Source organism: Glycine max, chromosome 6 (genome assembly GCF_000004515.6).
Source record: "Glycine max cultivar Williams 82 chromosome 6, Glycine_max_v4.0, whole genome shotgun sequence".
In the NCBI taxonomy this organism is placed as follows: Eukaryota; Viridiplantae; Streptophyta; class Magnoliopsida; order Fabales; family Fabaceae; genus Glycine; species Glycine max.
In genome coordinates this window covers 30,343,355-30,404,302 of record NC_038242.2, presented here as the reverse complement: position 1 = coordinate 30,404,302, position 60,948 = coordinate 30,343,355, and the positions used below count along the sequence as shown (strand labels likewise).

Below are 60,948 nucleotides of genomic sequence, written 5' to 3'. Positions count from 1 at the left end.
ACGGTACACAAACCTCTTTTCCTCTCATTCCATTGTAGACCCAAAATTCATAGATATGGAGTTCTTCTCAAATGAGAATTTTGAATGCTTCCAAGCATTTGAAAACTCCAATCTTATTCCATTCATGTCTCTGAAATTACTTGTCTATTCTGAATTAGTCAAAGCCTTCTATTCTAATTTAGAAATTCATGAAGGTGTTCTAATGTCTGAAATCTATGGGATTAAGATGGTCATTGACCAATCCCTATTTTTTGACTTAACCAAATTGCCTAGTGAAGGTGTGCCTTTTGAGGGTGCACTAATTGATGAATGGAAATTTGATTTCTCTGTGCATGATGCCTGCCGGTTGGTTTGCACCAACCAAGCGGATATGACCGGAAGGCTTATTGCCGGTTCATTGGCTTTTGAAAGCCGCATCCTCCATTACCTTATAGTTCGCATTTTGCTTCCTAGATCTTCAAACCTTGCCCAGGTTTCTGAAGAAGATCTCATTGTCATGTGGGCCTTTCATAAAGGTTTACAAATTGATTGGGCACATCTTGTTAGATATCGCATGCATAAGGCATTGAGATTGAATGCCCCATTGCCTTATCCTCACCTTGTTACCCTCTTCCTTCAACATTTCAATATCCCTCTTGATTCTGAACCTTATGTTCCAATCAAGAGATCATTCCTTATAGGCACTTCATCCATAGCATCCTTTGGTTGTATTAAGGAGCATGATGGATCATGGGTAAAGAAGGGTGCTAGAAATATTGGTGAAGAAGGACATGAGGGAGAAGATTCATCTCTTCTTTCGAAGATTTTGGAAAGGTTTGATGGTCTTCAAACCTTTGTTGGTGAGAGGTTTGATACTTTGGAACTACAAGTGGATATGCGCTTCAATGAAATGGAGTCAAGAATGACTAAGGTTGAAGAAGATGTATCTTACATCCGGTCAAGCTTTGATCTTCCACCACCGCCGCCACCATCATCTTAGAATTATATTTTAATATTATTACTACTTTGATTTTCAGCCTTGTATTTTGGTTATATTACTATGGTATTTGAACAATTTATTATTTCCTTATTTGCATGGTTTGATTGAACAAGTATGTTATTTGACTATGTGGATTTTATAAGTTAATCTGTTTATGATTGTTCCTTCATGGTTTTTGCTTCTTGCTTCATGATTTGGTTGATATTTTTTATGAACATTATATGGATGTTTAAATTAAATTTATTTGATACGCACTTTGGCTTTTTGTTGATGCCAAAGGGGGAGAGAAATGGGATTAAATCAAGAATTCACATGAGTAATCAACTTATTTTTAAGATAAGCATAAATTCAAAAACAAAGGGGGAGCATTTATAAAAGTGATCGACTAGGAAAAAGTGTGTGCGTGTTTCTTGATTTCAGAAGTTGTCATCATAAAAAAGGGGGAGATTGTGGAAGCAAAGCTTCATGATGAATCAACAATGATTCAAAGGTGTTTTGATGATAACAATGATGACAACAAAAGATGATGACAAAGGTGATGAACAAAAAGCTCAAAAGATCAAAGAACAACTCAAGTGAATCAAAGAACATCTCAAGTGAATCAAGAACAAGTTAAGAGTTCAAGAATCAAGAAGAATTCAAGACTCAAGAAGAAAGCCTGCAATCAAGAATCAAGACTCTAGATCTCAAGAATCAAGATCAAGATTCAAGAATGAAGAAAAGACTCAATCAAGATAAGTATTAAAAAGTTTTTTTTTCAAAACTTTGAATAGCACATGAGTTTTTGACAAAACCTTTACCAAAGAGTTTTTACTCTCTGGTAATCGATTACCATATTGTTGTAATCAATTACCAGTAGTAAAATGAGTTTGAAAAAGTTTTCAAACTCAATTTACAACGTTCCAAATATTTTCAAAAGGTTTTAATCGATTACAATGTTTTGGTAATCGATTACCAGTGTCCTTGAACGTTGAAATTCAAATTTAAAAGTGAAGAGTCACATTGTTTCACTCAAAAGCTTTGTGTAATTGATTACACTTATTTGGTAATCGATTACTAGTGTTTGTTTCTGAAAAATCTAAAGATGTAACTCTTCAAAAAGGTTTTGACTTTTTCAAATGGGTTTTATGTTTTTCTAAAAAGTTATAACTCTTCTGAATGGCCTTCTTGACCAGACATGAAGAGTCTATAAAAGCAAGGCTTTGTTTTGTATTCTTAATCAATCTTTCTAACAACAATCTTGAATACTTTTGCTTTTCCAATCAATCCTTTACAAGCCTTGAAATCTCTTTGAAGTTCTTCTTCTTTTGTACCAAAAGCTTTCTGAAGTTTTCTGACTAATGAAATCCATACCTCAACTCATTCAAATAAACCATATAGTCAAAAATATTTTAGGGTGTAACAAAAAGAGCCTCAATCGCCTCCTTCTTCACTTTCTTCTTTATGTGCCTCTGCACATATTCTAGGAAATTTTAAGTTATTCCCATCTTCACAAAGGTTGCCACTTTGAGCTGGGTGATTCCAGATGATGGTTCCAATGAAAAGACATCCATTCCAACTAGCCTTAGAATTTGGATGAAGAGCATTGCTTGTGGAATATAATTCTTCTTCACCTTGGGGCTGAACTTTTCCTTAAACGCTTGCATCCAGTAGAAGAAGATGATCTCAAGAAGATTCATCTTCTCCCCTACCATGATCTTGTACATGCAAAAGCAATCTGTATCACTAACATAGTCCCTTGATCCTACTCTTGGCATGACTATGTTGAAGAGCACACTGTGAATTATCTAGCACAAATAAGTTAGCTTTGTTTTCCTTAAGAAATTGTTGAGAACCTTCTTATCACCTCCATCTTGGTGAGACTTTCCATAGAGTAGCATATTTATGGTCTACTGGGTTATCTCCTTCTCCCAGTCTTTGATCATGGTCAGACCATCCATAGCACATCCAGACACAACAATGGTGGTCCCATCAACATCTCCTTGAATGTTGACTTCATCCTACTTAGCAATTCCCTAAAAGAGTGCATAAAGGCCATAGTGCCAAGTGCTGAACTTCTCCAGAAAAGGTGTCTAGCCAACCTTGTCAAATAGTCCCTTGACATCAAAACCTTCCTCCTTCAAGCTTTGGAAGTTTACCCATTTTCCTGAGATAAACAAGTCTTCAGGAAATATTTGAGTTGCATCTCCAACATTTTTTATGGTGGGGATGTTCTTCCTTGGAGGTTCCATTGTTCACAAGAGACAAGTGGGTAAAAGAGAGAGAGAGCACAAATACTAAGAGAGAGAGAGTTTTGAAGTTGGATAAAAGAGAGAGTTTTGAAGTTTTCGAGTTCTTAGACGATTGTTTGCAAGAGCACAAATACTAAGAGTTCAAAAGTTTCAAGAACTTCTCTAAGTGCCTGCGTTTGCCTTTTATATTTTTTTCAAAAAGAAGGAAAGAGAAAGATGATGTAACGACTCAATTTTCATTAAATATTTTTCAAAAACTATTTTCCAATCATGGCTAAAAGGACAATGCACGTTTCTAAAAAACAAACATTTTTGTCTTTGTGAAAATGTTCCCCCTTCCATGTGTTCATTTCAACCAACATTAGTCCCAATAGATTAATGAAAAGAAGGTAAGACGATGTTATCGTTTCAAAAGAAAGTTTCATTAGTATAATAAAATAGTCATATTTAAATGTTCCCTTATACAGACAAAGTGTTCTTCAGACAAAGGCTTAGTAAATATATCAGCCCATTGATGATCCGCGTCAATGAATTTTATATCGAAAACACATTTTGCACATAATCACAAATGAAATGATATCTTATCTCAATATGCTTAGCCTTTGAATGTTGGATGGGAATTTTGGATAGGTTGATTGCACTAGTGTTGTCACAATATACTAGAATATTGTTTTCAAAACTAAAGCAATCTTCCTGCTGATACTTTACCCATAGCAATTGAGAACAACAACTTGCAACTAACACATACTCAACTTCAGCTGTAGATAAAGCATTGGAGTTATGCTTTTTGCTTGGCTTTACTCATAGCAGTTGAGAATAACAACTTGCAGCAAACACATACTTAGTTTCAACTGTAGATAGAGCAATGGTGTTATGCTTCTTGCTTGCCCAAGATATCAAACAAGGTCTAATATAATGACATCCTCCACTTGTGCTCTTTCTTTCTACTCTATCTCCTGCATAGTCTACATCACTGTATCCTACTAACCTGAAATCTTGATATTTCTTATAAAACAAACATTGTTTAGTGGTACCTATTAGATAACGTAAGATCCATTTTACAACTTTAAGATGTGATTCATGAGGATCAGACTGAAATCTAGCACATAGACATACACTATGCATAATATCAAGTCTAGTAGCAGTCAGATATAGAACAGATCCTATCATACCTCTAGCACATAATGTTGCTTTATCTACTGCAGAAGCATAATACATTTCTACTGGCAATTGTTGTGCCCAAATTCTTTGGATGAAGCAACAACTTTCTGATTATGGAATATTACTTGATCATATTTCTATAATATGTGATAACACGAGTTCTATAAATCTATCTAAGAACCCTGTTCAGCACTCAAGAACCAAACACATAGAAATACGACATCATTTCTTGAGAGAACATGTTGAGAAGGGAGATTGTGTTCTAGAATTTGTTGATACAAAGAATCAGTTAGCTGATATCTTTACAAAAACCTCTTCCTAAAGAAACATTCTTTGTTATTAGTAGAGAATTAGGTCTTTTAGATATCAATGATTTAGACAATAGGTAACTCAAATTGAGTTTTATCCTCCTTATGATCAATATATTGTTTATAAGTCTAGTTGCTTGTGTTATTAATATTTATATTAAGTGTTGTTTATCATATAATAATTGTCCTTCATTACCTTTGTTTGAATTTTTTTAATAGGAATAGAATTTATTGTGTATAGTTAATTAATTATTAAATTGATTAGATTTGTTTGTGATTGATGATTGTTGATTGAATGTGTTTGCTTGTGTTTGTGATTGAATGTGTTTGATTGTGCTTGTTGATTTGAATGCATTTGATTGTGGTTGATTATCATAGTTAGGTGTGTATTTGACTTTAAAATAGTTAACTTTAAGTGAAAAAGCCTTATTTAAGGGTCTGGTAATCAATTACTATTCCCTGTAATCGATTACATTAGAACAACAAGGCTGTAATCGATCACAGAAACTTGTAATCGATTACTAGTAAGCACCATTAGTTATAGGTTACTCTTGTAATCGATTACGATGGTTTGTAATTGATTACAAGGCATCCCTATCTATAAATATTTGCGTTTTCGCATAACCCTCATCCCCCTTTCTCGTGTGACGGTGCTCCTTGCTCTCTAAACTTCAAATCTTCGTATCTCACTCATTTCTTAACCAAATCACTTCAAACAAAGCCCAATCTTCATCTTTTTCAATTCTCTTTCAAACCCACCGATCAAAATCAGCTGAAACATCTTCAAATTGCAGAATCATCAAAGAAGCGAAAAGGATCTTCCTCCACCACCACCGCTGTTGGCCACCGCTGCCAAGGAAATTCTGGAGACCATCCTGCACCAGTTCCTCCTTCTCTTTCATCTTCGCGATCATCTATATTATTTTCTTCAGATGATCAGCGTCAAAGGTACTACTCTCAATTCTGTAATAAAGTCATTCTAGACCCTAAGTACCTTGACCTTGAATTTTTTGATGAAGAAACATTTGATTGTTACCTAGTGTTTCAAAATTCTGCTTTGATTGATTTCATGACTCCAAAACTGCCCTACTTTCCCGAATTAGTTAAGGTTTTCTATAATAATTTGAAAATTCAGGATGGTATTCTTTACTCTAAGGTGCATAATATTCCCATTGTTATTGATCAGTCCTTGTTCTGTTCTTTGACTAAACTACCCAATCAAGGTGTTCCTTTTGAGGGCACCCTTATTGATGACTAGAAATTGGATTATTCTAGTCATGATGCTCGCAGAATGGTCTACAATGACCAGGTTGACATGACCGGCAGATTACTTGCTGGGTCATTAACTTTCGATTGTCACACCATGCATTATATCATTGTTCGTATTTTGCCTCCTCGGTCTTCAAACCTTGCCCAAGCCTCTGAGGAGGATTTGATTCTGATGTGGGCTTTTCAAATTGGTCATCAGATCAACTAGGCCCATTTAGTTCAGTATAAGGCATTATAGACCCATGCACCTCTGCCTTATCCCCACCTTGTTACTCTTTTTCTTCATCATTTCAATGTTCCTTTGGATGATGAACCATACGTCAAGATTAAAAGGTCATTTTCCATTGGTGTCGATGTGGTTACCTCCTTTGGTTACCGAAAGGATGTTGATGGTCAGTGGGTTTGCAAACAAGACTTGCCATCGCCTATTCCCGACGAACGTACCCCTTCTCGTCCACCATAAAGGGATGATTCCACTTCTCTTATGACTGAAGTACTCACAAAGCTCCGTGACCTTTGAGCTTTTGTGGGTGAGCGCTTCGATGCCATGGATACAAGGATCACTCGACTCAAATATGATATGAGCTTCATCAGGCATTGCTTCAATCCCCCAATTGACTCTTAGTTATTTTTCTTATGTTTTATTTCCTAATATGAACATGATTTTTGGGATGCAGATGCATGCAACCTTCATGTTGAAATGCAGCAAATGTAGGCTTTGTATCTAGTAATGCAAAAGGTTTTGAATCATGAAAATTTTGTAATGCTCATGACATTCTTTCCTTAGTTGTTTTCTTTTTTCTTCTCCCCCCCCCCCCCCCCGCTTTTGTGTGGGAAAAAAACACAGATTGACTGTCTCTTTCTAAAAGATGTGATAACTCATGTGTAGAAGCATATGTTATATGAAGTTTTGATGAAGCCAAAGATAAGCGCTTCTCAAGTTTAATCCAAGTCAAGAACTCATAAATTCAAGAAAAATGATGAACTTAGTCCCTAGAATCTTAGAAAGCATTCCTTAATTGATGATGCACAGGTTTGGCCAAAGGATATTTTACAAAAGCTTTTTTTGTGATTTCAAATATATGGTATTTTCTCCCTAGTAATTGATTATTTCTTAAACAAATTTGTAAATTTTGAATTTAAAATATAAAGCCTGTAATCGATTACACAAGGCTTGTAATCGATTACCAGAAGTTTTAAACGTTTTATAACAGCCTTTAGAAATTTGAATTTAAGTTTTAAAGCCTATAATCAATTACAACTTATGTGTAATCGATTACCAGACATGAAAATTCAAATTTCAAGTCTGAAGAGTCACAACTCTTCATAAACTAACTGTGTAATCGATTACAACAGTTATGTAATCGATTATCAGTCAGGAATTTTCGAAAATAACTCCCAAGAGTCACAACTATTTAAGAAGTTTTTGAATGACCATCAAAGGCCTATAAATAGGTGACTTGGGACACGAAATTCCTTAGAGTTTTTTTGAACAACATTGTCTTATCCTCTCAAAACAAAATTGTCTTAAAACTCTCAAAATATTCCTTGGCCAAAACAATTGCAAATTCAATAAGGAATCTTGATCGATCTTCAATTGTAATATTCTTCTCTTAAAGAGAGAATTCTTCTTCTTCTTATTCTTATTCAAAGAAATATGTTTAAGAGACTGAGGGTCTCTTAAGTTGTAAGGTTATCTGAACACGAGGGAAGGGTTGTCCCTATGTGGTTCAGACTTTGTAAAAGGCTTTTTACAAGATAGTGGAAATCTCAAGCAGGTTGCTTGGGGACTGGACATAGGCACAGGACGTGGCCGAACCAATATAAAAACTGAGTTTGCATTCTCTCTTCCCTTAAACTTTTTTTATTTATTATTGTTTATATTTCACTTTAAAGAAGTTTTTTTTTGAATTGTTATTAGATTATTTCATAATAAGGGTTGAATCGTTAAAAAGAAAATAATTGGGGGATAGTTTTTGTATCTTAATTCAACCCCTCTTCTTAAGATAACCAAGGCCACTTGTTTAACATCATGCAACCTCATCCTATCTTTTGCAAATCTGTTTGGGGACTCCCTTAGAGTGTATGTTTTGATTTCATCACTTGACAATTTTGGATGACGACAGTGGAGACATTTGACATTTACGCAATCAATTGAAATATTGATCCTAGGGTTTTTCCCTTTCTTTCTGTTGAAAACCTTCTATTATTCTGCACAGCAAGGAAACATAAGGCTTTGAGATCGATCGTGTGCCCCATTGAAGGATGGCAATGGATTGTCATACTTTGGTATGTGCAAGTCATAGAGTGATGCCAAGGGTCTATCGATCCCGCTGAAACTTGATGACCTGGGTTGATTCCGAAAGAATTTATACAACAAAGGCCACCCTTGGATTCAAAAGGAATCCTAAGGAGTCTTCATGAGTGACTAACATCAAATGTATCCTACTATCACAATTGTCTTTGGGCTTTTTCCTCAAGCTCCTGGTCGAATGAGTTGTCTCCTCAAATGTGCAAGTGCGAAACCTCGAGGATTCTTTTTTTTTTTTCCTTTTTTTATATTTTCAACAATCACAAGTGTGTGCGGGTTCCATTCTGGAATCCCAACTTAAAAGAAAAATTAGTCATTCCTTGATCCACACGGGCTGTATTGGGCTTGTAAAGTGGTTAGGGGTAAGAGGGTTATGAAAGAAAATATCAGAGAGGCTCAAAGAGTGTTTAAGGGTTACATTGGGTAAGAACCTCGAGAGCGTTGCTTGTACCTTTTAGGTTGGGCTCTACTCCTTTTGTCTTATACAAATCCTTATTTCACTTTTTGTGTCTTCCTTGTAAAATCTGGAGATCTTTTGTCCCTCTTTTTTCTTTACTCGCCTTAGGCAGATTTTATTTTCCTTTTCTTTTCATTGTTGCCCAACTTCATGCATGTGTTGTTTGCATTGCTTTTCCCACCGATTTTAGTTATGGTTCCTACTCAGGGTTTCTATTTTTTTTTTGTTGTTTTTGTGTTGTTTTGAGAAAACAAATATACTTTGGCTCGGAGAGGGTAGCAAGGGATAAATTAGTGTTTGGGATGTTGAAACACAGTCATGTGTCATTTCAAATCTGGACTAGATACTTTTGTAGTTTGGATTTTTGGACCAAACCCCTGATAAACACGCTCCTGATTCTTTCTTCTTTTTATTTTTTATCAACCCTAATTTTTGCTTAGGCCGCCCTTTCGGGTTTTCAACCTACCAGGTGAGAACTTCTGATCTGCCCCTAGTTTTGCCTGAGGCTCATGCATGGTGCCTCTCGTTGCCCCAGTGTAGGGCTCTGAGGTATCTATTCATGTCTTTTGTCATGACCTTGTAGCAAGGCAAAATGAAAGAAACTGTGCAGGTTCTCGAAAATGAATTTTCAAGGACGAGAAATATTTAAAGGATTTTCAATTGACAGATTAAATCGAATGACTCTTATTCTTGACAACTCTCTTTTCTCTCAAAAAGACAACTTTTAAGGAAATTAGGTCACATGAATGTTTGTACTTCCTATTTTTGATTTGTAACACAGTCAATCGAACGTTTTTTCTTTTTTGTTTTGAACTTTACTCGTCGTTTACGGCACCCCCACCAAACGTGTATAACGAGCAATTTCTGATTGAACAGACTTGGAGATCAACTCAAGAGTGCAAGTCACTTGAGCAAACAAACCAACGACATGCATTCACATTCTAGTGAATGTTAAATAAATACGCAAAGATGTATTGTGAGAGAATGAGAGGCAAGGACATCAAATTTATCCATTTTATTATCATTGTGACTATTGTTTATAGTAATGGCATAAACTTGAAAATCCTAATGAGTCATTAGGAACATCTAACAACAACCTTCAAATTGCCCCACACATAGTGTCGCTTGACAATGTCAGAATTCACAAGCAATTGTCCTCCTCGAATTTTAGCCAGCCCGCATCAATTAGACTTTGCACCTTATGTTTCAAGGTCATACAATGCTCAATGGAATGCTCCAGAACTCCTCCATGGTAAGCACATGTTGAATTCGAGTTGTATCCTCAGGAAAATGGAGGTTGAGGAACCTTTGCTGGGATTATGGCTACTATTGCATTATTGAGTAGATATGGGAGTAAGTTAACATACGACACCAGAATTGGGGTGAATTCTACAGGCTTCTTTTCTGGAAAATTCCTTCCCTGGTTGGTGTTTTGGTTCGTGTTAAGGGTGGTGTTTGGTATCAGATGTGCAGCAGGCGGGTTTTGTGGCTGATTTAGGGGTGGCCTTTGTGGATGATTAGGTGTTCTTGGCTGATAGGGTGGTGGGTAATAAGAAGGGCTTATATTGGCTAAGTATTGATATTGTTGAGCTGGTGGGAAATTTGGTCATGTAGGAACGGAAATGACAACATGGGTTCCTCCCTCCTTCTTATTCTCTCCATTTTCCCTAGGCTTCCTATTCATCAAAGCAGGATAATCAAATTTGCCTCTTCTCAGACCCACTTCGATCCTTTCTCCAGCGAACACTAAATCGGCAAAGCTTGAAGGCATGTAACCCACCATTTTCTCATAGTAGAACACCAATAACGTGTTTAATACCATTGTTACCATCTCCCTCTCCATCATTGGGGTGCTACTTGAGCTACCAGATCCCTCCACCTTTGAGTGTATTCTTTGAAAGATTCATTATATTGATTAGTTTGTCATAAATTTTACTCTTATTTCAAGACTACCCATGATACTAAATGGTTTAAGATATGCTTATTTTTAAAAGATAATTTTCAACCAATGAGTGTATCTTGTTTTAGTGATAGCTCAATAAATGCACCACTTTCATGGGTAAAAGAGAGTAATCATTAATAGACCTCTTAATTAATTAGGGGTAAAAAGGAAATTTAGCAATAAATAGTCCTATGTTTCTTATAATTAGGATCAAGAAAATGTTGTCTTTTGTTTCTTATATAAAGGAGTGGAGGTAGTAATTTGCATCTTCAAAAAAATAAAATAAGATAAAATTTGCTTTTTTAATATATATATATATATATATACACACACACTTTTATTTAAGATGGGCCAACACGTCAAATTGTGGCGGGTTGGGTCAGGCTAGCATTTTATAGACTTGCCAAAAAGAGAGTTTGGTTAAGTTGACCCTCCTAATAACCAAGTAGTGGTGGGTTAAGTTTGATGGGTTGGATTGACCCATTTTGACAACTCTAATCTATTATCCATTGGAAATGAGATGTTCATACTATAAAATGAAGATTTCTCTTGATATTAAGACGCCTAGTCCCTGGCTTTTCAAAACCAGTTTAAACTTATTGTCGATTTTTCCGATTTAAGGCTCTTTGTTCTAGTTCAATAGTGATTTGTTAAACAAATGATTTTTATGTACTTTTGGACCAAACACAAAGTTGATTCCTGGTTTAACCAATTGAACTGGTCCAATTTTAATAACATTGATTCTAAGCATACTACTCTCATTTTTTTCAAATTTTATTGAAAATATGTTTCTAGACTTTCATATTAATGAATTTAGTCTTCAAACTTTTAAAGATATTTAAATTTAGTCCCTCCATAAATAAAAAAATGATGAATTAAAATTTGAAGAGCAAATTTATCAATAAAAATATAGAGATTCAAAATATTTTTTCCACTTTTATTTCAACAATGCCCCTCTACCTGTGGTGAATTCATCTTTTCAATAATTAAATTTTAGGTGTATAAAAAATTTGTATATTTCTGAAATTCAATTTTCAAAAATATGTAAAATTACCTCCAGAAATTATGAAGTATTCTTATATACTTTTGAAAATTAAATTTTGGAAGTGTTAAAACTTTGATACTCCTAGAAAATAAATTTCAAAAGCAGTAAAATTTCAAGATTAACTTCAAAGTATTTTAGTGTCATTCTGTTTCTCAGTTTATAATAAATAAAAATACATATTTAACCTTTCCAATGCAATGCTAAAGGACTACCATATTTAAATTTCAAAAGCAATAAAATTTCAAGATTAACTTCAAAGGTAAATTATCTCTTTTTATCTCATTTATATAAAAAAAAAATGTGTCACTTAGTCCTTATTTCTATAAATGAGGAACCAAAAGCATAGATTTTTTTATTAAATACATTTTCATAAAATGAGACCAATTTTGAAGGACAAAACAAATTTTGTCCTATTTGGAATTACTAAGAATATATTTAACCCACATTGGTATAAAGCCAATCTAAATCTACTAGACCTTATTCACTAATTTGATTTAATATGATATAAAACCATTGCACTTATGCACACCAGTGGACGGACTCTATGTCACTGATGTAACTTGCTTTCTTTAATTCTTCATTTTACCAAAGAAAATAAAGTGCCATATTCTCTCAAGGCAATAAATTCAGTATTATACAAACAAGCACGTCATTAACCCTACATTTGATCAATCGTTTGAAAATGTTTCCTGAGCAATTGTGGATTTCATCATACCACCTGAAAAATTAATGGGACAGTACTCTTAGCTCAAAACATGGAAGTTTCAGTTAAGGTGTTAGAATAATATTATCAATGATTCCATGGGCAAGGTACCAGTAATTATTGGAGTATGGCTTTACCAATTCGCACCATCCGCATCCCGAGCTTGGTAGAAATCATTTGGCCGGACAATGTTGACCTCCTCAAACTCATTCTCATCTGGAAACAACAGAAGGATAACTCTTCATTATGTTGTTTCTGAAAAGCAAAAGTAAATAGCGCAGGCACATGCATAATAATTCCTTAACAGACAGTCATAATGAAAGTTACAGGAATATCTGCAACAACTAGAGAAGAAGAGAATATAAGCTACACGTAAATGCCAGCTGCATGTGATTGTGAAGATCACCTCAAAACTGGGAGAAAGGAAAAAGAGGGGGGCCGGGGGGTAGTTACTTTAGGATCAAAAGTTAAAAGGATCAATAAAATGGACACTCACAGGATCTTCATGAATATCTTCAAAAAAGATTTCCATTAGTTACCACTGAACCATATTAGATATCCCCAAAATATGTGAATCATCACTTTACAGTGACAATTTTAATTTCAGGAAGAATCTCAGTCCAATCAATCACTTGACAACTGCAGCTCAAGTTAACTTTTGGATTGAAAAGAACTATTTACTTCTTTGCCCCTTTGGCTTCCCCCAACCTTGGTAAACTCAATTAAAAGAACATGATATGTTTTAGCAAAATTTGAAACAAAAAGTTTTGACCTTGACAATAGCAGTGAAATCCAACTGAAACGATTTTTTTGAGGTAATAAACAAATAATGGATGCAATTCTAAGCGGTCATAACATGCTAATTACCTATAACAATTGGTTCTTTTTTTTTCATGTTGGGAATAAGAATACAGCAAAAACTGAGAGTTCAGTTCCTCTACTAAAATTGACAAGAACATTGTAATATGATTCCATAATAAAAGCAGCAAGAAGCTTGTAAGAAGAATGCATTTGATTAGTATTTATTTGGTAAGGGAGAACAATAAGATTATCCAAAAGGACAATAGGTCACTGGTGCCAGACCCTTGTACAGTAGATAAAGGGAAGCCAGTGCCAAATAAAAAGTCCCATGGAAGCCTTAAAACTAAAAGTAATGAACTATGGTGCAACAATTCACAATTCAACAAGAAAGTCTTTTCCCACTACATGAGGTCAGTTACATGGATTAAATGCCACCATAATGTTTTATTACAAATCATGTCCATGGAGAAGCCATTGACCTCTAAATTCTTCTTAATGGTTTAGCCTATAATTTTTTTCAGCCTCACTTTACCACATAGGACTACTTTCTACCCTCTTAAGTGGGGCTTCTACGGGTCTTCTGCATAGATGCCCAAACCACCTCAGGTTAGATTCTACCATTTTTTCTACAACAGATGCTATCTCAACTTTCTTTCTAATGCCTTCGTTTTAATCCTCTCAAAGAGCCAAGTTAGGACTGATGCACCTCTTGCTAAACTTACATTTCATATACTCCATCTAACTTTTACTTAAAAGTCATGTGCTTCCAAAGGTTGTCTCCACAATCCACATCTATTTCTCTATCACAATTCACAACATTAAACAAATTTAGAATAGTGGGATAAGGCTTGGTTGTACAATATAGATTTCAAATGACTCCTATTCTTGAATAACAGGAATGTGAATATTGTCTAGCTATAGAGTAAAAGAAACATTTTTTTATTTATTAAAGAACCCACTATGATTAGTTTCAAGATTCTATAAATTGAAAAACAAATGTATTTTTCAAAAGAAAAATACCAAATGGTTAGAATTGTAGATAAGTAAAGGAGTTAAGTGATTAAAATTACCAAATGCACATAACTCCTATGCATCCTTTGATGCACAACATAGACAACAAGCAATAGGACTCTGCACACAACCAGTGAAGGAAGAAAGGAAACTAAGTAAATAGGCAGCAAGGAAAAGGATAACATTAACCCATTACCTTTTCTCAAGGTCAGTGCAACAACAGCATCATTTTCAACCTGAACAGAAAAAATTAAAGGAAATTGTCAACACCTATAAGATGTAGCGCAGGTATAAGTTATAAGAGGAGCAAGTAGAACATTTTAGCCAGTTAGAGATTAAGAACTGGTATGTTAAAAGACCCAGGAATTATATAACAGATATAAATGCAAGCATTAAAAAAAAGTTCATGAAAAATGTACATCACATGAAGTGTGATGTTTTGCTACTTTACCCTTTGATCTGCCAGAGTCTTAGAGTCTTCTAATACTTCTCCTGTATCAGGTAAAATTAACCGTTGATTAATAGCTGGCTGATCAATAAGTTCTTGCAACTTCTGCTTTATGTCAAGAATTTTATCAGATGGCTTGCACCGAATGAAGTAGGTTGTCTTACTACGTTTAACACGAATGTACATATCCTGCCAATAAACGACAGTTTGGATTGAAATCACTCCAAATTGCTCATAATTCAACAGATATCCAAAAATAATTAGCTAACATATCCCCATCTATGCTATGAGCAAGATCAGCATCATAGCCCCAACAGCCTATCATAGCTTGGAGTATCCGTTTTATAATTGAACATGATACCATGTTAAAGCACACCAGGCAGAGGCCTCCAGAAATTGATAATGAAAGTGAAAGAAAACAGGGAATAACCTGTTCTTTTAGAAACACAAACCAAACTATCATATGGCAGCATGATCCAACCGCAGTAATTCAATGTGTAGCTTAAAGGAAACAAAAAAAAAAATCAAACAAGCTATAAACATCTTCATGATCTCCCAAGTCCTAAACATCACAATTCACAACTATATAAAATCCAATGAATTTCTCAAGCCTCAAGCACTAACACACTGTTAAAAGAGGGCAATTTGATGTACATGCATACATGATCTCCCCTATTTCCTTTCTCATGAAACCACGGCAAAAGCAACTGCTTTTATCAAATCCTTTTTTCTTTTATTATTTTTCACAGCCTATAGACACAAGCAGAGAAAAAACATTTTGTTCTTAACTTTCAGTTTGAAGCCATATTTCACTGTAAAATTCCATAGTAACCCTCCAAGTAGTTTCAACACAGAGAACAACAATTCGAACAGCACAGAAAATTTATTCACATACCATTTTATTACGCTTCCGGTGCTTCTCCTTGTCTTTGGTAACGAAATCTAAGGGTGCTGCAGTCCACGGAACTGAAGAAATTAAAAAAGAAAAAAGTGAAAACAACGCTTAATAGTGTGGTTTTCAGTATAATGGGGAACTTTGCGAAGACAATTATTGATTTGAAGCGTTTTGATTTGTTAAAAGGGGGATGAGAGTACCTGGGAATTGGTGAATTTTGTGTAGTGTCAGATTCGGAAGAAGGATTCTCACGCCTTCACTTTTTAACGCGCTTCGCTCGGTTTATTTTTCTATTCCAATAAATCACACTGAAGTTGAACATTCATCGCTTTTTCTCTTTCCATTTTTTTTTCTTTTTATTCACGATCTTTTATGTTCTTAATTAGGTTTAAGTATTTTTTCTGTAATTATTTTTTTTATTTTCGTCCTTATAATTGTTTTTAGGTTTTAATCCTTGTAATATGTATATGTTTTATTTTTTATTTTTAAAATACTTTGAATGGTAAAAAATATTTTAGATATCAAAAACTAAAATAAATATATTTTGTAAAAATTAAAAAAAAATGTAGCTATGAAAATAAAATTTATTTAAACCTTTTTAATTATATCCAATTGGTTTAGGTTCTTTATTTGTTTTAGACTTAATATATAATTTGATTTTTTTATTTTATTTAAAATACGTCCTTTAATTTTTTTTAGTATATAATTGAGTGATACAGGATATTTTTGTAAATAAATCACACTTTTGTAATAAGAGGGAATAAAGCATCAAGAGAGAGATTTAATTGTAATTAGTCAAGGGGTAGTTAGAATAACATACTTTTCCGACTAGGGAGTTGTTAGACAGTTGTTAGAGGGGTAGTTACCCATAAATAGAGGTTGACCCTCTTTGATTCAATTTTTTATTAGAAATTTTCTAAATAACACTCTTGTATCTCCATTTCCTTTCTAATAAGATTCGAATGTCATTTCGTCATTGACTTCCCTACTATTCTCCGTAATTATTTGAGTCTTCTCCTAGATTTACCTTAACAAGTGGTATCAGTCTATAACCTTCCAAGCATGACCAGCCATGGCGGATGCTACACAGAATCACATTCTCAAACATGAAATTGAAGATCTCATGGAAAATGGTCTCAGTTCCAAGATTGATGAAAGATTCATGGAGATGGCAACTTCGATGCAGCAAACTCTTCATAATTCCCTGACGCAGTCGTTAGCCTTGTCGATGTCGCAGCAAATGCAGGACCTTTTACACAACAAGAGTAATGGCACAAATCTTTCTCCAACGGGGGGAAACCCAATTCGAGGTGAGAGATCTTCTTATTCTTGTGGAACACGTCTAGCTAGAATTGATTTCCCGCATATTTCTGGTGATGGTGTTAAACAATGGTTAATTCAACGTGATACGTTCTTTTCTATTGATAACACACTTGAGGAGTTTAAGGTATGGTTGACGGTGGTACATTTCGAAGGGAAAGCCCTTCAATGTCATAACTCTTATGTGAAATCTGTAGGATTGCAAAACTTACCACCTTGGCCAGAATATACGAGAATTTTAATTGAAAGGTTTGGCGAAGTATGTGATGATCCTATGACCGAATTGATGCAATTGAGGCAGAAAGGATCGGTAGTGGAGTACCATGAAGCTTTTGATGCTATTGTAGCTCGTTTGGATCCGAGTGAGGAACATAGGCTGAGTTGCTTGTTTGAATATTTCAACCAAAATTTGTCCGATGTGCCTTCACATTAGCAAAAATGCATGAGGCAGCAACTATGCATGGTTCTGTTACAAAATCTTGGACTAAGCAATCTAAACCCGAGGCTTCTTCTAAGCCACCATTATTGCCTACACCTCCTAAGACTATTTCCAAGACGCAGGATACCCTCAAAACAAAACAACAAGCCTCTAAAACTTTAACCCCTGCGTATATGAGTGATAGAAAGGCAAAAGTGTTATGTTATTTCTGTGATGAATCCTTTACGCCTAAGCCTGGATTGAGTCATAAAACACTGAAACTGCATGTGATGGAAGTGGATGAGTTACAGGTGGGTGCAGAGAAAGAAGTTTTGCTTGAAAACTCAATGGGGTCCAGCTCTACAGATCCTCAAATTTTTGTCCATGCCCTCACGGGAATTGCCAATTTCCACACCATGCATGTGACAGGCTACTACCAAAAGAAGCCTCTCCATGTGTTGATTGACAGTGGGAGTACCCATAATTTTTTGGACATTGAGGTGGCCAAGAGATTGGTTGCAAAATTGATGCTTTTGATTCCCTGAGTGTGGTGGTTGCTGATGGTACAAAGTTAAACGTGTCTACAGTCGTTAGAGGATTCCGGTGGACAATTCAGCAAACCAAATTCACTTCTAATATGTTACTCATTCCATTAGGATGCTGCGATTTGGTCTTGGGAGTGGAGTGGCTGGTTTCCTTAGGTGATATTGTATGGGATTTTAATAAGTTGCAGATGGAGTTCTTTGTTAAGGGAAGGAGACATGTGTTGAGAGGGGCCTCTACTGGGTTGAAAACAGTTAAGAAGAAACAATTAGGGAAGGTTATGTCAACTGGTGTTCATTTGTCAATTTTGCAAGTATGTGATGGACAAAGAGGTCTTCTGAACTCACTTACTACTCAAGCTGCTGATAAAGAAGTCCCTCCTGTTGTTGGATGAGTTCTCTGATTTATTTCAGGAACCTAGTGGGTTACCTCCTAGCAGACCTGGTCATGACCATCAAATTCCACTAGTTCCAGGTGTTGGCCCTATCAGTTAGAGACCATACAGGTATGCTAAACAGTAGAAAGATGAGATTGATAAGTTGGTACAAGAATACTTAGCGACTGGTATAATTCAAAACAATAGTAGTCCCTTTGCAAGCCCAATAGTTTTGGTGGGTAAAAAGGATGGATCATGGAGGTTGTGTGTGGATTACAGGGATCTTAACAAGCATACAATTAAGAACAAGTTCCCAATTCCTTTAGTAGATGATCTATTGGATGAATTGGCTGGTTCTAGAATTTTCTCCAAAATCGATTTGAGGTCAGGATATAATCAAGTGGGAATGGATCCTGATGATGTGTATAAGACTGCTTTTATGACTCATGTTGGGCATTTTGAATACTTAGTGATGCCCTTTGGTCTCACTAGTGCACTTATAACATTTCAAGGGCTTATGAACTCAGTTTTTAAGGAGTTTTTGTTGGTGTTCTTTGATGACATTTTGGTTTATAGTTGTTCATTGGAGGACTATTTGTTTCATTTACACAAAGTTTTTGGTAACTATGAGGGTGAATTCCTTGTTTGCTAAGAGGATTAAGTGCTATTTTGGGGTTTCTAAGGTAGAGTATTGTCATACCCTAATTTTGTCTGGGGACAATTGTTTGTCAACATGCAGACCTTTCTTGACTAAATTGAGATGCTTAACACCCATTACTGCGTAATCCATAAAGTTTCGTAACGTTTCGGAAGGAAATAAGCCAAAAACACAAAATGGGGGTGAACTGATCAATTTAGGGAGGTGTACCTATCCCTGGGCCCATCTGGAATATTCTAGAGGGAGGTTACTTTGGGTGGATGCTACCTAGCTCGCCTGGGCGAGCTGGGCGGCAACCAGCTCCCTCATTTTTGCTATAAAATGGCGTGAGGGGTTGAGGAAAAAAGGTTCAACATCTTTGGCACTCAGAATTCACTTAAAATTAGTGAGGAGAATAAGAAAGAAGGAAGAAATCCAAGCCAAGACGCTTCCGTAACGCTTCCGTGGTCAATTCTGCTAACGTTCTTCGCCGTTCTTCGTCCATTCTTCATCGTTCGTCGATCTTCAACCGGTTAGATTTCAATTTTTGAAGCTTTGAATTCATTATGTTTCATCTTCATCTGACTTACTTTCGGTATTCTTTTTTCTTCGCTTTTAACGTGCTTTGACCGATCGTTTAAGCCATAACCACACTTAATGAATGATAAAATGAATTTCAACCGATCGTTTGTGTTGTAATCTCATTTAATCATCGTTAAAATAAAATTCAATAGATCGTTCACGTTGTAAGCTCGGTTAATAAAAAATAAGTAAGTTCTAACTGAACATCTTACTTTGAAAGTTCTCTTTTAAATGAGTTGAGAAATAACTAAGTGAAACTAAATCTAAAATCAACTCACAAAACCAACTTTGTCCGCGAAAAGGTCATTTGAAACCGTTCAAGGTCCAATGCCTTAAACAGTCCTCTTTGCTTTTACCGTTTAAAATAGACTGTTCAAAAGTATAAAATCAACACTCCGCATAACTTTACCGCTTTCTAAAGAACTACGTAGGTCTGAGTTCCTCATCGCAATTGAGGATACGCAGGAGCAAAAGCCCCGCTTTTGTCGACCTCAAAGATAAAAAAACATAAAAAGGAAAAATAAAAATAACTTAAAGTCATGATTTTGCACATTGGATTAAAGTTTGTCGTCCCTTGTGACGGACGTATGGAGTGCTAATACCTTCCCCGTGCGTAAAAACAACTCCCGAACCTCTCATACTTAAAGTTCGTAGACCCACACGTATCAATTTTTCTAACATTTTCCATAAATAAATGTTGGTGGCGACTCCATGCATTTTCCTCCCTTGGAAGACGCACCCGTGAGTCTCGCATCGCCCTCCACCGAAGGTTAGGTTGCGACAGTTAGCGACTCCACTGGGACTATTTTTAGAGAGTTAGGTCTTTTAAATCTTGTGCAATATCATGACTTTCCCTTTTGTCGATTTCCTTTTATTTCTCTTATGTTCTTGTATATAACTCTTGGATGCGTCAGTGTGTTTTTAATGTATGCATGAGGTAGATATTTATCCATTTGATGCACATAAACACCAACACTTTTTGCACACACGGTGAGTTGAAAAAGGGCCCAATACTCGGGTCCGTGGGAACATAGGAAGTGGAGGTGAATCTGTGATCATGCTAAGTCTTTGACTTGCTTAATGATAGTGAAACCTCATCTAGAGTTTTTCTCTTTGATGATATGTTGTTGCTGGTAGTCCCTACCGTCACAACGTTGATATCAAAGGGAATGATATCTCTAGAAACCAGTGAGAGAGATATAACTGCCTTGGGAATTATCACTAAAAGCCTTTTAGTTCCTCTCGTTTAGGTTCCTAAAATAGGGGCACAAGCGAACACGCTGCATGTTTTGTTTTCTTTAAACACTGCTATGCATATCCTCTAAATGTCATGAGCGTCTCTCATGTACGATTATGTGATGATATTACCATGCTTGTACATCCCCTTGTTGCGCTATAAACCATGCGCATTTTATGTCTGCATCCCGTCATCACGCACACATTGTATTTTTGGTCTTGTCATTTTGTCACGGGAAGCCGGAAGGTCCGTATCACCTTCTTAAGTGCATACATGGGGCACTGCGCCGCCAAATGTTGCAACTAAGAAGAGATAAATTTTTCGGGCTCTCGTGTCTGTAAAATACATTTGTGTCATGCACAGCATAAGCATCTCTTCATGCATCCATCCGATGATAGATGCCAAAGTATTGATTCACCGAACTTTTCAACCATAAACATGGGATCAAATCAAACACCTCTGCTCAAGTAAAGGTTCTATCAAGTCAAAATCAAGAGCTTAGAGGTCACTAGTTTATGAGAGTTGGGGCAATTGATGGGTCAACTTCAATGGCAAGCTTCCGCAAAGCCTATGGTAAGATTTGACACCTAGCTACAGTAGAAGTCTCCGTGGAAGCGATTGCATCCCTTACCTAGTATTATGACCAGCCCTTGAGATGCTTCACATTTGAGGATTTCCAGCTAGTGCCGACTGTGGAAGAGTTTGAAGAAATCCTGGGATGCCCACTAGGAGGAAGGAAGCCATATCTTTTCTTTGGGTTCTATCCCTCCATGGCTAGAGTTGCCAAGGTAGTGAAAATCTCGGCGCAAGAGTTGAACTAGGTAAAGCAAAACAGGAATGGGGTAGTTGGAGTACCAAGGAGGTGTTTGGAGGAAAAGGCCAAGGCATTGGCAAATCAAGGCGAATGGGCTTCTTTTATTGACATCTTGGCGCTTTTGATCTTCGTGGTTGTCCTTTCTCCAAATATGGAAGGGTTAGTGGACCTAGCAGCAATTGACGCTTTTCTCGCCTTTTACCATAGCAAGGAAAGCCCGGTCATCGCCATTTTGGCCGACATGTATGACACGTTCGACCAGAGATGCGAAAAGAGTGGCACAAGAGTTGTTTGTTCTACACCGTCTTTCTATGTGTGGCTGGTTTCGTACCTTTTTCACCAAGAAGGTAGGCCCGTCTTTCCGTTACAAGGTCACTGCTCGTGCGTCGAGAAAGGAAAGGCGAATTGGGACCAGCTCTTGGCTAGCATGGAGGGAGCATCCGTTAACTGGTTCCCTCGCTGGAAGGAAGGAAGAAACGTGATTCTTTCCTTGTGCGAAGGATTTCCAAATGTTCCCTTGATAGGAACAAGGGGTTGTATTAATTATAATCCCATCCTCGCCATAAGACAGCTTGGCTACCCCATGAGAGGAGCGCCATCAGAGGAAAGCATCACGCCTTTCATCGCACGGGGTTTCAGTGACCCCAACGTGAGGGTACTTCAAGGAGTTCGCAAGGCATGGGATGTGGTGCGAAGGAAGGACAAAAAGGTTAGGGGAAGTAGTAATGGGACCATCGGTGGCTATCAAAAATGGCTGAGAGTCCGGACACAAGGATTGGATTGGCTCCCAAAGCTAAGGGTTGCGAGAGATGAAGAGGCTGAAGCTCCAGAAGAAAGTGATGAGGTACAAGCCCTAAAGGCAGAGCATGAAAGAGCCTGAGCAGTCAAAGAGAAGTTCAAGTCAACAGCCATCAAAGTCTGAAGAGAGTACGATGAACTAGGCGACGTGAATATGGCCACCACCGAAGCCTTGGAACGAGAAACAAAGAGGGCCCGAAAGGAAGAACACGACCGAAACAAGTTTTGAGGGGCTTTATGGGGGCAGCAACAGTGAGCTGAAGCTCCGAAGAGACGAAAGGGGCTTTATGGGGGCAGCAACAGTGAGCTCAAGCTCTGAAGAGACGAAAGGGATCAGTCGCAGGTCGAAGGCATGATCTTGAAAGATGAGTTAAAGGCTTGCCTTAGGTCGAAAAGAAATTTGTCTCAACAGTTAAGCAAGACTGAAGGGAATATGTGGGCCGCCATCGATGAGTGCAAAAAGAAGCTAAACCTAGCGACGACTCACGAGCAAAGGCTAGAGGATGAGTACACCAAGATATCAGTGGAAAGGGAAGCAAGGGAAAGGGTAATCGACTCATTGCACATAGAGACAATGATGTGGATGGATAGATTCACCTTTACTTTGAATGGAAGTCAAGAGCTTTCCCAATTGCTAGCTAAGGCCAAAGCAATGACACACCTGTACTCGGCTCCTGAAGAAATTCACGGGCTCCTCAACAATTGCCATCACATGATTGATCTAATGGCTCACATAATTAGGAGCCGTTAAGGCAAGTGTATTGTCACTCTAATTTTGGCTAGTTAAAACCTTTTTGTTCTCTAATAAGATGAGGTTGGTTTAATTCCATGAGTTTACTTAAAAAAACCTGTGTGAATCCAATGCTTTGATAATTTATCTCTAGCATGCATACATGTTTGAATTCCTTGTCGCATACTCACTACATTTTGTTCCTCATCGAAGTAACACCATAACTAAGCGCGCTCTGAGGCACCCCTATCGAACCCGTTCTAAATCTAGGGCTATGGGTGATGTAGAGGAAGTGTAAGAACAGATGAAAGCCCACATATCGGCTCTGAAAGATCAAATGGTTTCCATGATGGAAGTTGCCATACCCTAATTTCGTCCGAGGACCATTGTTTGTCGGCATGCAACTTTCGTTTGACCACTTCAAAATGTTTAACACCCATCGCCGTGGAATCCATAAAGTTCTGGGATGTTTCGGAGGGAAACTGGCCAAAAACACAAAAATGGAGGGGGTGAACTTATCAAGCTAGGGGTGTAAATAGCAATTTTCAAATCTGGCCCCTTCCAGAATATTTTGGAAGCTAGGTTGCTTAAGGAGGAAGAAACCTAGCTCGCCTGGGCGAGCTGGGCGGCAACCTCCTCCCCCGTTTTGTTGAAAAATGTCTTCTGGGGCTTCCGTAATGCTTTCGTAAAATTCCCGTAACCCTAAATAAGCATATTTCACTTAATATGGGTGAGAAGCAAGAGAAAAAAAGAAAAAATCAAGTCCAATATGGTTCCGTAAGACTTCTATAACTTTTCCATAAATTACGAAAAAGGGGGGGGTTAACTTAGCAAAAAGGGGAGTGCCTGGGCGAGCTGGGCGGCAAGCACCACCTCCTTTTTTCTATAAATAGGCAGAGGGGGCTGTTCCAAAGGGTTCCTGACCCCTATGCTATGCATTTCAGTTGTTTTGGGTGAAAAAACGTGTTTCCGTGAAGAAAATCCAAGCCGAGGTGCCTCCGTAACACTTCCGAGACGTTTTTGTGGGTGATTCCGTGATGATTTTTCGTCGTTTTTCGCCGTTCTTCGTTCTTCAACCGGTAAGTGTTCGAATCCGAGGCTTTCAATTCATTTCTTGTTTGTTTGCTTTCATCTTCATCTCATTCACTTTCGGTTTTGTTTTTTCCGATTTAACGAGCTTTTAACCGTTTATTTAAGTCGTTCTCACCTAATAATTGATAAAAATGTATTTCAACTGATCATTTGTGTTGTAATCTCGGTTAATCACTGTTTAAATAAAATCCAACCGATCGTTAACGCTGTAACCTCGGTTAAATAAAAAAAAGGAATAATAATAATAATAAAATAATCAAAATATCTTGAAAAAAAAATCAAAATATCTTGAAAAAAAATAATAAAAAAAACAATCGGACGTTTTTTCTTTGAAAGTTTCCTTGAATGAATTGATTAATAACCAAAGTGAAACTAAGGCTAAAATCAACTCACAAACCAAGCTTTGTCCGCAAAAGTCACTTAAAACCGTTTTAAGGTCCAACGCTTTAAAATGGTCCTCTTTGCTTTTATCGGTTAATATGGACCATTCAAAAGTATAAAATCAACACATAACTTTACCGCTTTTGCAAGAACTATGTAGGTCTGAGTTCCTCATCACAAATCGAGGATACGTAGGAGCAAAAGCCCCGCTTTTATTGACATCCCTTTTCAAAAAAACATGAGATCATTAATGGTCCAATGCCTTAACGTTTCTCTTCTTTCACAACCAAGAGATTGTTAATGGTCCAATGCCTTAACATTTCTCTCCTTTTAAAATAATCAAAAGATCGTTTAATGGTCCAATGCCTTAAACGACTTTTGTTCGGTTAAAATCAATCTTGCGAAAAAAGATAAAAACAACATAACCAAATGTTTAGTTCTAAAAGAACTATGTAGGTTTGATTTCCTCATCGCAATTGTGGATACGTAGGAGCGAGGGAAACACCCTTGTCGACCACAAAAAGATAAAAAATACAAAAGACCCATAAAAAGCTAAAAAAAAACATAAAAAATGGAAAATACATAATTTTGAAGTCATGTCTTTGATCGAGGCCGTACCTGAATCAAATAAACATGAAAATGTAGTAACTAGGAAGTGATCCTAGGTCGTTTCCCAATGAGCAATGACAAACCAAATGTTCATAATATACTTGCGTAGTAATAGTAACGATTGGGGGGGGGGGGTTGTTTGTTTTGTGATTAAAGAGCAGAATAAGTAAACTGGAATATGAAACTACTAATATTAAAAACGAGTTGTTTCCTCTGATTCAGAAGCCATTCTCTTATCCTGGGTCATGGAGAATTTGTCCCTAACAGTTAACCACTTAATCCAATCCTATTTCAATTTACTAAGCGAAAATCAACTGAGGGTTGTCAATACGTGATTAGGCACCACATACACCAGTTAGCCCTTCGTCCATTAAGCATGAACACAAGTTAGGCTCAGAGGCAATTAATCGAACACGAAGCGTGCACTGATTAATGTTCACGAATTTGGGTTAACTGGTGAAAGGAAAACTGCCAGGAAACCACATTATAAACGAAACCTCAAAGAGAGCTGGGCTTCGTCCTCAAAAGGAAACAACACCAGAATATTTAGCCTTCCATAGATTCAAATAGAAAACGTAAATGAAACATGAAGCAGAAACGTAAACGAACAGAAATGTAAATGAACAGAAACGTAAATGGGACAGAAACGAAAATGAAAGTAGAAGAAGAAACAAGAACGAAATTGTAATTAGAAGCAGAAAAATGTAAAATTGCATTACGTGAACAGTAGCATCAAAGCAGAAAACGTAAAACCCTAAAACAAAAGCTCTGAATAATGAATAGCATAACAGAATAGCCTTGACCGAATCCCAAGGTTGCTATTTAAAAAGAGTCACTCAAAGTCACTGGGCCCTATTACAATACTCTGGCCCAAAACAAAATAAACATTGAACAACATAAAATAAAATTACGAAATTTCCTAATTAGAAATTAACTAAGGTAAGCGCTGCTTTATTTGTCCTCTTTAAGTCTACAACCAAAATCCGGATTAAGCCCAATGTTTCATTAATTCCTGAAATTAGATTAAAAACTTCAAATTAGCTAAATGAGCCCAAATAATAAAACTGCCTAATTAATTGACAATTAAGACCAATCAGTAATTAAAATGGTGCAAAAAGGGTTTAGAAAATAGAAGAAAATGATGGCACATCAAAACCCCCCATACTTAGCCTTTTGTACTCTTGGGCAAAATGAAACAAAGAACAAAATCCAAGGATATCAAAGAGAGACAAACGAAAACATTCACATATTTCTCAATGAACATCAAGGAATGAAAGGAATGGGTAACATCTAACATAAGGAGATCCGAAAAGTTAAGACATTCATGAAAATCATCCAAGCAACCCAATCATGGCAAAATAGTTAATCAGCTCAAGAATGAAAAGTGATAAAGCCTCACAAGATATACACTCTATCTCTCAAGTGTTTAGGCTACTATTTACCCTCAAAGCACCCATGAAAACAAACACCACATAAACTTGGCAAGATTCTGAAATTGACAATCAACCCATAAACACAAGCACATGAGGATCAAAAGGTCTTTTAAGGTTGTAATGGGGCCAAGGACAAGGTATGGAAAAATATGGAATAAGTGGCTGAATCCCAAAGGAATAGAGGAGCAATGGGGAATAAGTGCATAATAAGAAAACATAAAAAAATAAAAAGAAGTAAAGATAAAATTTAAACATAAAGAGTAGAACCAAGAGTCTCATCATTCTTTTGTTATTTAAGATCTTATTCGCTCAACTTTACTGCTCTTCTTTTTCTTTTTCGATTTTTTTTATAATTTTTTTTTACTCTGTAGCCTTTGAGAAACAACATCATATTCAGCATGTCCAACATTTAACCAATATGCAATGTACATCAAGTATGGCTCAAAATATATCATGAAGCATGGCCAACAAAACATGTTATTCAATGAAACAAAAACCCCCACACTTATTCCCAAAACAATTCCAAAGCTCCAAAATTCCTTAAGGATATGGTGATATCATGGTTTTTCACTTAAGGCTTGTAGTGAGCTTCAAAACAAGGAAAGGGAAACAAGGCTCAAAAGGGCTATCAAAGGAATTAAGTCAAGGTAAGTCTATTTGACTAGAAGCTTATAAGAACAAAATTGCCTCAATCATATCCAAATATGCATGTGAATTAGGAAGCATCAACAAGAATCAAGCCAAGGCTATTGTGCAAGCAATCAATGGGGCAAAACACACCAAATGATTATGATGATGGATGGCTCAAATTCTCACAAAGGTAAACTCATCACTTTCAAATTGAGCTTTCAAAACTATCATGACATGTAGAGGAGAATCAAAGATTTCAAGTTACAAAATGTCAAAAAACTTTTATTTTCAAAACAATTACCCATTTCTTGAACATATCCCTATGATTCAAAGAAAAACATGCAAAGTCGTACATGCGCACAGAATTGACCCAAAATATTAAACTAAAAATCCGAAGAAACTAACAACATTAACAAATTAACACAACTAACAAATTAGCAAAACCAACAAAACTAACAAAAACCAAAGAACACTCCCCCCCATACTTAAACAACACATTGTCCTCAATGTAGCACAATTAAGAAATTAAAAATAATTAAATCATCAAATAGAATTGGACAAGTGTAATAAAAGCAAGGAAGGAGATAGGAAGAGAAGAACTGCCTAAGTCATGGTGGAGGAAGAGTAGGGTGGAGTAAGGAAGTATCTTCCACCACTATGTCCACTAAAGAAGGGTTCGTGAGGAATGACTTAAGTCGATGGCCGTTGACCTTGAAGCTCTTGTTTGTGGAGTCGCTTTTGATCTCAACTGTACCATAAGGAAAAACATTAGTAACAACAAAAGGACCAATCCACTTAGACCTCAACTTACCACTCATGAGTCCAAGCCTAGAATTATACAATAGCACTTTTTGCCCCACCATGAAGTCCTTCTTAACTATCATGCTATCATGGAACTTCTTGGTCTTTTCTTTGTAGAACTTGGCATTCTCATAGGCTTCTAGGCGGATTTCATCTAACTCACTCAGTTGCAACTTTCTTTCCTCACCAGCTTGATCCATGGAGAAGTTGCAAGTCTTCACTGCCCAGTATGCTTTGTGCTCAATTTCCACTGGAAGATGACATGCCTTTCCAAAGACAACCCGATAAGGAGACATTCCTATGGGTGCTTTGTAGGCAGTCCGATGTGCCCAGAGAGCATCATCAAGCCTGGTACTCCAATCTTTCCTGCTTGGCTGCACAATCTTCTCTAAAATTATCTTAATCTCCCTGTTAGAAATTTCTGCCTGTCCATTGGTCTGGGGGTGGTATGGTGTGGATACCCTGTGTACCACCCCGTACATTTTAAGCAGAGCATGAATTGTTCTGTTGCAAAAATGGGTTCCTTGATCACTAACAATTGCTTTAGGTACTCCAAACCTGCAAAACAGATTAGACCTGACAAAATCTGCAACAACTTTAGCATAATTAGTTCTAGTGGGCTTGGCTTCCACCCATTTTGAAACATAGTCAATTGCAAGGAGAATGTAAACATAACCAAAAGAGACAGGAAAAGGGCCCATGAAATCTATACCCCAGACATCAAACACCTCACAGAATAGCATAGGTTGCTGAGGCATTTGTTGTCGCCATGTAAGTGTATTTCCTGCTCTCTGACACTGCTCACAAGTGCTGCAGATCTTCCACGCATCCTTAAAAATGGTAGGCCAATAAAAACCACAATCAAGCACTTTGCGAGCTGTCCTTTGAACACCCAGATGACCTCCCGGTGCGGAAGAATGACAGAACTGCAGGACTGAGTCAGTCTCATGATCTGGAATGCATCGTCTAATGACCTGATCACTGCACAATTTCCACAAGTAGGGGTCATCCCAAATAAAATGCTTAGCATCACTTTTAATTTTATCTTTTTGGGCCTTAGATGCTAAGGGAGGAAAAACAGAAGCAACTAAATAATTGACAATGTTAGCAAACCAGGGAGTAGAAAGAGAGTCAGAAATACTATATAGTATATACAAATGATCATCCGGGAAATCATCCCGAATGGGTGAATTCGCATCTGATACACGTTCGATCCGACTCAAATGATCAACAACTAGATTTTGTGCTCTGCTCCTATCACGGATCTCCAAGTCAAACTCTTGGAGCCAGAGCATCCATCGGATCAACCTAGGCTTAGCATCAGCCTTTTTCAACAAGTACTTTAGAGATGCATGGTCAGTATAAACAATAATGCGGGTACCAAGCAAATAAGATCGAAATTTTTCAAGAGCAAAAACTATGGCTAGAAGCTCTTTCTCAGTAGTAGTATAATTCGCTTGGGCAGCATCTAAAGTCCTAGAAGCATAGTATATCACCCTAGGTAATTTATCAATTTTCTGAGCAAGGGCAACCCCCAATGCATAATTTGATGCATCACACATGAGCTCAAAAGGGGCTATCCAATCGGGTGCCTGGATGATGGGGGTGGTAGTCAGCGCTCGTTTGAGGTAATCAAAAGCCTCTTTGCATCTGTCATTAAAGTCAAACTCCACCTCCTTTTGCAACAAGTTGGACAGTGGAAGGGCTACTTTGCTAAAATCCCTTAGAAAGCGCCTGTAGAATCCTGCATGACCAAGAAAAGATTGCACCTCTCGCACACAAGAGGGGTAAGGCAATTGTAAAATAACAGAAATTTTTGCAGGATCTACTTCAATACCCTTATTGGAAATAATGTGCCCTAAAACTATACCTTGCTCAACCATAAAATGACATTTTTCAAAATTCAGAACAAGATTAGTTTCGATGCATCTATTCAAAACTTTTTCCAAACTATCCAAACAATCGTCAAAAGAGGATCCATATACAGTGAAATCATCCATAAACACCTCTATGCAATTTTCTAAGAAATCACTGAAAATACTAATCATGCACCGCTGGAAGGTACCAGGGGCATTGCACAGGCCGAAAGGCATCCTCCTATAGGCAAAAGTGCCGAAGGGGCAGGTGAATGTGGTCTTTTCTTGATCCTCAGGAGCAATAGTAGTTTGCATATAACCAGAAAAACCATCAAGGAAACAGTAGTGAGATTTACCTGCCAGGCGTTCAAGCATCTGATCAATGAATGGCAGGGGAAAATGGTCCTTTTTGGTAACCTGGTTCAGCCTCCTATAGTCAATGCAGACTCTCCAACTGTTCTGCACCCGAGTAGGAATCAATTCCTCCTTCTCATTTTTGATCACTGTGAGGCCGGTCTTCTTCGGGACTACCTGGACGGGACTCACCCATTGGCTGTCGGAGATAGGATAAATGATTCCAGCTTGCAAAAGCTTGGTTATCTCTGTCGCAACATGCCCTTTTGCGGGCGAGCGAGGCGAGGCTCACGGGTGCGCTTTCCAAAGGAGGAAAGATGCACGGAGTCGCCACCAACGTTTATTTGTGGAAAACGTCGGAAAAACCGAAGGAAACCGATCAAAACGAAAATTCTAAGTTCGGGAGTTGTATTTACATTTGAGGAAGGTATTAGCACCTCTCACGTTTGTCTCAAAGGACAACAACCTATTTTTAGAATTTGTGGAAATTGTGTTACCTTAACTTTTATTTCTTTTTATTTTTTGAGGTCGACAAAAGCGGGGCTTTTGCTCCTACGTACCCTCCATCGAAGAGGAAATCAGACCTACGTAGTTCTTTCTTGAGAGTGAATCAAGTGATTCTTTTTACTTGAAAGGTGATCATTTTAAGGCGTTGGACCTTTAAAAACGATCCATTTACTTGGTAAGGAAAACTGAAATAATAAACTTTCAAATCCCCTTTTTAGTGACTTTTTTGTGGAAGAGCTTGACTAGGCGGGTTGATTTTAGCCTTAGTTTCACTTTAGTTATTAGTCAATTCGATTATGAATGAGAAATCCCAAAGAGAAAACGTCCGATTGATTTTTCGCTTTATTTTACTAAAGGTATTTTTTTATTATTATTATATTATTATTTTACATCTTTTTTGATTTCCAACGTGGTTACGACACGACCGAACGGTCGGAATTCATTTTAATAGAAATTAACGGATATTACAAATCAAATGATCGGTGGAAATTTATTTTATTTTTGATTAGGCGATAAATAACTTAAATAACTGACTGAAGCACGTCAAAAGGGGGTACGGAAAGTAAATGAAAACGAGAATAAAAATACATGAAACAAAATGTGGACCACCACGGGTACATAGAATGAATTGAAAAGCTCGGTTTGAGGTACTTACCAGTTGAAGACTGAAGAAAACGAAGAACGAACAATGAATGTCGAAGAACGGTTGAAAATCTTTGCGTAATTACTCACGGAAACGTTACAAAAATGTTACGGAAGCGTCTCGGCTTGGATTTTCTTCACGGAAACAATTTTCCTCAGCAATTTCGAGAGAATAAGAAGTGCCAAGAAGGTTGAACCCCTTCCCTCTTCACTCCTCCCCCTATTTATAGCAAAATGGGGGAGGAGCTTGCCACCCAGCTCGCCCAGGCGAGCAAGGTTGCTTCCTCCAAAAGCAACAGCCTTCTGGAGGAAGAATCTGAAAGGCCCAAGTGGGCCTGATTGCTATTTGTACCCCCCTTTTACTAAATGCACCCCCTTTACCTTTTTTGGTAATTCTTTTTCCGTAACGTTACGAAACTTTACGAATTTCGTAACGATACTTATTTTCCTTCCGCAAGGTTGCGAATCCTTACGGATTATATATTTACTCTGAAATTCTGATACCAGGGGACAGATGTCGTACCGGATGTCACGACATCACGCTTCAGAACATGCAGATTGTATGTGTCCGTATGAACAGATTAAACAAGTAAATAACACAAGAGAATTGTTTACCCAGTTCGGTGCAACCTCACCTACATCTGGGGGCTCCAAGCCAGGGAGGAAATCCACTCTCAATAGTGTTAGTTCAAGGTCTAACAGCCCCTGTTTACAACCTTCTCACCTAACCACTACCCGTGCGATCTCTACCTAAGACCCAATCTTAGATATGAGAACCTCCGCTCACTCCCTCTCACCCACACTCCTGTGTTTACAATTAAGTCAAAGACACACCAGAGATCAACTCTGAACAAAAGAGATCAACTCTACACACTAGAGATCAACTCTACACACTAGAGATCAACTCTACACACAAGAGATCAACTCTACACACATAGGTCCAACACTTGATGCTAGGGTACCATCAAGGTGGCTCACAAAAGACTCAAGTCCCAAAAACTCACAAATTAACTCTTCAATCCCGGACTTGGTACAGAACTCGTGCAGCCTCCATGATTATATAGCCGTGTACGATTCTGGGCTGCAAGTTCTTGATGCTGGAGGAGATCTATCTTCTTCTGAAAAATCTGCAGTTAAAGAACTAAAAGATAACTTTTGATCTTTTAGTTTGAATCTTTAATCTTTAATCTTTAATCCCTGAACGAACTCTTCTACTTTGAAATTCGAACTTTAATGATCTTTTAATTCGTTCCTAAAGATAGATCTTCTAATCTCTTGCTAACTGCACAATAATCTGTTAAAGATATAACAGATTTATATGTCCAGTATTATCGGGCCAGATGTCAGGACATCGTATCCGACATCTTGGATCCTGCAGCTTCAATGCTTCACTTGACTTTTATCTTGCATTGTACAGCACTTCCAGTATTCTCGAGCAGGATGTCAGGACATTGTATCCGACATCGTGGATCCTTCAACTTCAATTCATCACTTGACACTTTATCTTGCCTTGTGCATTGTGCATCCCGATCTTATTCCTTGACATAACGTTGGACATCATGTGCAGCAACTCCAGCTTTCCTTCATTGTCTAAGTGCTTATGTTTTAACAAAATCTTAGCCAACCTTTTTAAACTCAGTAGTGCTAAGCACTAACAATCTCCCCCTTTGGCAAATTTTGTCTAAAACATACTTAGACACTTCCTGAGCAGGTACGAGCAGTTATGCAAGTGGGATCAGCAACATTCGTTATCAGAGTAATCAAGCACAGCGGAAATTCTTCAAGTTGCTAATCTACAAGTCTTCTCCAGGATGTCAAGACATCTCTCGTGACATCAGCTTTCTGCTTCTGCTCCCCCTGTCTCCATGCTTACTGCATCATCTTCTATCAGCTACTAGTCTTCTCCAGGATGTCAAGACATCTCATGTGACATCCGCTATCTGCTCCCCCTGTCTTCATGCTCCTACTGCAGCGTCTTCTAGTAGCTTACATCAATCATCAGTCATCATCAGCAGCAGCAGTCTCCCCCTCAACGTCATACAGCTCCCCCTCAAAATCATGAATCATGCATACATCGTTTCCTACTGCCATACATCATACATAATATCCTACTACTCAAAATCATGCATAATAGCAAGCATAATACTATTACTCCCCCTTTTTAGACATAAATTTGGCAAAAGTAGGCTGCATGAAATTAATGTGCAAATATTACAGACCAATAACTAGTAATTGTTCAAAGGAACATTCCCCTATATCTAATAAAAGTAAAAACAAAATTAAAGGTCTGATGATCATGGGGTGGCTTCAGAATCATCATCTGATTCTGTTTCTTCTGCTGCATCTTCCTCTTCCTCAGCAGCTTCTTCTTCTTCTTCAGCTGCTTCTCCTTCTTCCTCAGCTGCTTCTTCATCATCAATGCCACTCTCTGAGAGCCTTTTGATCAGCAGTTCTAGCTCCATCTTCTTCTCTGTGGTGGCTTTGATGGTTGCTCCCAGCACCTTGCATGTGTCCTTGAGTTCAGCAATCAGAGCATCCTTGGACACAGCACCTGAAGCAGCAGCTTTCCCTGATGTCGAGACAGATGTCGAGACAATGTCTGGGACATGTGTCCCCTCAAACAGTTTGTAATGCAGGGATAGAGGAGATTCTTTCTTCATCACAGAGTCAGTGTAGTTTAACATATTGGGATGCTGACTCAACATAATGCCACACAATATAGTAGGGAAGGCGATGGGTAATTTGACAGCAAAAGATTCTGAATGCTTAACAGTTTGATCAAATATATAGTTTCCAAAATTAAATTTGGACTTGGTTCCAACAGCATACAGAAATTTACCCAAACCTGTGGCAACAGTGGAAGTATGGTTGGTGGGTACCCAGTTTGCAGCACCAATCCTGTGTAGAATTGCATACTTCACACTTAGCTTCCCTGCTGAAAGCTTCCCTTTCTTTGGCCAATACTGGACTTGTTTGGCAGTGATTTCCTTGGCAATTTGATGCTCAGAAACAGCAATATCTATCACTCCATTAGTAGGTCTGCCCAGATACTTGTTAATCACAGCAGGGGAGAATTTAACACACTTTCCTCTGACAAACACCTTTTGATACTCATCACTTTTTCTGTTAGATATGTCAGAGGGAATGTTGACAATGAATTCCCTGACTAAGCCTTCATAGCAATCTCCCAACTTGCTGACAGTCTTCAGCAGTCCAGCAGCCTTGATGAGGTCCATGATCTCCTTGCAATCCAAGGCAGCTCTTCCCAGTTCTCTTTCCAAGGCCAGTCTTCGTTGATACACGAATTTCCACCTTTCAGCATTGCCAATGGAGTGGAATGAAATGTTGTCCAATGGTGCATCAGGGACATTTCCAGGCACCTTCTTCCCTGAAGTCTTGGCCTTCTTAGATGTCGAGACATCTAGTTCGACATCCTCATCAGAATCGGATGAGGAAATTTCTTTCCTCTTCTTGGAGGGGATAGCAACCTTGCTTCTTCTGGATGTGGCAGGAGTGATTGGAGTACTCTTCTTCTGGGCCATAGTCTTGATTCGTCCAGACCTCTTAAGGGGAGTTTTTCCCTTTCTGCTTTGTAACCTTTCTGCAATGCCCGGTGCCAACCTGTTGGCAATGGGTTCTTCATCAGATTCTACTTCTTCAAGGTCAATGAGGTTACCTGGAGCAGGTTCTGGTGCCCTTGGTGCAGGAGTCTCCTCTGCGGCTTGATCATCTTCCTCAGTTGATCCCTCTTCACTGGGTGAAGGGAGTGCTTCAGCATTTGGAGCGGAAGATGTTGGAACATCTTTCTTGACATCAGGCACAGAAACATTTGGGTTGGACGATGTTGGGACATCTTCATCAGCTTCAGGCACAGAGGCGTCTTTCAAAATGCTACTCACGATACTGCGGATTTTCTTGTCCATCTCCGTATCTACTTCCCTAGGACTTGTTGCAAGGCTAGGGTTTTCAGCAATCTTCACTCCCTGTTGTCTTCTGGGAACCAGTTTCTCAGGGACAGAAGCTTGACCAGGAATTATTTGGATGGGTTGGATGTTGAGTTCAGGTTGTTCCTGGTGTGGAGATGATGGGACAGATGGTGAACCAGAAGCTGCAGTTTCTTTTGATGAGGTAGCCATGGAAAAGCAGAGCGTTTGGAATGATTTCGTAAATCTCAGAAGGCTATTGGGAAATGCTGGTAAAAACACGAATGCCAAGCAGATATAAATTTGAATGAGGAATGTAGAGGGTCGTGTGAAGCAACGGTCGAATTTTCCTTGGTTCAGTAGTGAACGTGCTATTAATGTTAAGTGATTCGTTTGGGCACGTTCAGATTGCTGTAGTTGCTATAATTCCTCTAGCACACAAATGCCCAGCTTGCCCCTCAGTTTTTCAAACTGATTTGCATCCAAAGCCTTTGTGAAAATATCTGCTATTTGTTCCTCAGTGTCAACATGCTTCAGTGTGATCACTTTATCATCAACAAGATCTCTGATATAGTGATGTCTAATGTCAATGTGCTTGGTTCTGCTGTGTTGAACAGGATTTTTAGAAATATTAATAGCACTCATGTTGTCACAGTACAATGTCATGACATCTTGTTCGACATTGTACTCCTTCAGCATCTGCTTCATCCAAACTAGCTGTGAACAGCTGCTTCCTGCTGCAATATACTCGGCTTCTGCTGTAGATAGGGACACACAGTTCTGCTTCTTGCTGAACCATGAAATAAGGTTGTTGCCCAGATAGAAGCATCCACCAGAAGTGCTTTTTCTGTCATCTGCACTTCCAGCCCAATCAGCATCACAATACCCAACCAGCATTGAATCTGAACACTGACAGTACATAATCCCATAGTCACTGGTGCCATTTACATATTTCAGAATTCTCTTTACTTGAGTCAAGTGACTTATCTTAGGATTGGCTTGATATCTTGCACAAACACCTACTGCATAGGTGATGTCGGGTCTGCTAGCCGTCAAATATAATAAGCTCCCAATCATGCTTCTGTACAAACTTTGATCAACACTGGTGCCTGCTTCATCCTTTGACAGCTTCAAGTGAGTAGGTGCAGGTGTCCTTTTATGACCGGCATTCTCCATCCCAAACTTCTTGACAATGTTCTTTGTATACTTGCTCTGTGAGAGGAATATGGAGTCTTCCATCTGCTTCACTTGAAGTCCCAGAAAATAAGTCAGCTCTCCAACAAGACTCATCTCAAATTCAGATTGCATCTGTTGAACAAAATGTCGAAGCATCTCATTCGACATCTCTCCAAACACAATGTCATCAACATATATCTGTGCAATCATCAAGTTTTCAGCATCTTGCTTGACAAAGAGAGTCTTGTCAATTCCTCCCTTCCTATACCCTTGCTGAGTAAGGAATTCTGTTAGCCTTTTATACCAAGCTCTTGGAGCTTGCTTCAATCCATAGAGAGCCTTCTTGAGCCTGTATACATGATCTGGATGAGTTGGATCTGCAAATCCCTTTGGCTGCTCCACATAGACTTCTTCATGCATAGCATTGATCCAGAACTCATCAGTCAGTGCCTCTTTCACATTCTTGGGCTCAATTCTGGAGACAAAGCATGAGTTGGAGACAATTTCAATCTCCCTTGATCTTGTAGTGACTCCTCTGTTTGGATCCCCTATAATCAGCTCCTTGGGGTGCATCTTCTGGATTCTAATGGAGGGTCTCTTGTCAGGTTGGTTGATGTTTGAATCATCTGTAGCAGGATCAGAGTTTTCTGCATTTTCTCCACTTTTAGCTGCATCTGCTACATTGTCTCCCGATGTTCTGACATCTTCTTCGACATCCTTCTTTCTTGCTGGAGACAGATCATCAACAACCACATTGATGGATTCCATCACTGTTCTGGTTCTGGAATTGAATACTCTATATGCTCTGCTGTTTGTAGAGTATCCCAGGAATATTCCTGCATCACTCTTGGGATCCATCTTTCTCCTTTGCTCTCTATCTGCCAAAATGTAACATGGACTTCCAAAGATGTGGAAGTGCTTGACAGTTGCAAAGGTGTCTGATTTCTCTCTGATAAAGTTGACCCAGGTAAATCTGGAGAAATCATCCACACCCACATAGGCATACCTCTTTCCTCCAAGGCTTTCAACTTGCATAGGCCCCATCAAGTCCATGTGAAGTAGTTCCAGCACCCTGGAGGTGGTCTGATGTTGAAGCCTCTGGTGGGACATCTTGACTTGCTTTCCAATCTGACATTCACCATAAATTCTGCCTTCTTCTATTTTCAGATTGGGAATGCCTCTAACAGCACTTTTGTCAAGGATTTTCTTCATGCCTCTTAAGTGCAGATGTCCAAACCTTTGATGCCATATTCTGACTTCATCTTCTTTGGAGGATAGACATGTGGAGGAGTAGCTGGTTTCTTGGGGTGTCCATAGGTAACAATTGTCCTTTGATCTGCTGCCCTTCATTAGAACTTCACTCTTCTCATTTGTCACCAAGCATTCTGACTTTGTGAAGTTTACATTGAATCCTTCATCACACAGCTGACTGATGCTGATTAAGTTTGCAGTCAGTCCCTTCACCAGCAGTACTTTGTCCAGACTAGGAAGTCCATCATGAACTAGCCTTCCCATTCCAATGATCTTTCCTTTAGAGCCATCTCCAAATGTCACATAGCTAGTGGAGCAGGGCTCAATGTTCACCAGGAATTCTTTAACTCCTGTCATGTGTCTGGAACAACCGCTATCTAGGTACCAATCTTCCTTAGCTGATGCTCTAAGTGAAGTATGAACAACAAGACTAACAGTCTTGTGTTTTGGAACCCACATCATCTTCTTTCTGCTGTTGCTACTTTGAGTTCCATGATGTGGTTGGCCATGTAGATGATAGCAAAAGGGCTTTATGTGACCATACTTGCCACAGTAGTGACACCTCCACTTCTTTCTTTTGCTCTTTTTCTGCTGCGTTCCATGATGTCGAGACCGATGTTGTGACATCGTGGCTCCAGTCCTGTTTTTGGCAGGAACAAATTCTGTCATGGTTGTTCTGCCAGCAGACTTAGGATTAAATCCAAGTCCTCTCTGGTTTCCAGCATTCTTTTCAAGCAGCAGCACCTCATCAAGTGTATCTGAGCCTTTGTTCAGCATCTTTATTGATTTTGTCATGTTTTCCAGCTTAGAGTTCAGAAAACCGACTTCACCTTTAAGCTCAGAGATCTCCTCTTTATGTGCCTCCTTCTCAGCTTCCAGATCTGCAATGATCTTCTTCAGTTGTGCTTCCTGCTGAAGAATCTTCTCACTTTTGAAGCATAGTTCTCTATAGGATGTAGCAAGCTCATCAAAAGTGATTTCACTGTCTGTATCACTTGAATCTTCAGCAGTGTCAAATCTCCCAGTGAGTGCATTCACATCTCTGTCAGAGTCACTTTCTTGTTCACTCTCTGTATCAGAACGACATACAGAAAGTCCTTTCCTCTGCTTCTCGAGATGAGTGGGACATTCAGCTATGATGTGTCCATAGCCTTCACACCCATGACATTGAATTCCTTTGCTGTGACTGGGCTTTACATCTGATCTTTTCTGGTATTTGCTGCCTTTCCTGATGTCGAAAGGAATGTTCTGGACATGTGGCTTCTGCCTCCTGTCCATTCTGTTCATTACTTTGTTGAACTGTTTTCCAAAGAGCACAACTGCATTAGTCAGACCTTCATCAGTATCCAGGTCATATTCACCTTCTTCTCCTTCATCATTGGACATGAAAGCCAGATTTTTACTCTTCTTTTCAGCCCTATCCGAGAGTCCTAGCTCAAAGGTTTGAAGGGAACCAATGAGTTCATCTACTCTCATGTTGCAAATGTCTTGGGCCTCCTCTATTGCAGTGACTTTCATGTCAAATCTCTTAGGCAAGGATCTGAGGATCTTTCTCACCAGCTTTTCATCTGTCATCTTCTCTCCCAAGGCAGTGCAAGCATTGGCAATTTCAAGAATGTTCATGTGGAAGTCATGAATGCATTCTTCCTCCTTCATCTTCAGATTTTCGAATTTTGTGGCCAACAGTTGCAATCTGGACATCTTCACTTTGGAGGTTCCTTCATGAGTGATTTTCAGGATCTCCCATGCATCTTTGGCCACTGTGCAAGTGTTGATCAGTCTGAAGATATTCTTGTCAACTCCATTGAATAGAGCATTCAAAGCTTTGGAGTTTCCAAGTGCCAACTCGTCTTCTTCTTTAGTCCAGTCTTCTTCTGGCTTCAATTCTTCAGTGGGCTTTCCTTCTGTGTCCAGCATCTTGGGATGTTCCCAGCCTTTGATGACAGCTTTCCAGGTTCTGCTATCCAGTGATTTGAGGAAGGCCACCATTCTTGCTTTCCAATATTCATAGTTGCTTCCATCGAGAATTGGTGGTCTGTTCACTGGTCCGCCTTCTTTCTCCATGTTCATCAGAATTTATCTCCCTAGATCTCACTCTGTGATTTCGAGTGTTGGCTCTGATACCAATTGAAATTCTGATACCAGGGGACAGATGTCGTACCGGATGTCACGACATCACGCTTCAGAACATGCAGATTGTATGTGTCCGTATGAACAGATTAAACAAGTAAATAACACAAGAGAATTGTTTACCCAGTTCGGTGCAACCTCACCTACATCTGGGGGCTCCAAGCCAGGGAGGAAATCCACTCTCAATAGTGTTAGTTCAAGGTCTAACAGCCCCTGTTTACAACCTTCTCACCTAACCACTACCCGTGCGATCTCTACCTAAGACCCAATCTTAGATATGAGAACCTCCGCTCACTCCCTCTCACCCACACTCCTGTGTTTACAATTAAGTCAAAGACACACCAGAGATCAACTCTGAACAAAAGAGATCAACTCTACACACTAGAGATCAACTCTACACACTAGAGATCAACTCTACACACAAGAGATCAACTCTACACACATAGGTCCAACACTTGATGCTAGGGTACCATCAAGGTGGCTCACAAAAGACTCAAGTCCCAAAAACTCACAAATTAACTCTTCAATCCCGGACTTGGTACAGAACTCGTGCAGCCTCCATGATTATATAGCCGTGTACGATTCTGGGCTGCAAGTTCTTGATGCTGGAGGAGATCTATCTTCTTCTGAAAAATCTGCAGTTAAAGAACTAAAAGATAACTTTTGATCTTTTAGTTTGAATCTTTAATCTTTAATCTTTAATCCCTGAACGAACTCTTCTACTTTGAAATTCGAACTTTAATGATCTTTTAATTCGTTCCTAAAGATAGATCTTCTAATCTCTTGCTAACTGCACAATAATCTGTTAAAGATATAACAGATTTATATGTCCAGTATTATCGGGCCAGATGTCAGGACATCGTATCCGACATCTTGGATCCTGCAGCTTCAATGCTTCACTTGACTTTTATCTTGCATTGTACAGCACTTCCAGTATTCTCGAGCAGGATGTCAGGACATTGTATCCGACATCGTGGATCCTTCAACTTCAATTCATCACTTGACACTTTATCTTGCCTTGTGCATTGTGCATCCCGATCTTATTCCTTGACATAACGTTGGACATCATGTGCAGCAACTCCAGCTTTCCTTCATTGTCTAAGTGCTTATGTTTTAACAAAATCTTAGCCAACCTTTTTAAACTCAGTAGTGCTAAGCACTAACATACTCTTTTTTAGCTTTCGAAGAAGTTACGAAAACTCACGGATTGCGAAAAACACCTCCTTTCGATTTTCGTCACATTACGGAATTTTCACGGATCGCGTAAGCCTGCTTCCTTTTGATTTTCGGCACGTCTCGGGACTTCACATATTGTGCAACAAAGGGTGCCAAGTATCTCGAAGCGGCCAATCAAAGGTTGTATATCATCAAATAATAATCCCCGAACGAAATTAGGGTATGACAGTTGCCCCTCTTTACTTACCTCTCATCGGAGATAAGAGGAAAGCAAAGATAAGACACTGATTTCGTCCGTCCTGCCCTTTCCGTGATGACGACTCTCGTCTCTACTCCTTCTTTTTTTTTTTTCTGCACAACACAAAACAAAATACAAACAACAACAAGAACAACGAATATAATATACATATACACATATACACATGTTTGGTGAAGGAACCGATCCGGAAAATAACAGAAAAACATATTTCCCAGTCGCCAGAGGCTCCGCACTTGATAACGGAGGACACATGAACAGCGCTAGGCAATGAATTCATGGGTCTCCGAATAAGATTGGAGAATGGAGAATTGGCGAACAGCGCTAGGCAATCAATTCGCGGGGCTCCAGACTCGATGGTGGAGGACACATGAACAGCGCTAGGCAATGAATTCATGGGTCTCCGAATAAAAGTGGAGAATGGAGAATTGGCGAACATCGCTAGGCAATGAATTCGCGGGGCTCCAGACTCGATGGTGGAGGACACATGAACAGCGCTAGGCAATAAATTCATGGGTCTCCGAATAAAGTGGAGAATGGAGAATTGGCGAACAGCGCTACGCAATAACTTCGCGGGGCTCCAGACTCGAAGGTGGAGGACACATGAACAGCGCTAGGAAATAAATTCATGGGGCTCCGAAAAAAGTGGAGAATGGAGAATTGGCGAACAGCGCTACGCAATAACTTCGCGGGGCTCCAGACTCGAAGGTGGAGGACACATGAACAGTGCTAGGCAATAAATTCATGGGGCTCCAAAAAAAGTGGAGAATGGGGAATTGGCGAACAGCGCTACGCAATAACTTCGCGGGACTCCAGACTCGTTGGTGGAGGGTGCATAAACAGCGCTAGGCAATAAATTCATGGGGCTCCGAAAAAAGTGGAGAATGGAGAATTGGCGAATAGTGCTACGCAATAACTTCGCGGGGCTCCAGAATCGAAGGTGGAGGACACATGAACAACGCTAGGCAATAAATTCATGGGTCTCCGAATAAAGAGGAGAATGGAGAATTGGCAAACAGCGCTACGCAATAACTTCGCGGGGCTCCAGACTCGAAGGTGGAGGACACATGAACAACACTAGGCAATAAATTCATGGGGCTCCGAAAAAAAATGGAGAATGAAGAATTGGCGAACAGCGCTACGCAATAACTTCGTGGGGCTCTAGACTCGTTGGTGGAGGATGCATGAACAGCGCTAGGCAAAAAATTCATGGGGCTCAGAAAAAAGTTTGTTGGCAGGACCGAACGGTCCACCGAGTTTTTCCACCTAAAAGGCAAACATGCTTTTTGCAAAGAAAAATAAATCATTCGCGAGAGCACCATATCTTAGAGAAACAATATACTTGTGCCAAGGGTAATCTTCCTTGTGACCGAAAATGAAGGGCAGGATGTCAACATTTAGCTTTAAAATGAACATGTGTGGCATCCCTAAATTAATGACTGGTTTGATAGTAATGATTTAAATAACAAAAACCATGGTAAATTTTTTTTTCTTCTTTTTCTTTTTCATTTCTTTCTTTTTTCACCATAACTAGGTTTAGAAGGAAAATCCTCACTATAGAGTCCTGAATGGCCAGTTCACAACTCTATTCGGAGTCATTTCTTTCTTACCGCTCATAATCTCTAAACTAATTTGCTGTTTCAAAAGGAAGAATGTACCAACCATTACTTTAGGTCGTCACGTGAAAATAAAAGAATAAAATACGGTTGATAAACTCTTTTACAAATAAATTTGCTAATGCTTTCTTTTTGAGTAACAAGATTGATCATAAATACATTCATCATTTAAAGCTGTCCAAAATATGGGAGTTTTACAAAATACATAGTGTCATCCAGAGCAAAGGTGTCCACAGTGGTGGCTTCAGCCACATGTATACAATCATCAAATTCCTATACAACAGGTCTACCCATACAAAAACAAAAGAGTAAACCTAACAATCAGTCCTAGATACACCCACCCTCAAAAAGTATATAAAACTAGTCCATGGAACTGTCCACTATGATGAAGAGCCTCCACTGGTCGCCATCTCTCTCGGGCCACTATCCTCCGTAGAGTCTGCTTCAGATGCCGACATGACTTCCTCGGGAGAATCCACCTCAGGAAGTGGGTCCTCATCACCCTCTAGAAAGTCAAGGGCATCCACAGCAGGCTCAGGAGGTAGCTCCTCGGGATCCTCCTCAGGGTCTTCCTCAGATGACGTCACCTCGATCACTTGGACTGGCTCCACTAGACGGTATGGTGTAGGCGTGGGTAGTATCCACTCCACAGTACGCTGAAGCGTGCGCGCGGGTTCATCTGGATGCACCAAAGAAGTAGCCGTGAATCGAATCGTGCCCCAAAATCGGCACCTCGCGTTGCCTTCGAGGGTCTCCCAAGCTCCCTCTAGGCACTCCATCTCCACTCGATCATGGATTAGCTGCGCCGCCATCACGATCCACAAGAAAGAAAGGAAAGGGGTAGACTCTTTCACAAGAATCTAACTATGCCGCCACACAATGCGTCTCATAACCACAACATGCAATAAAAAGGGGTATCTTTAGTCTTTTCATCTCTGGTAATCGATTACACAGCCTTGGTAATCGATTACCAGAGGCCAAACTCGAATTACACAGCTTCAGGACATGAAAACCTGAAAAAGGCACTGTGTAATCGATTACACATACCTGGTAATCGATTACCAGTGACCCATTCCTCTGTGTAATCGATTACACAGACTGGTAATCGATTACCAGAGGTCTCCACAATCTCCCAGTTCCCTTTTTGAAGCCTCGTAATCGATTACACTCCTTAGTAATCGATTACCAGAGACCATCTTAGCCTCCTTTCTTCATTTTTAAGCCTTGTAATCGATTACCCACCCTTGGTAATCGATTAACAGAGGCCATAACCCACATATCAATCAAAGTTCACAGCTGGCCAGCCACCACACAAGCCTCCTTGCTTTGTGGTTTTGTTCCTTTTATCTGTTGATTGCCAGGAGCTCGCCTGTTTAGGTGCATCATAGGTTCTCACTGACTGACTATGCCCGGGTTGGGTCGGGATTGGTCAAGCTTGGTTTTGGGCAATAGCACCCCACCTGACGTCCCCAAGGTCTCCTGACCCCCGCGACATATCTTCAGGTACCACTCTGTGGTCAACGAATAAAAGCAGGAAGTTTCACCCTTCAACACTTCCTCATCTCAAGCATGTCGAATTATGGGGTACCCATCACATGTGGTACTAGGTGGCGGTCGGGCGATGGTGCACAACAAGTTTTCCACATCCACAAATCGCGCATAAACCCACCATCCCCTGTTGCCCACCTCCAACTGAGCTCACGTACTCCCACGTAGCCCATATCCTCGTTTCTCTCAACACCGGGTCCCCATCAATCCTCCCAAGCTTCCCCAACATCCAGGTAATTCCACATCCAATCATCATGGACTAACAAAACCAAGCAAAACAGAGCAAAGGCAGAAAACTCTGCCCAAAACACAGCTCAAAATCACATCTTTTCACATACAAATACCCCAGTAACATTTCCTTCGTTCCAATTCGTTAACCGTTGGATCGACTCGAAAATTTTACTGGAAGTCTCTAGTACATAAGCCTACATTTTGACCGTTGGGATCTACTAGAAAACATCCAGAACTAATTCTGTACTACTCTTTCCACAACCAGCAAATGCATAGCATTTTTCTGCACAAAGCCAAAATTCTGTTGTACCTATTTGACAGCAAAATTCTGCATAAGTGCAGATTTCGAAAATCACACTTTCCCTCATCCAATCTTGCCCAAATCAAATCCTACAAGTCCCAAATCATGTATCAATCATGTCTAAACCAAAGTCAAGCTTCAAACCACAACAACACAAAATCTAGGTATCCCAAACCCCTCAATTTGATGGATTTTCATGGTTTGAGAAGTGAAATTGAGAATGAGGTAAATTTGAAGCAAACTCTCACCTCACACAAGTCTATAAGTACTAACGTAACAACTCAAACGATATGTATGCACAAAACAAAAGTCAATCAAAACGAAACAAACGTTAGCCCCTCAGTTAAACAAAAATAAAATGATATGTAACAGATAAAAGAGGAAACATAAAAAGAGAATATGGATCTAGGGATCTCCCAATCATGTGGCTCCGCATGCCACCGGACTCTTGGGTCACGGTAACAAAAAGTGGGGTGGTCGACAAAAGCAGGGCTTTTGCTCCTACGTATCCTCAATTTGTGATGAGGAACTCAGACCTACGTAGTTCTTGATAACTGTGAGACTAAAAATAGTATTGGTGTTTTCTTCACCAAAATGCGAACATGCTTTAGTAAAGAGACAAAACTTCCAACTGATCAGAGCAACATATGCTTTTTGGATGAAAAACAACATGTCTATCGGGGAAGGAGAGTATGCTGATGAAATTTTCTCATAACCGTAAATGAGATTTTGGATGTTAGCATTTCGTTTCTAAATGACCATTTAGAGGAAGCACTGGGTTCAACAAAAATAGAAGAAAATCACTCAAAGTGTATCAATCTCACACAGGTAAGTGTTTTATCCTAATTCCGAACCATAGATATGTCATGACTTGATTTTGCAAATCATTTCCTATCAAATCAAAGATTACATGCGTGATCATGGATCAATAGGACTTATTTTGGGAATGGTTTTTAGGTGGGGAATTTTGGCTTTGAGTGTTTTTGCCTTTTCCTTTTCTGTTTTTGTTTAGTGTGGGGCGAGAAAGTCGCTAGCGCACAGGATTTTGGTTGGCAATCAAAGGGAGAGGACCACTTTAGGTCGTGGTTTCCTTTTTTTCTTATTTACTTGGTGACAATTTTGTATTGTTTAGATATTGTCTAGTCCAAAGACCTTTCTGGATGTTTCTTTTGTTTTCTTCCGATTCTTGATTGGGAATTTTCTTTCCTTTTTTTTGCTTTCTCCCACTCTTTGATTGGGAATTCTTTCTTCTTTTTTAGTTTTCTTCCGAGGGCGAGGATTGACATTCTCACCTTGGGTCAAGGTTTATGATAAGTTGGGATTTTGGCTCAAGGCTTGTAGAACGGCTGGTCATGATATATGTCAGGGTTTGGCCAGCGGTTCGGGGATAAAGGGGATGTCCTACATTATTTCCATGATACACATGCAACAATGATGATTAGGAAATTTTATGCAAAACTGGTCATGCATGCACCCATGTGGACACTCAAGCATCAAGTTTTTATGGTCATGTGACACTAGGGCTCAGGATTCATTTTCCCTATTTTAAGTCAACCCAGTGTTTCCAAAATATGTTCTTTTATCAAATCATGCATTCATCCGAGTCCATTTTGAGCGTTCGGAAAATTTGCACAGCATTCACTCTGCAGGTGTATACACATTTTTTTTTTTCAAAAACTGGTTAAGATCAGTAAAATCTTTCAAAGAAAAGTTGGAAATTATCTTTTTTCACAAGCATGTTGTTTTTTAGCTAGACAACTTTTATTTTTTATATCCTTTTTTATTTTCTATTTTTTTTCTTCCTTCTTATTCTTTTCTTGCTCGCTCTCTTTTTTTCCATGAGGTATTTTGCTACCTAAACATACGTATGTTTTTGTGAAGTATTTTGCTATATACATGCGTGTCCCAGGTATCTTGCTACCTAAACATACATATATATGTTTCGTGAGATATTTTTGCTATATACATGCATATCCAAGGTATCTTTCTACCTAAACATACATATATATATTTTGTGAAGTATTTTTTGCTACATACATGCATATCCAAGGTATCTTTCTACCTAAACATACATATATTTTTATGAGGTATGACTAGCTTCCGAGCTTGTGCTTGTTTTATTCAAATACCTAGGATCATGAGCAACTAGGTGTGTCCTGCTATGACTTGAGAAACAAAAGTGATCAAATAACAAGCAGAGATTTAAAAGTTACTAGGTTGCCTCCTAGTAGCGCTTCTTTAACGTCTTGAGCTGGACGCGTGATGGCTTGTCGGTCACGGACCTAGTACTTTGCTTACCTTTGTCTTTGGACTTGGTCGCATATTGGTCGGCCATGGGTCGTAAGCAACACTCTAACCTTTTTGTGGATGAGCTGAGATGAACTCTAGAGGTGATGGCGGTGCGTCTGTTGCCCGCTGCTGGCCATCCCCAGGCTGCTGTGGTGTTTCGCCCTGCGCCTGCCTGGGGGCGCAGTACTTCTTGATGAAAGCTCGATTAGTAGGGGGGCTGATGACCTTGCTGGGGGCGACAGGCACTCCGTAGAACTGACAGAGGCCCGTAATCAGAGCTGGCAACTCCAAGACCTGTCGTACTTCTTCGTGTCCACCGAGTGTCTTGCGGGCGTGACCCCTACAAACAATAGATGACATCAGAAATCAGTTGAGAGATGTGCATACTTACCTATGTCACGATGGCATGACCTCGCTGGGGGGAAGGGCACCCTGTAGGACTGACAGAGGCTCGTAACCAGAGCTAGAAACCCCAGGGCCCTGTTGGACTTCTTCGGGTCCACTGGGCGTCTTTTGGGCGCGATCCCTGCAAACAATAGATGACATCAGAAATCAATTGAACCATGTGCATACTTACATATGTCATGTCGGCACAGACCAACCGATACATCTGCAGGGGGAGATTGGCATTGTGGTCGCCGGGCAGAATGTTACTAAATAGCAACGTCATCCATATCCATGTAAAAGTGGTCATGTTGGTGCGCATGATCCACACTCGTCTTTTTGCAGCGGCACGGGTGAAATCTTGCCCCAGTATGCATAGTAGATGCGTGATAGCCTCCCTCTCTGGATGTGCTCGCACAGTTGGTTGCACTCTAATATTAGGAGGTGGCCCAGGAACTGATAAAAGGAAACTACTGACCCCTTAACCTGGAGCGCAAGTCTCGGTGAAGCATCTAAGGGCAAAGGACCTTATATTCTCTTAAGGTGTGGATATGGAGCACACTAAAAACGAGGACGCGTAGCCCTCTAAAGGCGAGGGCGTGCAGCCCTCTGCAGGCGAGGATGTGAGTCCTCTGATGGCGAGGACATATAGTCCTCTAAAGGTGATAGGTACTAGTACCCAAGGGTCCACCTTTATGAGAAAGCAAGAGATCGACTCATAGAGAGGGCCGGTCATCCAAAAAGATTGGACACGAGATGTGGGAAATCTATGTAGTTAACATGATATTTAGGGATGCAGATGCATGCAACCTTTGTCTTGAAATGCGGTAAATGCAGATTTCATATGAAACAATGCAATGTAATGGAAAGTTGTACAACGTTCATGACATTCTTTCCCTATTTTGTGATTTTGATTTTGATTTAATTTTTTGGAAAACACAGATTGACTGTCCTTTTGAAAGAGGTGATAATTGATGCAACCTCATCCTATCTTTTTGCAAATCTCTCCGGGAACTCCCTCAGAGTGTATGTTCTTTTTGATTTAGTCACTTGACTATTTTGGAGTGACGGCAATGGAGCCATTTGACGTTTAACCAATCCATTGAAATTCCAGGGTTTGTCCCTTTTTTTTTTAAAAAAAAAAACATTGATGGGTGAGAACTTTTGATCTGCCCCTATGTTCACTTGAGGCTCATGCATGATGCCCCTCATTGCCCCAGTGTAAGGCTTTGAGGTACCAATTGTTATCTTTCGTCATGACCTTGTACCAAGGAACCTATTGGGTGAAAACTTCTAATCTGCCCCTAGGTTTGCTTGAGGTTTTTACATGGTGCCTTTCATTGCCCCAGTGTAAGGCTTTGAGGCACAATCGTTGTCTTTCGCCATGACCTTGTAGCAAGGAACCTATTGGGTGAGAACTTCTAATCTTCCCCTAGGTTCGTTTGAGGTTTATGCATGGGGCCTTTCATTGCCCCAGTGTAGGGCTTAGAGGTACCAATTGTTGTCTTGTTTTTACAACCTCGTAGTGAGGAAGAATGAAAGACGCAGTTGATTCTTGCAAAAAGAATTTTCCAAGGACGAGAAATAACTGAAGGATCTTTCAGCTGATGGATTAAGTCAAATGACTCCTATGTAGAAGCAAGATGTTTTGATGTCTTGATGATGCTAAAGGATCAAGTGCTTCTAAGTTTTATTCAAGACAAGAATCCAAGAAAATCAAGATATATGATCAAGTTGATCTCTAGAATCTTTAGGAAGAAGTTTCCAAATTGAAAAAACAAAAGGTTTAACCAAAGAATTCTATCATTTCAAATTGAGATTTTCTCTCTGGTAATCGATTACCAGCAGCTGAAAATGTTTATCACAGTCACTAGAAATTTGAATTCAAAATTTATAATGTGTAATTGATTACGCATGGATGGTAATTGATTACCAACAGTTTATTGAACGTTTTAATTCAAATTTTAAAGCCTGTAATTGATTACACAAGTCTTGTAATCGATTACCAGAGGTGATTTTCAGAAAATAATTTCCAAGAGTCACATCTATTCAAATGGTTTATGAATGGCCATCAAAGGTGACTTGGAAACACGAATTTAAAGGGAGTTTTCATTGCCCAAAAAGTTTTATCCTTTCAAAAGATTAAGAGTTTTTCTGAACTGAACTGTCTAATCTTCTAAAAAAGATTCCTTGGTCAACCACTTGCATATTCAATAAGGAATTTTGATTGATCTTAATTGTACAATCTATCTCTTTTAAGAGAGATCTCTTCTTTTCTTCTTCTTATTTATGAAAAGGGATTAAGAGACCGTGGGTCTCTTGTTGTAGAGGATTCCTGAACACAAGGGAAGGGTTGTCCCTGTGTGGTTCAGACTTTGTAGAAGGAATTTTTACAAAGAGAGTGGAAAATCTCAAGTGGGTTGCTTGAGGACTGGACGTAGGCACGGGAAGTGGCCGAACCAATATAAATCAAGTTTGCATTCCTCTCTTCCCTTAAACTTCTTTTTTTTTATTGCTATTTATCTTTTGCTTTAAAGAAGTAATTCATGTTAAGGGTGCATTGTTAATCCAAAAAGAGAGAGTGAAAGTGTAATTGGGGAATAGCCTTTGTATCTTAATTCAACCCCTTTTTTTTTCTTAAGGTAACTGAGGCCATTTGTCCAACATCCTATTCTTGATAACTCACTTCTCTCTAAAAGACAAACTTTCCGGAATGATAAAATGAGGTCACATGAATGTCTTGAAAACACAGTCAATCAAATGCTTCTTTTTTTTTTCTTTTTGAACTCTTTTTTTTTATTTTGAAACTTATTGGTTTTGAACTTTACTCGTTGTTTTACAGCACCCCCACCAACGTGCAAGACGAGTAATCTTTGATTGAACGGTCTTGGAAGTCCAAACTCAGGAGCACAGGTCGCTTGAGCAAACAGACCAATGGCTTGCACCCACATTCTGGTGAAAGTTGAATAAGCAAAGATGCGTCATTAGAGACATCTAACAACAGGTTTCAAAATTGCCCCATGTGTGGCATCTCTTGTCAATGTCAGGATTTACACACGATTCTCAACAAATTTCAGCCAGCATCAATTAGACCTTGCACCTTACGCTTCAGAGCCCTACAATGCTTAATGGAACGCCCCGGGGCTTCTCCGTGACAAGCACACGTTGTGTTCGAGTCGTATTCTCGGAGAAATGGAGGTTGATGAACCTTGGCTGGGGTTATGGCTACCATTGAATTATCAAGTAGATATGGGAGCAAGTTAGCATAGGACACTGGAATTGGGGTGAATTCTACAGGCTTTTTCACTGCAAAATTCATTTCTTGGTTGGTGTTTTGGTTTATGCTAAAGGTGGTGTTTGTCATTGGAAGTGCGGCAGGTAGGCTTTGTGGTTGATTTTAGGGATGGCCTTTGTGGATGACTACGTGGTGGGTAATGAGAAGGGTTGTTATTGGCTGAGTAATGACATTGTTGGGTTGGTGGGAAACTTGGTCGTATAAGAATGGCAGTCACAACATAGGTTTCTCCCTCCTTCTCATCCTCTTCACTTGCCCCAGTTTTTTTTTTTTGTTGCATTTATCAAAACAAGATGATCAGATTTGCCTCTTTTTAGACCCACTTCGATCATTTCACCGGCGAATACCAAATCCGCAAAGCTTGAAGGTGTGTAATCCACCATTTTCCATAGTAGAATACTGGTAATGTGTCTACTATCATTGTCATCATTTTTTTCGTCATTGAGGTGCCACTTGAGCTGCCAGGTTCTCCACCTTTGGGTGTATTCTTTGAAAGATCTGTGCCCCCTTTTTGCACATGTTTTGTAGTTGCATCCTATCCGAAGCCATTATACCGACACTGCCTAACGAAGGCAACCATTAGGTCCTCCCAGGAATGGACTCGGGAAGGTTCCAAGTTAGTGTACCAGGGAACAACTACCCCAGTAAGACTTTCTTGGAAGGAATGTATCAACAATTCCTCATCTTTTGCGTATGCCCCCATCTTCCGACAATACATCTTTAGATGGTTCTTGGGGCAAGTAGTCCCCTTGTACTTGTCAAAGTCTAGCACCTTGAACTTGGGAGGGGTGATGATATTGGGTACTAGGAACAACTCTTCTAGGTTAGCAAAGGCATAATCTTCACCTCCTTCACTGGCTCTGAGCCTTTCCTCTAGATGATCCAACTTTCCCATTTCTGCCATAGCATGAGGGGTTTTACTTTTTGTGGAATGCAAGAGGTGTAGTTGTGGGTGATACTGAGGACCCTCCAAAGTGTTTTGCAGGGGTATACCACCAACTGCTTGCTCTTTAGTGGCATATCTGAGGCAAGGCTCGAAGTCGGCTAGATTGTGGTGGGGAATTTCAAGTGTCTCCCCCACAGTTTAAGAGACATGTGCATGATCAGTTTAGGATTGTTGGCTCTCAATGGGTATAGGAGTGGAATTATTGACATTCTTATTGGGAGTGTACGCCACATTGGGTGGTGTATAGTTGAAAGGCAAGCCATATGGCGAGAAGGCGTGCTCGTTTTGGATTTGCACATCATGGGGGCCGCCCGTACTTCCCAAATCTTGCCTACCATAGCTGAGGTTGGATGATTCATTTGGTTGAGGCCAGATGGGGGCATCGGGTTCACCTTAGCAACAGTGCTGGTAGCGGCAATTGTAACCGCATTGGCTTCCATTATCTTCTTCATGCTCATCATGGCCTCCATCATTGTGGCCATTTTCTCTTTCATGGCCTCCATGTCGGCCTTCACCTTCTCTTGCACCTCCTCTGCTTTACCCATTACTCTAGCTCTAGCACAGGTTCGGTAAGGGTGTCGTAAAGCGGGTTCTTTTCTTTTTTATAACAATGATTAAGTTCTCTCTCTTTCTTTTTTTTTAAGGAAAGAATGCAATGAACAATGCAACCAATGAAAAGCATGGATGTATGCGAATGATGCACAGTTGAAGTATTATGAATTTTTAAATAGGATATGGGGTTGAATCAATTTAGATTTTCAACTTGGTCCATGGCATCTTCGTCAAGGTGAAACTGGAAGTAACAGGGACATCGACAGCCCTAAATGTGTTTGGCAGTAGATGAAGCAGCGATGTAACACGATCCATCTTTTGCCCCAATTATTTGCAAGATGGTTACTCTCATACTTCAACTTGACTTGATGAACCTTTTCGTAAAAGCGCGAGCTTGGTTCAACCCCATAACCCAGGTAATGGCAATTTTGATCGCCAATACTTCATCAACAATTCATAGGGATGCAAGACTCGGGAATATGCATGCTATGCATGGAAAATGTAATTAAGAGATTGAGATGCCCGAAGAAACATCCTTTCTTAGTTAACCATGCATTAGGTACCATGTTCAATCATTTTGTTTTTAAGTGAAATGGGTTTATGATCCCAACATGGTTGGCTCATGGTACCGAATATATGCAACTAAGAATGCAGCGTGAATTTTCGCGCTTTCTTTTTTTGTTTTTGTCAGTTGAAGGGGAAAACGCAAGGGTCACGCATGAGCAAACATGAAAACAATTAGTATGCAATTTGTAGATCAAAAAAGTTTGTTAAACACATATGCATGATGATGCAATGACTCATGCAAAATGTGATGTGATAACAGAAAAATGCTGGAATGATATGTTCATTATGATGTTGAAGAGATGTTTATGCGGTGCATGATATGAATGCATTTATGGACACAAGAGCCCGGAAAATCATCTCTCCTTACTGCGCATTTGGGGGCGCAATGCCCCATGTGTGCAGTTAAGAAGACAATATGGATCTTCCGACTTCCCACGACAAAAGACGAGACCAACATACAATGCATGTGTGAGGGCATGATGCAGATGCGCAAAAGCGCAATAGGGGGATTTACACAGCATGACAATATCCTCAAATAATCATACAACAAAGGCGTACATGACCTTTAGGTTATATGCATGACAGTGTTTAAAATGGCACGCAGCGTGTTTGCTCCATCCCCCTATTTTAGGGACCTATAGGATAATATCTAGGGGTCTCTAATAACTACTCCCAACAATTCATAGCTCCCACGGCTGTTTTCTAGAGGTATCATCACTCAAGATAATAATATTGTGGTGGTATGGAATACCAGCGACAACATATTATAAAGAGAGAAAGCTCTAGACGAGGTTTCACTATTATCAAGCAAGTCGGAGACCTAACATGATCATAGATTCACCTCCACTCCTTAGATTCCCATGAACTTGGGTATAGGGCCCCTTTTTTACTCAAACCCGTAGGTGCTTAGAATGCAGTGTAAAGAATGCAAAATAGACAACAGTTATTTACATTTTACACAGTTCAAAAAATGCACACACAAAGTTTCACAAATCCACAATTCCTTAAAATAGGCCTAACTCACAAAAATAGTCCCCAGTGGAGTCGCCAACTGTCGCAACATGCCCTTTTGCGGGCGAGCGAGACGAGGCTCACAGGTGCACTTTCCAAAGGAGGAAAGATGCACGGAGTCGCCACCAACGTTTATTTGTGGAAAACGTCGGAAAAACCAAAGGAAACCGGTCAAAACGAAAGGTATTAGCACCTCCCACGTTTGTCGGGAGTTGTATTTACGTTTGAGGAAGGTATTAGCACCTCCCACGTTTGTCTCAAAGGACAACAACCTATTTTTAGAATTTGTTGAAATTGTGTTACCTTAACTTTTATTTCTTTTTATTTTTTGAGGTCGACAAAAGCGGGGCTTTTGCTCCTACGTACCCTCCATCGAAGAGGAAATCAGACATACGTAGTTCTTTCTTAAGAGTGAATCAAGCGATTCTTTTTACTTGAAAGGTGATCATTTTAAGGCATTGAACCTTTAAAAATGATCCATTTACTTGGTAAGGAAAACTGAAATAATAAACTTTCAAATCCCCTTTTTAGTGACTTTTTTGTGGACGAGCTTGACTAGGCGGGTTGATTTTAGCCTTAGTTTCACTTTAGTTATTCGTCAATTTGATTAAGAATGAGAAATACTAAAGAGAAAACGTCCGATTGATTTTTCGCTTTATTTTACTAAAGGTATTTTTTTATTATTATATTATTATTTTACCTCTTTTTTTATTTCCAACGTGGTTACGGCACGACCGAACGGTCGGAATTCATTTTAACAGAAATTAACGGATATTACAAATCAAATGATCGGTGGAAATTTATTTTATTTTTTATTAGGCGATAAATGACTTAAATAAATGACTGAAGCATGTCAAAAGGGGGTACGAAAAGTAAATGAAAACGAGTATAAAAATACATGAAACAAAATGTGGACCACCACGGGTACATAGAATGAATTGAAAAGCTCAGTTTGAGGTACTTACTAGTTGAAGACTGAAGAAAACGAAGAACGAACGATGAATGTCTAAGAACGGTTGAAAATCTTCGCGTAATTACTCACGGAAACGTTACGGAAGCGCCTCGGCTTGGATTTTCTTCACGGAAACAATTTTCCTCAGCAATTTCGAGAGAATAAGAAGTGCCAAGAAGGCTAAACCCCTTCCCTCTTCACTCCTCCCCCTATTTATAGCAAAATGGGGGAGGAGCTTGCCACCCAGCTCGCCCAGGCGAGCAAGGTTGCTTCCTCTAGAAGCAACAGCCTTCTGGAGGAAGAATCTGGAAGGCCCAAGTGGGCCTGATTGCTATTTGTACCCCCCTTTTTACTAAATGCACCCTCCTTCTATTTTTTGGATGATTCTTTTTCCGTAACGTTACGAAACTTTACGAATTTCGTAACGATACTTATTTTCTTTCCGTAAGGTTACGAATTCTTACAGATCATGTATTTACTCTTTTTTAGCTTTCGAAGAAGTTACGAAAACTCACGGATTGCGCAATAACACCTCCTTTTGGTTTCTGCCACACTACGGAATTTCACGGATCGCATAACCCTGCTTCCTTTTGACTTCCGGCGCGTCTCAAGACTTACATATTGTGCAACAAAGGGTGCCAAGTATCTTGAAATGACCAATCAAAGGTTGCATGTCATCAAGTAATAATCCCCGGACGAAATTAACGTATGACAATCTCCTTCTTCACTACATCAAGAATCACCGGGTTGAGTCTTCTCTGTGGCTGTCTTACTGGTTTAGCTCCATCCTCTAAATTTATTCGATGCATACATGTGGATGGGCTAATACCAGGAATGTCCGCCAGGGTCCAGCCTATAGCCTTTTTATGCTTCTTGAGAACTGACAACAACTTCTCCTCTTGCTCATCAGCAAGGGAGATAGATATAATCACTGGAAAACTCTTGCTATCATCCAAGTAAGCGTATTTTAAATTTGATGGCAGAGACTTCAATTCTGGTGTGGTCGGCTGGACAGTGGTAGAAGGAGATGCTTTCTCAGCCTTTACCTCATAAAGAAAGTCAGAGTTATGTGTACTTCCTGAAACATGGTTAGTCCTATCTGACTCTATAAAATCAATCTCGAGAGGTAAAACACCACCACCAGACATGCAATCAATATCACTCTCAGCATCAAATTCAGACATATGATCAAGTACAATTTCAGACTCCATGGATAGTGTTCCTGCATAAACATCTATCTTAGCTCTAGCAGTTTTCATAAAGGGTCTGCCTAGAATGATGGGAACTGATCCTTGAGAAAATCCATCTTCCATATTCAAAATATAAAAATCAACAGGGAAAATCAGTTCACCAACTCTAACTAAGACATCTTCTATGAAACTAACAGGATAGACAACACTTCTATTAGCTAAATGAATTACCACATCAGTTGACTGCAAGGGACCTAGAGATAGAGAATTAAAAATAGACAGAGGCATAACACTAACAGAAGCTCCTAAATCTAGCATGGCATTGTCAAACTTACTATTCCCTATAATACAAGGTATACTGAATGTACCTAGATCTTTGCATTTTTCAGGAATTTGAGGAACAAATTTACCAACCAATGCGGAGACATTTCTGCCCATGCTAATTCGTTCACTTCCTTTAAGCTTCCGCTTATTAGTACACAACTCCTTCAAGAATTTAGCATATCTTGGAATTTGCTTTATTGCATCTAACAGAGGTATGTTGACCTCTACTTTTCTAAACGTTTCCAAGATCTCTTTCTCTGCCTCTTCCATTTTTTGTTGGAAACTGCTCTTGGAGGGAATGGAAGAGGAGGGATGTGCTGCTTCTGCAAATCAGAATTACCAGTGGAAGATTCACCTGCACAGAAATTGTTAGGAAAATTTTTGTCATCACCTTTTTCTGGAGTAGAGTGAAGTTTGGCAGGTTCATTTGCAGATGAGGAAGGTGCTATGGGTTGAGGTCCTTGACACTGCTTTCCTGACCTCAATGAAATGGCACTGACATTTTTGGGATTTTGGACAGCTTGAGAAGGCAGCTTGTTAGAATTTTGGGACTGTTGTTGATTCAATTGGGTAGCCAATTGTCCCATCTGATTGGTTAAGCTCTGAATGGAGGCTCTGGTCTCTTGTTGAAACTGCATGTTCTGCATAGTCATTTGCCTCACAAGTTCTTTGAGGGAAGGTTGTGGAGGGGCCTCAACTGTTGGCTGTTTCTGGGGCTGTTGCTGTTGTTGGATTGGTGGAGGAATGTATGGTCTGCTTGGGCCAGCAACATTTTGGAAGGAAGGAGTAGGCTGTTGTTGTTGTTGCTGAGGGCTGGACCATCTGAGATTAGGGTGATTCCTCCATCCAGGGTTGTATCTGTTGCTGGAGAGGTCATAATTGTTCTGCTGAGGTTGGTTTTGCTGCTGAGATTGAGGAGGTCTATTGTAAATGTTTGCAACATAAGCTTCAGGCTGCTCAATTGCTCCAAGTGGCTGCATGGAAGGGCAAAGGTCTATATGGTGGTCAGCAGAGGAGCACAAACCACAGACCCTTGCGACAGGTACAGATTTCTGATTCAAGGCCAGCTGGGTTACCAAGTTAACCAACGCCTCTAGTTTGCCTTCAAGCTTCTTAGTTTCAGATGATACAGCTAAGTTTGTAGCTACCTCATGCACTCCTCTAATGACTATAGCATCATTTCTGGCGCTAAACTGCTGGGAGTTGGAAGCCATCTTCTCAATTAAATTTCTGGCTTCAGCAGGAGTCATGTCTCCAAGGGCTCCACCACTGGCACCATCTATCATACTTCTCTCCATATTACTGAGTCCTTCATAAAAATATTGAAGAAGAAGCTGCTCCGAAATCTGATGGTGGGGGCAACTGGCACATAGTTTTTTAAATCGCTCCCAGTACTCATACAGGCTCTCTCCACTGAGTTGTCTAATACCTGAGATATATTTCCTGATGGCTGTGATCCTGGAAGCAGGGAAATTTTTTGCTAAGAATACTCTCTTAAGGTCATCCCAGCTCGTGATGGACCTTGGAGCAAGGTAATACAGCCAGTCCTTTGCCACTCCCTCTAATGAATGAGGAAAAGCCTTCAGAAATATGTGATCCTCTTGGACATCTGGGGGTTTCATGGTGGAGCAGACAATATGAAATTCCTTTAAATGTTTGTGCGGGTCGTCTCCTGCAAGGCCATGAAACTTTGGAAGCAAATGAATCAGTCCAGTTTTAAGAACATATGGGACATCCTCATCAGGGTATTGGATGCACAAGCTTTCGTAGGTGAAATCAGGTGCAGCCATTTCCCTTAGAGTCCTCTCATGGGGTGGAGGTTGTGCCATGTTCTCAGAATATGCAAAATCAGAATGCTCAGAATCAGAATGCTCAAAATTATAATGTTCAAGATCAGGATGTTCAAAATCACCAATAATAGAATGCACAGATTCACTAGTAATGGAATTCTCAGAATGATCAAAAGGTATAAAATGATGCCTAACTAATCTATGAAATGTGCTATCTATCTCAGGATCAAAGGGTTGTAAGTCAGATGGATTGCCTCTAGTCATACACTACATTCAGCATACACAACTAGTTGCCTTGTCATGTAAATAAAGGTGTAGGTTTGAACTACAGCTACCCTCAAATGATATCCAAATAACTTGAAATTTTGTGAGCAACCTTATAAAATGATGAGAAGATAGCACAAAAAATTTCAGACAAAAATTCAAAGTCTAACTATAGAAGCTAAAAATGGTAGGTTAAGAAAAATAAGTGAATAAAACTTGAAAAATAAAAAACTTTTGACAGAATCACTTTTTTTGGATGATGGAGACCTTAGTCGGCCATAGGAAATTTTTTTCTACCCCAAATACAGATATAATAATTGTGATTCTGATAACCAGAGCAAAAGTTATGGTCGTTTGAAGTTTTGACAAACACAAAATTTGCTACTTTTTTGGAACTTTCAAATCTGGCCAAACTAAAGGCTCTAGCTATTTTTCCCACAAAATATGGATTAAAAGAAGTTACCACAAAAAAATTCAGCCAAAAATAACAACCCTAGCTACTAAAACAAAAAATCACAAATAATTCAGCATTGGTGGTCGCTAAAATCCGTCGCTACATGATTTCTACTACTACTCTGGTTTGCCGCAAGCAAACAATGGTTGCTAAGTCCGTCGCAAAACACTATTCACAGCAAAACACCCAAAACTGAAACAGGGGAAACGCTTAATAGAAAAACTGAAACAGAACACACACTAAACAAAATACCAGGACACTAAACAACACTAACACACATACTAACACAATACTAACAATTAAACATAGAACACGAAAAAATTAAACACACAACGCAAGCTATTATGAACCTTTGGACACTGCTCCCTGGCAACGGCGCCAAATTTGATCAAGGTCGTACCCGAATCAAATAAACATGAAAATGCAGTAACTAGGAAGTGATCCTAGGTCGTTTTTCCCAACGAGCAATGACAAACCAAATGTTCATAATATACTTGCGCAGTAACAGTAACAATTGGGGGGGGGGGGTTTGTTTGCTTTGTGATTAAAGAGCAGAATAAGTAAACTGGAATATGAAACTACTAATATTAAAAACGAGTTGTTTCCTCTGATTCAGAAGCCATTCTCTTATCCTGGGTCATGGAGAATTTGTCCCTAACAGTTAACCACTTAATCCAACCCTATTTCAATTTACTAAGCGAAAATCAACGTAGGGTTGTCAATACGTGATTAGGCACCACATACACCAGTTAGCCCTTCGTCCATTAAGCATGAACACAAGTTAGGCTCAGAGGCAATTAATCGAACACGAAGCGTGCACTGATTAATGTTCACAAATTTGGGTTAACTGGTGAAGGGAAAACTGGCAGGAAACCACATTATAAACGAAACCTCAAAGAGAGCTGGGCTTTGTCCTCAAAAGGAAACAACACCAGAATATTTAGCCTTCCATAGATTCAAACAGAAAACATAAATGAAACATGAAGCAGAAACGTAAACGAACAGAAATGTAAATGAACAGAAACGTAAATGGGACAGAAACGAAATTGAAAGTAGAAGAAGAAACAAGAACGAAATTGTAATTAGAAGCAGAAAATGTAAAATTGCATTACGTGAACAGTAGCATCAAAGCAGAAAACGTAAAACCCTAAAAAAAAAGCTCTGAATAATGAATAGCATAACAGAATAGCCTTGCACGAATCCCAAGGCTGCTATTTAAAAAGAGTCACTCAAAGTCACTGGGCCCTATTACAATACTCTGGCCCAAAACAAAATAAACACTGAACAACATAAAATAAAATTACGAAATTTCCTAATTAGAAATTAACTAAGGTAAGCGCTGCTTTATTTGCCCTCTTCAAGTCTACAACCAAAATCCGGATTAAGCCCAATGTTTCATTAATTCCTGAAATTAGATTAAAAACTTCAAATTAGCTAAATGAGCCCAAATAATAAAACTGCCTAATTAATTGACAATTAAGACCAATCAGTAATTAAAATGGTGCAAAAAGGGTTTAGAAAATAGAAGAAAATGAAGGCACATCAGTCTTGCACACTCGATTAAAGGCTGCCATCCCTTGTGACGGACGTGTGGGGTGCTAATACCTTCCCCGTGCATAAAAATAACTTCTGAACCTTTCACGATGAAAGTTCGTAGACCACTCATTCCGGTTTTTCCGATGTTTTCCTCGAATAAATGTTGGTGGCAACTCCGCGCATTCTCCTCCCTTGGAAGACGCACCCGTGAGCCCTGCGTCGCCCTCCCGCCGAAGGGTTGGTTGTGACAGTTGGCGACTCCACTAGGGACATGTTTTTGAGAGTTAGGCCTATTTATTTCTATGCAAATGTTGTAATTTCCCTTCCATCGGTTTTATTTTCTTTATGTTCGTATGGAAGGGGTTCCCCTTCTTCTATGTGAGGTGGGGCGTACGTAAGAGTGGAACCTAGATAGAATGCGGAGTGCTGGCCCCGGCCGCCGGTACAATTACCATGCTTACCAGC

The 60,948-nt window shown here is 39.3% G+C and overlaps 1 protein-coding gene and 1 non-coding gene across 3 annotated transcripts; one reads left to right on the top strand and one right to left on the bottom strand.

The window, feature by feature from the left end:
• Window positions 1–12,165: 12,165 nt before the first annotated feature.
• Window positions 12,166–15,911, bottom strand: LOC100306583 (uncharacterized). 2 transcript variants are annotated; one of them, XM_006580867.4, is made up of 6 exons: window positions 15,762–15,911; window positions 15,562–15,632; window positions 14,670–14,855; window positions 14,415–14,454; window positions 12,544–12,622; window positions 12,166–12,421 (listed from the first exon to the last, which is right to left on the bottom strand). In XM_006580867.4, the coding sequence occupies exons 2-6, from the start codon at window positions 15,562–15,564 to the stop codon at window positions 12,316–12,318; spliced, it is 414 nt and encodes a 137-aa protein (XP_006580930.1). In that variant the 5' UTR covers window positions 15,565–15,632; window positions 15,762–15,911; the 3' UTR covers window positions 12,166–12,315.
• A 41,872-nt stretch (window positions 15,912–57,783) lies between these two features.
• LOC113001974 (small nucleolar RNA R71) lies at window positions 57,784–57,890 on the top strand. Its single transcript, XR_003267505.1, has one exon. It is a non-coding gene; the product is annotated as a small nucleolar RNA R71 (small nucleolar RNA).
• The last annotated feature ends 3,058 nt before the right edge of the window (window positions 57,891–60,948 follow it).

What these genes read in the sequence shown, in the direction of transcription:
- LOC100306583 (XM_006580867.4), bottom strand. An exon ending in AGACTCTGGCAGATCAAAGG is followed by an intron (nt 14,455 to 14,669) that starts GTAAAGTAGCAA and finishes TTTTCTGTTCAG; the next exon opens with GTTGAAAATGATGCTGTTGT. An exon ending in GATGCGGATGGTGCGAATTG is followed by an intron (nt 12,422 to 12,543) that starts GTAAAGCCATAC and finishes TTAATTTTTCAG; the next exon opens with GTGGTATGATGAAATCCACA.